Source organism: Schistocerca piceifrons, chromosome 8, assembly GCF_021461385.2.
Source record: "Schistocerca piceifrons isolate TAMUIC-IGC-003096 chromosome 8, iqSchPice1.1, whole genome shotgun sequence".
Lineage (NCBI taxonomy): Eukaryota > Metazoa > Arthropoda > Insecta > Orthoptera > Acrididae > Schistocerca > Schistocerca piceifrons.
Window position 1 is genome coordinate 502,032,958 of NC_060145.1, and position 72,089 is coordinate 502,105,046.

Here is a 72,089-nt window from a genome sequence, read left to right on the forward strand (position 1 = left end):
TGTGCATATAAAGTCATATTTCAACAAATTTTAGTAATAGGTCACATTGCGGCCAACTTTTAATATAATAGGTCATATTTCCGTCAACTTTTGCCAAAAATGCATATACCGTTTTTCTCGTATCTTACATGACACAGGAATAAGAAAATGAAAATGTTGCTCACGAGACAATATTTAATGTGCTATTATGAAAGATAAACAGATAAATTAGCACACAGCTTTATTTCTCAGGACTGTAGCCGCGGTGGTCTAGTGGTTCTAGGCGCGCAGTCCGGAACCGCGGGACTGCTACGGTCGCAGGTTCGAATCCTGCCTCGGGCATGGATGTGTGTGATGTCCTTAGGTTGGTTAGGTTTAAGTAGTTCTAAGTTCTAGGGGACTGATGACCACAGATGTTAAGTCCCATAGTGCTCAGAGCCATTTGAACCATTTTTCTTTCCTTTCTGGGGTGCATACCCACCTTTTCCACATCCTTCCCCATCCCCCATCCTTCCCCATCCTCCCCCCCCCCCCACCCTCCACCACCACCGCCTCTTCCCTTCCCTTCCCTTCCTCCCGCTCTGGGAGTATGTTTAGTGCTTATGCCTGGAGAAGGACACTCAAAACTGTCTCTTTTCTTCGCTTTCTCTGCTGGCAAGTCTTCGTCCTTCCTTTGTCCTTCTCTTTTCCTTACCTCTTCTCTTTATCATTTTCTCCGCTGCGGCGTTTGAGACCTCTCTTCTTTCCTTTACTTTTCTTTGTTCCTCCCTTTCTCTTTTTTCCTCCCTGTGCGTGTCTGAAGGTCGACCCACGCATTCCCACGCATAGCCGGTGACGGGGTAACGTGTAATTCCCCACCCTGGGTAGACAGGAAGGACATCTACATACCCCCTGGTAACGGCCAGCCCCAGGGAGAGGTCATTACCTGAGCTGATACCTTCCGAAAGTGCCGATTGGTCCCTCCATCCGTTTCTCGGGAGGTGTGACCTGATGTGTGAACAGTCACCTAAGTGTGAGTGCCCTCAGAGAGGGCCCCCACAAGGGAGGAGCATGCCATCGGAGACGCCGGTAATCATGGGGGATTCTTCTGCAATGGTTTCCTCATCATCTACTATGTCTGCTCACAAGCGAAAGTTAAATAAGTCTCAGCCACGGACAATTCTTCCATCAGTGCCACAGTTCCTCGTTGTTTCTCGATCGGACGAAGGTCAAGACTTCCCCACAGTCAACCCTTTCATTATTCAGAAAGGTGTGGATGCAATTGCGGGTCCTGTAAAGTCTTGTTCCCGATTACAAAATGGCGCCTTGTTGTTAGAAGCAGTCAGTGCCCTCCAGCCACAAAAATTGCTGCAAACTTCTCTGCTACACACCTTCCCTGTCCGGGTGGAAGCGCACCACACTTTAAATTCATCACACAGGGTGGTTTATACACGCTCCATCGATGGATTGTCCGATGAGGAAATTCAAAGCTACCTGTTTGCCCAGGGCGTAAACGGCTGTTCATCAAGTCGTGAAAAGGGTTGACAGGGACTTGGTTCCAACCCGTACTATCTTCTTGACATTTGACAGAGCTCAACTTCCATCGAACATGAAAGTGGGCTATGAGATAATTTCCGTTCACCCTTACATCCCAAACCCTACGCGTCGCTATCGGTGTCAGCGGTTCAATCATAACAGCCAGTCCTGTTCCAATCCGGCCAAATGCGTTACGTGTGGCAAGGATGCCCCTGAGGGTGCTTGTCCACCTCCATCCCCTCGTTGCGTCAACTGTATGGGTGACCGTGCTGCTTCCTCTAGAGATTGCCCCATTTTTAAAGATCAGCGGCTCATTCCCTCATCTTAACCTCCTGTTTCCAAGAAGGCTAATAAGAAACCCAGTTCCTCTCCTTCTCCGCCACGGCGTGTCTCATCTACAGCACCATCCGGTGGTAACCGCCCTCGGCCGTCTTCTGTGTCGCCGAGGCGCACTGCTGGCGGCCGATCAACCGGCCGATTGCTGGTGGCAGGAGCTGCTCCTGAACAACCTATGGATCAGGATCTTCTACCTTCGGCTGAATGCTGTTCCACGCTGTCGGTCGCAAGCTCTGACCAGTCGTTGAGTTGAGGGCAACCTTGGTCACATTCTTCCCTTTTCTGTCCACCCTATGTCCATTATCCATTGGAATATCTGCCGCATTTGAGCCAATTGGGATGAATTGTCGATCCTCTTATGATCCTACTCGCTGATCATCTTCTGTCTTCAGGAAAAAAGCTACGTCCCCATGATCACTTTGTTTTCCCCCATTTTCAGTCAGTCCGATTTGATCTCCCCTTTGTTGAAGGCAATCCAGCACATGAAGGACTCATCATTCTTCTCCATGATACTGTCCATTATCACCCAATCCCATTAAACAGTTCATTCCAAGCTGTCGCTGTCCGTCTTTCCCTTTCTGGTTACACCTTCTATCTTTGTACTGTATACATTCCATCGCCCACACCAATGGCAAGAGCTGATCTCCTTCATCTTCTTGGTCAGCTTCCGCCCCCCTTTTTGCTGCTTGGGGACTTCAATGCCCACCACCCGCTTTGGGGATCTCCACGTCCTTGTCCACATGGCTCACTAGCGATAGACATCTTCCACCAAGCAGATCTTGTTTGCTTCAACACTGGGGACCCTACATTTTTGTCAGCCTCCACAACAAATTTCTCTCATTTGGACCTATCGGTCGGTACTGTTCCGCTAGCTCGTCGCTTCGAATGGTTTGCTCTTGCTGATACACACTCAAGTGACCATTTTCCCTGTGTACTTAGATTGCAGCCACAACTGCCATCTACGCGCCTGAGACGCTGGAAGTGTGCCCAAGCCGATTGGACACTTTTTTTTGTGTCTAGCAACATTCATTGACCGTCACTTTCCTAGTGTCGACAGTCAGGTCACTCATATTACAGAACTTATTCTTACAGCTGCGGAACGTTCAATACCTCGCACCTCTGATTTGCCCCAGTACCCCCCAGTTCCTTGGTGGAACAAGGCATGCCGTGACGCAATATGTGAGCGGCGAGGTGCTCTTTGCATTTTCCGCCACCATCCTACTTTGGCCAACTGTATCTGCTATAAGCAGTTACGTGCGCGATGCCGTCGCGTCATTCGCGATAGCAAGAAGGCAAGCTGGGACGTCTTTGCTAGCTCATTTAACACCTTCACTCCCTCCTCGGAAGTTTGGAGTCGGATTCAATGGTTATCTGGCGCGCCTAGTTTCTCCCCAGTCTCTGAGCTCACTGTCGCACATGATTTATTAGTGGACCCCGCGCAATTTCTAACTCATTGGGTCAACGCTTTGCTAAGATTTCGAGCTCTTCAAATTACCCGCCAGCTTTTCTCCCGAAGAAACGTGCAGCGGAAGTGCGACCTCTTGCTTTCTTCTGTCAAAATCGCGAAAGCTATAATACTATTTTCTCCATGCGGTAACACAGGACTGGATGGTATCCACATCCAAATTTAGCTGCATTTATCATAACATAGTCTGCGTTACCTCCTTCGCCTTTATAATCAAATTTAGACCGACAGTACATTTCCCAGAAGATGGTGGGAAGCTATCGTTGTTCCTGTTCCGAAACCGTGAAAGGGCAAACATCTCCCCTCCAGCTATTGTCCCATTTTCATCACGAGTAGTGTACGTAAGGTTTTGGAGCGTATGGTGAATTGCTGTTTAGCCTGGTGGCTGGAGTCCCGAAGTCTTTTAACACCTGCCCAATGCGGTTTCTGAAAGTGTCGTTCTACAGTTGACCATCTTGTTGCTCTCTCCACGTATATCATGAACAATTTTCTCAGGAAACGCCAAACAGTAGCAATATTATTTGATGTGGAGAGAGCATACGGTACGTGTTGGAGGACAGGCATCCTCCGCACACTGTTCTCTTGGGGCTTTCGAGGTCGGCTGCCCCTTCTTCTTTGTGAATTTATGGCAGAGCGCACATTCAAAGTGTGGGTGAACACTACTTTCTCCCAAGAAAACCGGGCACCCCAGGGCTGTGTGCTAAGTTTTGTACTGTTTGCCATTGCCATAAATCCAATTATGGATTGTCTCCTTCCTGATGCCTCAGGCTCCCTCTTTGTGGACGATTTTGCAATCTACTGCAGCTCTCAATGGACCAGCCTTCTTGAACGACGTCTTCAAGGATGTCTCGATCGCCTCCACTCATGGAGCATTGAAACCAGCTTCCGCTTTTCTCCGAGTAAGACCGTTTGTGTCAATTGTTGGTGTCATACAGATCTCTTCCACCTTCTTTACATCTGGGCCTTGTCAACCTTCTGTTTGCGGACTTCACTAAATTCTTGGGTCTTATGTTTGACAGAAAACTGTGCTGGTCCTCCGTTTCCTATCTTTCGGCTTGCTGTCTGTGATCCCTCAACACCCTCTGTGTCCTGAATGGTACTCCTGGGGAGCGGGGCAAGTAGTCCTTCTCCCCCTCTATTGCACCTTAGTGCAATCGAAAATGGACTATGGAAGCATAGTTTACTCCTCTGCTCGGCCGTCTATTCTTCAGCGTCTCGACTGTGTCCACCACAGTGGATTATGTTTAACGTCTGGAGCTTCTTACACCAGCCCTGTGGAAAGCCTTTATGCTGAGACTGCTGAACCTCCGCTGCCCAATCGGCGAGCTGTCCTTCTGAGTCGTTATCTGTCTTCATGCCTGCTAATCTGTTCCATGACGTTTTTTTCGATGCTTCCTGGGATTTAGGGAATGCAGGCCGCCTTTCCTCTCTACTACCACCAGGAGTCCGCTTCTGTCAACTGCTACGTTCTCTTTCCTTCCATTTCCCTAAAACTTTCTTGACAACTTGGGGTACAGCACCACCTTGGCTCCGGCCCCGGACCTGCCTGCTCCGTGACCTTTGTCAGTTTCCCAAGGATGGTACCCCTTCTCTTGTTTATCGTCGGGCATTTGGTGCTCTGTGTGCACAAGTGAAGGATGCCACATTTATTTACACTGGTGGCTCAAAAACATCGTTTGGTGTTGGGAGTGCCTATATTGTTGGCAACACCTGTAATCGTTTTCGGCTTCCCGACCAGTGTTCGGTTTTTACTGCAGTGCTTTACGCTGTTCTCCAGTCTGTCCAATACATCCGTCACCATCAGCAGATATAGTATGTTATCTGCTCAGATTCGCTCAGCTCTCTCCTCAGTCTCCACACTCTCTACCCTGTACTCCGTCTGGTCCATGGGATTCAGGACTGCCTCCAATTGCTCCACTTGGGGGGGGGGGGGGGGGGGGGTCTGTGTGGCATTCCTCTGGATCCCAGGACATGTTGGCATCTGTGGTAATGAGGCGGCCGATATAGCGGCCAAGGCTGCAGTCTCTCTTCCTCAGCCACCTATTCGCAGGATTCCCTTCGCCGATCTACGGAGTGTTTTATGTCGTCATGTTGCTCTTTTATGGCAAGCACATTGGTCGACACTTCCCAATAATAAACTGCGGGACGTGAAAGCTCTTCCCTGTGCTTGGACCTCTTCCTCTCGAACTCATCGTCGGGAGGAGGTAATTTTAACTAGACTCCGGATACGCAGTGTCTTTTTAGCCATCGAGATCTTTTAAGTGGCGATCCTCCCCCACTTTGTCCCCACTGCCCTCAACTGTGGACGGTGAGACACCTTTTACTTGAGTGCCCCTAATATTAGCAGATGACAAGCGCTCAGCCGATCGCGTTCTCAAGTTTATTAGTGCCAGTGAGATTTGAAGCTCTTTTTGGGGACAAACAACCCCCCTTCTATAGTAGTTTTTTAAGCTTTCCTTCTGTTTTTAGTTTCCCCACTTTTTTGAGTTTCGCTCCCATTACTGCTGGTTTCCAGTTCGGTTTCTTTACATTTTCCTAAGTCACAGACTGGGCGCTAATGACCGTAGTAGTTTTGTGCCCTAAACCTAAAACCATAACAAAAAAATCCCAATTAGTCTTTTTAATGTTCTCTGTAAGCTGCTTGAATGCACGGTGAGCCAGCAGCTGTGTTGGCTCCTAAAGTGCTGGGGTCTTCTATGTCCGTCCCGGGATGGTTTTCGCGAAGGAAATTCCACTACTGATAATCTGGTTTACCTGGAGTCTGCCATCTGAACTGCTTTTGCCTGATGTCAACACCTTAAAGCTCTCTTCGTTGACCACATGGTGACACCACATCCTTGCTACCTTACGGGAGTGTGGTCTTTGGGATCTTCTCCCAATTTCTGTACAGAACTACCTGTTGCACCATATGTTCCGGGTTCAAGCTCATGCTTCCCCCAGTAGCCTCATTACTCAAGACGTGGTCGCACAGTGCTCTGTACTGAGTGTCCCTCTCTTTCTAGTCACCATCAATGGTCTAGCAGCAGCTGTGGGGTCCTCAGTATCACCCTACTTGTATGCTGATGACTTTTGCCCCTAATATTCCTCATTTAGTGTGTGTGTGTCACTGAATGTCAACTGCAAAGCACCTTACTAAAGGTGCAGGCATGGGCTGTCACACATGGATTTTCATTTTCCACTGCCAAGACTAGCGTATTGCATTTCTGTCAACATTGTACCATTCACCCACGACCGGAAGTTTATCTGAATTACCAGCTACTCAATTTTGTTTACACTTATCGCTTTTTTAGGACTGGTCTTTGAGTCTCGGTTGACGCGTAATACGCATCTTCGCCAGCTTAAGGATCTTAATACACTTCACTGCCTGAATAACACCAGCTAGGGTTTAGACTGCATTACTCTTCTGCAGCTTTACAAAGCCCTGGTACAATCCCACTTTGATTATGGGAGTCTGGCGTATGGTTTGGCATGGCGGATACTGGACCTCACACGCCACTGCAGGATTCGACTTGTGACAGGAGCCTTTCGAACTTGACCTGTGAACAGTTTACTCGTGGAGACTAGGGTCTCTCCATTGCGGATCAAGTGCCAACAACAGCGTGTCAGTGATGCTGCCTGTGTCCGCAGCTCCCCGAAGCATCTAAACTACCGTCTCCTCCTTCCAAACACAATAACCCATCTCCCGCATTGGCGGCCCTCAAGGTGATTACAATTGCAATCTGCATCCAGTCTATCCTCTCTGGCCTTCAGTTGTTTCCTCTTCCGCCTCTCCTCTGGATCCAGTTCTGTTACACCTCCACGGTGCATCCCTCGACCGCAGCTTCATCTTGACCTCTCACACGGTTCGAAAGACTCGGAACATTCCGAGGCCCTCTGCCGCCAATTTTTCTTCGTCCTAGGTGCATCCCATAATTTGTCTGCACTGAATGGTTGCTGGTCATGTTGGCTTTGCTCATACTCCTGTGGGATATACTGAACTGCTCTCCTTGTCGGATGCTTTCACTTGGGAGTTGGTAGCCTCTCTTATGTGCTTGAGCATACCCCTTCCTGCACTGGTGGGTCCTTTCTCATCTGCAGTGACTCCTTGAGTAGTTTGCAACCTGTCGAGCAGTGCTACCCTCACCACTCCTGATCATTGCTATCCAGTATTCCGTGTATGTGCTTGAACAGTATTGATGATCAGCGACTTTGGTCTGGACTCCAGGCCACATCAGGATCCACACACATCAGGACCCTGTGGATTGAACTTGCTGATGGCCTGGCCAAACAGGCTTCCAGTAAACTGACTCTTCAGATCAGTATTCCAAAATCAGACCTCTGATTGGTGTTACACCATAAAGTTTTAGGAATCTGGAATACGGAATGGATTACCCTGACGTCATGAAGTAAACTGTGGGCAATGAAGGAGAGTATGAATCTGTGGAGGTGCTCTGTGCAGGCCTCTCACTAGGACTCTACCGTCCTTTGTCGGCTCCGCATCGGCGGTACTTGGGTGACTCATGGTCGTATCCTCTGTGGCAAGAACCACCAGACTGTCATTGCGGTTCCCATTTGACGCTGATCCACATTTTGCTAGACTGTCCCAACATAGCTGCCCTGCCGTGGACTCTTAATCTCTCTCACTTGCTATCCCTGCTATTAGGAGACGATACCTCAGCAACTGACTTGGTTTTATTTATGAAGTGTGCTTTTACCACTCTCTGTAAGGGAGGACCACTTAACCTTATCAGCCCATTGAGGGTTTGGCAGAACACTGGCCTTCTGTGCCCAGACTGGGCTGGAGCTGTCTGGGCTTGGTGGTCCAGTCCGGTCTTCATCCTACATGCTATTCTACTCTTCTTTTCTCTCCCCCCCCCCCCCCCCCCCCCTTTCCCCTTCGCTCCTCTTGGGTGGTCTGTTGGACTTTGTCTATGCTTCTCTTCCCCTGTCTGTGTTGTCAGTCTTTCCAAGGCAGTCTTGCAGTAGAGTACCACTGATAAGTTGTGGGGGGCTGGGGGATATATGCCACCTGATTGCACTCTGCTTTCAGGGGATTCTGGCTGCTCTCTAGATGGAGCACCTTGTGCTTGCCCTTCTTTTTTCCTGTCACTATTTCTTCTTTTTGACCCTTACCTCAGCAGGTTTTCTTCCCCTGTGTTTTGTGCAGTAGGCTCTCTTTGATCTGCAGTTGTAGAGACCTGTCTCTTCAAGGACAGAGAGACTGCTGACTTAGTAGTTCAGTCCATTTAAGCAACCAATCAACCAACCAATCCACTTAAGCCTGAAGTCACCAAGCAAGATTTTAATACAATGATGAGGGATTGTAGATGCTGCATCTTTGAGAGTTTCCCAAAAGTCATCCACTTTTTCATGATTTCTCTTGCTATTTTTTGAATCTCCACTGCTAGTAACATAAAACTGATGATGGGTTCAGCTCTATTCTTCTTTTACAAAGGCTGAATCTAGAATCATTATGTTTCAGGTACTTTTTACCACTGGTGTTCTCTTATAGATTCTGTACTTTTCTGAATCTGTTGGGTTTCTGTCCAGGTATCTGGCCTCTTGCAAAGTGTTTCTCTCTTAGAAAATTGATCAGCCACTTTTTTTAAAAAAGGAGCATGCTGGTGTTCATGATTCCAAGCACATGTTCATTCAGGACATATTTCTTTCTTAACATTCTGGGAAGTGCAGACTTTCCTTCACAGATGTTTCAGGTTTTCCTCGATCTGATAACCTGGGCTGCACTGCTCATGCTGGTAAAAAGAGGATTTGTATCCCCAGTTACCTCTTCAAGTAGTCTTTACTCTGTTTCCATCATGTCAGAAGTTGAAACCCAGCTTAGAGGGTGGGCACAGCCCATTCCTAGAGGTAAAACTGAGGTTGTAAGCCACAGAGTTCATTTTAGGACACCCCAGACGTGGAGAACAAACAAACGTCTTTGCAGTCAGCCCTGACCTGTTAGTGTTTATGTATCTTGAGCTTTAATATTACCCCTGAAAGCAGGGTTGCTTCCTCCACTAGCTAAGCCATTCTGATGGTCTCCATCTCTGCCATTGAAGTCTCAGCACTTATTCTATTGTGCCATACCTGGAAGATGTTATATAGGAATGGTTAATCGAATATAGGGTCTGAACGTGCGTAAGTAGTGGTGACAATATAATAAATGACGGAAGAAGTTGTTCAGCATGGATCAAAACTAGGAAATGGCTCACCCATTTGATGTGACTCAGCTGCAGCAATAGAATGGTGTCATTGAAAGAATAATAAAAGTGTTTTAGGTGGCAAGAAAGCCGTGTAAAAAAAATAGTGAATTCAACTTAGAAAGTAGAGAACCATCCATTACGAAGAAACATAGACAATACGTTTGCAGCAGAAAAAAAGGTGTAAAATGAGTACCTCAATCCTGATAATGACTTCAGAGCATAGCAACAATATGTCAGATGTAACTAACAAGTAACACCTCATATTTATTTTTGCAAATATAAAAGAACTGGATGAATAACAAATCTGCTCACCAGGGAGCGGCAAGAGAAAACGTGTAGAAAAGTTAGGTAAATTTGCAAGCTCTTGGAATCAGTGGCAGGACGGTTGAAGGGGAATGTAGAAGGATGAAGGAAAAGGACTGGCTAGATTTAGGAAATGGGTACAGTTACTAAACAGTCATCCCAAAATCCATGTCAGGGGAGCATTACTGGATGGGATGAGAGGGAAAGATTGATTTCTGAGGACTGCACTGGACAAGATTTGAAAACCTGAGAGTTAAAAGGTGGAAAATATGGTAGTAAGCAAGGCAGAGATTACTGAAGAAATATTGTGCAACAGTTAATAAGATCTGAAAGTTAAGTGCATTATGTGTGATATACAGGGGAATTGGGGGCAGGGAAGAAAAAGACAGGTCAGAAAATAAAAGATATACAGAAGACTAAATGAGAGTGAAAAAAAGAAATTGTTACTGAAAAGAAATGCTGAAACCAAAGAAATTAATGTAAATTTAGGCCAGGCGGGTGGCAAGAACCAAGAACACGTTGTGAACTAGTTCCGACTTGCAGAGTTGCTGAGAAACTGGTCTCAAGAAAGAGAATCCAGGTGGCACATGTGGTGAAACAGGCACTGAGGTCAGGATTTTCATATTGTAGAGTATACTCTGCAACAGGATATTGTTTGCCAGTCTTGGTAGGTGTCGTACCAGTGTAGAAAGGTGAGTGGTACTAACATAACATGTGGTACACAGGAGCATAGGGTCTGACCAGGATATTTTCGAGGTTGCGGGGGTTGATGAAAAGCTATTCTAGGTGTCAGATAGAGTGGACCTAATTATAGGGCATGATTTTGGGAAGTCATAACTTTTTCGAAGTAGCTGATTAATAAATAGAAGACAAGAATAATACAGAGTGACAAGTGATGTACAAAAAAGTTTTTTTTTTTTCATAGGAGTCATCAGTACCAGGATCAGAAGTGATGGCCCAGGAAATCTGCTTTAGACTATTATGAGATTAGTGACGGACATCCTGAACTGTTTTCATCCTCTGCAATTGGACACACGTACCAGCTATGGTAGCTACAGAGTGTTGTCAGACTTAAGAGTGCATCTGTCTAGTGAGTTTTAGGAATGAAGCTGATGACTATTGACACAGTAAAGCTTAACACTTGCAAAACATATTGTCTCAAAGTTGACAGAAGTGATCTTATAGACATTTAATTTGAAAAAAAAATTCAAGTGAGCAAGCGAGGTACATCTTAAAACAATAAGTAATAATAGATAACAGTTAGGAAACACAGTTTCCACTTTTTCAGACCACATGCCATTATTCAGTGGTCTGACAATTAATTAATTAATTAATTAATTAATTAATTAAGTTCTGAGGATCTCACCAAGAATAACTATCTTCAGAAATGTGGAATGAATCAAGATATACATAAACAGAAGACAAGAAAACATAGTAACTTATTTTGTATTAACAATAAAGTATCACTGTACTGCTTAATGCTGTTAATTGATTAAATTAGTAAGCTGGCCTGCATGAACCATGGACATTGCCATTGGTTGGGTGGCTCGTGTGCCTCAGTGATACAGATAGCCATACTGCCGGTGCAGCCATAACTGAAGGGTATCTATTGAGAGGCCAGACAAACGTGTGGTTCCTGAAGAGGGGTAGCAGCCTTTTCAGTAGTTGCAGGGGCAACAGTCTGGATGATTGACTGGTGTAGCCTGGTAGCATCAACTAAAACAGCCTTACTGTGCTGCTACTGCAAACAGCTGAAAGCATTGGGAAAGTACAGCCATAATTTTTCGGAGGGCGTGCAGCTCTACTCTATGGTTAAATTTTGGGTAAAATATTCTGTAGGTAAAATATAGTCGCCCATTTGGATTGTTGGGGGGAGGGGAGAGGGGAGGGGGGGGGGACTACTGAGGAGGATGTTGTCATCAGGAGAAACAATATTGGTGTTCTATGGATCAGAGTGTGGAAGATTAGATCCCTTAATCACGTAGGTGGGTTAGAAAATTTAAAAAGGGAAATGATTATGTTGAAGTTAGATATAGAGGAAATTAGTGAAGTTAAGTGGCAGGAGAAACATAACATCTGTTCAGGTGTCACAGAGTTATAAATACAAAATCAGAAAGGGGCTGTGCTGGGGTAGGTTTAATAATGAATAAGAAAACAGGAATGTGGGTAAGCTATTGTGGATAGCACAGTGAACACATTATTGTAGCCAAGATAGACACAAGTCAACACCCACCACAGTAGTGCAAGTTTATATGCCAACTAGCTCTGCAGATGGTGAAGAGATTGGAGAAATGTATGATGCGATAAAAGAAATTATTTAGATACCTAAGGGAGAGAAAAATTTAATTGTGATGGGGGCTGGAATTTGACAGCAGGAAAAGGAAGAGAAGGAAAAATATAGATGAATATTGACTGGGGGAAAAGAATGAAAGAGGAAGCGTCCAGGAAGAACTTTGCACAGAGCATAATTTAATCATAGCTAATACTCAGTTTGAGAATCATGTATGTGGAAGAGACCTGAAGACACCATAAGGTTTTAGATAAATTATATAATGGCAAGACAGAGATGTCGAAACCAGATTTTAAACTGTAAGACATTTCCAACGGCAGATGTGGACTTTAACCACAATGTATTGGATGTGAACTGTAAATTAGAACTAAAGAAACTGCAAAATGGTAGAAAATAAAGGAGATGGGACCTTTATAGTTTGAGAGACCAGAGGTTGAGAGTTTCAGAGGGAGCATTGGGCAACAACTAACTAGAACAGGGGAAGGAAATGCAGTAGATGATGAATGGGTATCTTTTGAGAGATGAAATAGTGAAACTTCCTGGCAGATTAAAACTGTGTGCCGGACCGAGACTCGAACTCGGGACCTTTTGCCTTTCATGGGCAAGTGCTCTACCAACTGAGCTACCCAAGCACGACTCACGCCCCATCCTGACAGCTTTACTTCTGCCAATACCTCGTCTCCTACCTTCCAAACTTTACAGAAGCTGTGAGGACGGGGAGTGAGTCGTGCTTGGGTAGCTCAGTTGGTAGAGCACTTGCCCGTGAAAGGCAAAGGTCCCAAGTTCGAGTCTCGGTCCGGCACTCAGCTTTAATCTGCCAGGAAGTTTCATATTGGCACACACTCCTCTGCAGAGTGAAAATCTCATTCATGAAATAGTGAATTCAGCAGAGGATCAAATAGGTAAAAAGACAAGGCCCAATAGAAATGTATGAGACAGGCAAAAGATCTTCACACTTCAAGAATAATATAATAATGCTAATTCCAAAGAAAACATGTATTGACAGGTGTGAATATTACTGAACTATCAGTTTAATATAAAGTGATGGTTGCAAAATACTAACACAGATTCAATATAGATGAATGGAAAAACTCGTAGCAGCTGACTTTATGGAAGATCAGTTTGGATTCCAAAGAAATGTAGGAACATGTGAGGCAACGATGTCACTAAGACTTACTGTAGAAGATAGGTTAAGGAAAGGCAAACCTGCATTTACAGCATTTGTAGACTTAGGGAAAGCTTTTGACACTGATGAGTGGAATACTCTCTTTGAAATTCTGAAGGTAGCAGGGGTAAAACACAGGGAGCAAAAGGCTATTTACAATTTGTACAGAAACCAGATTGGAGTTAGAGTCGAGGAGCGTGAAATAGAAGTGTTGGTTGAGAAGGGAGTGAGACACAGTTGTAGCCTATCGTCAGTATTATTCAGTCTGTACATTGAACAAGCATTAAAGAAGACAAAAGAAAAATTTGGATTAAGAAGTAAAGTGCAGGGAGACGAAATAAAAACTTTGAAGTTCGAAAACCTCTCGAAAGGATGGAAGATGACCACAAAGAAAAGCAAAACAAGTATGATAGAATGTAGCCAAATTATATCGGGTGATGCTGAGAAATTTAGGTTAGCAAATGAGACACTTAAAGTAGTAGATGAGTTTTGTTATTTGGGCAGAAAAATAACTAATGATGGCCGAAGTAGGGAGGATATAAAATGTAAATGGCAATGGTAAGAAAATTATTACTGAAGAAAAAAATTTGTTAATATCAAAATGACATATTGATTTAAATGTGAGAAAGAGTTTTTTTTTTAAAATTGTTTGCATGGATTGTAGCTATGTATGGAAGTGAAATAAATATGATAAACAGTATAGTCAGGAAGAGAATAGAAGCTTTTGAAATGAGGTGCATCAGAAGAATGCTGAAGATTAGATGGGTAGATCACGTAACTAATGAGGAGGTACGGAGTAAAACTGGGGAGAAGAGAGATTTGTGGCACAACCTGACTAGAAGAAGGGATTGGTTGGTAGGACACATTCTGAGGCGAGGGGTAATAATTGTAGAGGGTGACCAAGTGATGAATACAGTAAAAAGGCTCAGAAGGATGTAAATTGGAGTAGTTTTCCAGAGATAAGAGGCTTGCACAAGATAGAGTAATATGATGCATCAAACCTCTCCTGGGACTGAAGACCACAACAGCAACAAATTAGTGAGAGAGCTGCTGCCTCCTCAGTCCTACTATATTTACTGCAAAGCTGCTCTACATCTACAGTAATTTTAGTATTCACTTAATTACAGTGATATTTTTGAAAGACAATATTTACTTAAATCTGTGAATGTTGAGTCCTGTTTATAATACATTACTACAAGGTGTACAACTTTTTTTCCTCCATTTGCCTATAGATTGCGACAACGGTAAGTTGTGGTCAAAAGAAACAGATTGCACACATCAGACAGTTAGCTTCTACCTCGGTCAACACAACCTCATTCGAACATTAGCCGATTTGTGTCTGCATCATAAAGTTGTTCTCGATTGAAAATGTCACTTTACGAGCCTAATTCTCGTCATTTGTGGGAAGTGTTACTATTTTGTTTCAGTATGAAGAAAACAGTGGCTGAGTCTCATTGAATGCTCTCAAGTACATATGGTAAGGACACTGTAAGTGAAAGAATGTGTCGTGAGTGGTTTCAACACTTCAAGAACGGTAATTTTAATGCCGTAGACCGGCATAGTGGTGGAAGAGAGAATGTTTTCGAAAATGCAGAATTGGAGTCATCGCTGAGTGAAGACTTGCGTAAAGCTCTGGAAGAATTGGTGTAATTAGTGGGAGTGGCACAGTGAGCCATTCCAAAATGTCTTGAGGCTATAGGCATGATTGAGAAAGAAGGAACTTGGGTCCCATGTGAGCTGAAACTGAGAGATGTTGAAAGGCATTTGTGTGTTTGTGAACAGTTGCTTCAGAGGCAAGAAGTGAAGGGATTTCTGCATTGCATTGTGACCAGGGATGAAAAATGGGTTCAATTCGATAACCTTAAAGGCAAAAAATCGTGGGGATATCCTGACCGTGCTTCCACATCGAATATTCATGGCTCCAAGATTTGCATTTGGTGGGACCAGCTCATCATTGTGTCTATGAGGTATTAAAGCCAAGTGAAACAACAACAGATGCTTGTTATCATATGCAAATAATGCGTTTCAGCAGAGTGTTAAAAGATAAATGGCCACAATACGGCGAGAGGCACGATAAAGGGATTTTGCAGCATGACAGTGCTCGAACCCATGTTGAAAAAGATGTCAAAATGTGCTTGGAAATGTTAAATGGGAAGTCCTACCCCACCCACCGTGTTCTCCAGACATTGCTCCCCCTGTTCAAATCAATGGTGCATGGTGTGGCTGACCAACACTTCCGATCTCATGAAGAAGTCATAAATTGGATCGATTTGTGGATCGCTTCAAAAGATGAACAATTTTTTCGATGCAGAATACGCACACTGCCCAGAAGATGGGAGAAAGTAGTGGCCAGCGATGGAAAATTCTTTGAATGGTACATGTGTAACCAATTTTGTTTCATTAAAGCCTCAAATGGTGGGGAAAAAATGGCGGAAGCAAAGTTGTACACCTAGTAGTTATAATTTAGCTTTATGACACACTGTGCTACATGCTATGTAATTAACAAAACTTTTCAATACCCAAATCTAGATCTTCAGATAATTTGTAAAACTAGTGGATATTGGTACACAGGGCAATGACAGTTAAACAACTCCTTAATTCAATGTGTTGTTATCCAGTGAACTCAGTTTGTTTTACATCAGTAGTGAGGCTTGGGAATTTTCATTTGATTTGCATCGGCTTTCAAGTTTTCATGTGGTTACAAACTGTTACTTTAAAAAAAATTTGTATGGATTTTTACTTTCCAGAACTGACAGTAAACTTAAAAGCTGGGCAACATCCTCAGCTGCAACTGTCTACTAAGGTTCATAAATATCAATATAATGGAAGGAAACATTCCACGTGGGAAAAATTATATATAAAAACAAAGATGAGGTGACTTACCGAACAAAAGCGCTGGCAGGTCGATAGACACACAAACAAACACAAACATACACACAAAATTCAAGCTTTCGCAACAAACTGTTGCCTCATCAGGAAAGAGGGAAGGAAAGGGGAAGACGAAAGGAAGTGGGTTTTAAGGGAGAGGGTAAGGAGTCATTCCAATCCCGGGAGCGGAAAGACTTACCTTAGGGGGAAAAAAGGACAGGTATACACTCGCACACACGCACATATCCATCCACACATACAGACACAAGCAGACATATGTTTGTTTGTGTGTCTATCGACCTGCCAGCGCTTTTGTTCGGTAAGTCACCTCATCTTTGTTTTTATATATAAGGTTCATAAATATTTTTATAAGATTAATGGCATATTGCCATATTGCCATTATTTGTACACATTGACTTTCCTAAATGCTGGTGGTTACATGTCACCACTTCTTCTCTGTCAGACCATATTATCGTACACACCACAATTGAGACACACAGTACAGTGCAGCACTGAAGGTGAATATTACATTTACCATTTCAGAGTTGGTACATTTGTAAACAAATGATGTATTCATTGCTTATTTATGGCTTAATTCTTTCCTCCATATAATTACAGAATCAGCTCTTTTTCCCATTTCAGTTTGTAATAGTTTATCTGAAAGATAAGCATAACTACATTGTTTACAAATCTGTTTTTCATTCTGTTTGTTTGACAAAATGCAAAATTACTTTTCAGGTATACTTCTCATGGTCAGTTCCAGACTGTTCAGTTTTATGTCCATGGTCTTACATCAATGATGGCTCCTGTGATGTTGCATGTAACACTTCAGACTGCTTTTATGACGGTGGCGACTGCGATCTCGGAAATGGAGATGCCGGAAGTAATGGTGGCGTGGAAATGTATGATGAGAACAACCAGAGCATGGATGCTTTCAATGATGAAGGATTTGACAGTCAGCTCAATTTTGAAGACAATAATGACAATCCATTCAAGCACATAAACTTTTTTGATGACATGGATAGGAAAGAAGGAAGTCGCCAGGAGGATTCAGTAGCTCAACTTTTTAACACCTCAGAAAGAGAAACACTTACAGAAAATACTCTCAGTGCAATTAACAGTGTTGAAGAAAATAATGAATATACTGAACCTGTAGCATCATCATCTACAGCTCCTCATGTTTCTGTAAGTCGCCAAACTAACTATAAATTCCATTATAACTATGACAGAACATTGTCACATGATTCAGTCACCAAATTTCCTGTTGGTTCTAATGAAACTGTAGGACCGCTGACACCAGATAACAGTGTGTCACTTGGTACTGGTCGATTCTCAAGTGTTCCTGATGTAAACAAAGAGGTTGATGTTAATGACTATAACAGCACTAGAACATTTGCTACCAAGTATGTGGGCAAATTTGTCAGTTCTATCAATAGGAAGCCAAACTCCATTGATGATAACTTTCAACTTGCAGATGAAACCAGACATGTGAAAAACGCGGACGGAAGTTCTCACAAAACCAGACGCCAGTCATCTTTGAGGAAAATCGTGAAAGATATGATCAAACAAAACAGGAAAAATTATGGAAAATACCACAGATGGGACAGAACTAATGTTGAAAAAATTATTCCTAATGCTTCTAAACCAAGAAAGGCATTTCTGGAGCGTGTTAATGGCATGAGTGTCACAGAATTTCCTCACGAGAAACAGAATTACAACCAATTACGTGTTTATCGAACACCTTACGGAATATCTCGAAAGGTGCTTAGAGACTCGTTTGCTGGGTCATTGCTCTACGTAAATCGCCTTTATAGCAAGGAATTTGGTTTTGAGGTGCGAAAAGTTCCTGCACATATGCCTCACCTCATAGATAAAAAGATAATGGAAGATTTGCAGAGAAGGTAATAAATATAGTGTTGCAGCACATATTATATATTTTTTTGTGTGAATATTGTACCTTATGGTTATTTATGGTTATTTCAGATTTCAGGACGAATGGCTCTTGACCTCTTCGCATAAGATACGTAGAGCAAATGATATGCAGTATGCTTTCTCTTACTTTTATTTTCTTATGAGTGAAAAGAAGTCGCGATCTGCTTCAGAGATATTTGACATATTTGACACTGATCAGTCAGGGTAATAATTTAATTTTTGTGCTTTTAATTTTGTGCTTTTAGCTGTTCAGCAATCAAATTGTTCATGAACATGAAACTTTTTTCTCTCTTCGTTGCAGAACATTGTCTGACAGAGAAATTAGGACACTTCTGGCGAGACTTTATGAATTGCCCATTGGCTTTCACCGTGTTACAGCCTTTACCAACAAAGTAATAAATTGTTCTAGAACAGTGCCACATGTAGTATATGAGAGAGAAGCATTCACACCGATGTATGAGAGGTACCAGGACTCCAGGCTTGTAGGTAGCTACTCATTAGCTTCTTTTATGTTTCTGAGTTTGTACTTGTTGTAATAATGTCTTCCCTCCCACTTTTGCCAGCCTATTGTGAGCAGACCACTTGTGGTGAATTGTGGGCCATTGGCGAAGTTGTTAACATCCAAGTTTGGCTCAGTAAAAAGGTATAAATATGAAATAGTGAAAGATAAACATCAAGATGTGACTTTCAAAATGATTAATTCAAACATAACCCACGTGGTCTCTGTTCTAGATGAAATACGGAAGGAACCAAAGTAAGTACCAGATTATTAACCACAGAATTGAATAAACTGTGATCGGTAAATTGTAAAAAAATGAAGTTTAAAGTTCTTGTGCATGTACATAGTTACATTATATGTGCACTCTTTCATAAATACTCAGCTCCCTACTTGTCAATCAGTACAAACCAGAGGACTCTGGAACACTAGTATTTTATCTATCAGTGCCAACCGAAGTGGACAAATAATAATCTGGTACAGTAGTATAACCATTACTGAATGGGGTGTTTTCTCTTGTCGTGTGGTGTTCATACTATATGTGTGGCAGTGGTGTATGGATAATCTCTTGTAGATGGTCAGTACAGAGCACAGTCATAATCATTGGCTTCAGTGTATGAGGGAGGCAGAGCAGTTTCGTTTTGCAGCAGTCTTCCTGTCTCCTCTGTGGTCCGGCCTTGTCATCTTCACGGTGGATATCGTTTCCCCTGCCGCTTCTCTGGTCACAGCTCAAGAAAAAGTGCACGGACTGCATTTATCACAGTGATAATTGATAGAAACACACAGGACTTTATGGGAACTTGGCACACAGGCCATAGCTTCTGGTAACACTCCTGCTACAGAAGAGCCATGACAAGATTGTGTTTTTTTCTACTGTGCCTTTTGCTTGTTCCCTTCCAGAATTAGTGCTTCATACAAGTATAAATGAAAATGTGCCTTATTGCCTCCTCATGTCTCACCCACTGTCTCTGGTCTCAATTTATTCTGATTTATTTTGTTGTTACCTATCACTTTGTATTCCCATCATTCTTTCACCCCCAGCCCCCTGCCCCCCACCCCCTTCTCTTGCTGTCCCCCCTGAACACTATGCTCTGTACTCTGTACTTTAACTCTGCTTGCACCATTTTCATTCAGTCTGAACAAGGGTGCAGATCCATACATAATTCCTCATCCCAAATTAATTCCGTCTTGCCTCTGTAGATTGAATTATTTGAACGCAACACTGAAGGAGAGTTTTTTTCTAGCAAATACTGACATTTGTGTGAGATTTACCTTACGCCATGAAAACTGTCTTGACTCCTTACACACACACACACACACACACACACACACACACACACACACACAAGGGCAGAATGAAAAGAAAAAAAGGATCTACACTGCAAAGAAAGTCCATCACATTTCATTTTTGATCTCTGCGGCTTTTTGGTATGATAGTGTGCTTGTGGCAGAACACCCAGAAGTATAATATTATATTTCATACTGTTGTTGGTAACATAAAATGTTTTATTACCTGTGTGGAAGCAGGAAGAGGGAAATGGTGAATTGAATTAATATTTTTGCTTGAATCCATACAAATAATTGCTCAGAACTGTGCTCAGAATGCAGTTATGAGCCCAGCCAATTATGTGTTTATGTCTGAATTTACATATCACCAAAATAATCATTGTCATTGTATGTCTTTAGCTTTTTAAGTACACCTGCAAAGATGATATTCTTCCCGTTCCACTATCATATCATCAAACAATTCATTTCACGTATATTATGATCAGTTACACAGCTAGTGCAATGGAGTACGAATTCTTGAAATGTTTCTTAATATCTCACAAGTGTCGGCCGGAGTGGCCGTGTGGTTCTAGACGCTACAGTCTGGAACCGCGTGACCGCTACGGTCGCAGGTTCGAATCCTGCCTCGGGCATGGATGTGTGTGATGTCCTTAGGTTAGTTAGGTTTAAGTATTTCTAAGTTCTAGGGGACTGATGACCATAGCAGTTAAGTCCCATAGTGCTCAGAGCCATTTATCTCAGAAGTACTTGAAGAAAGGAAGTAAATGTTGTTAGAAAGAACATAAATCCTGGGTGGATCTAGGTTTTATTTTTGAAGGTTAAAACCAATTTGCCACCTACAATTTGCTTTTTTATTTTTGAAGTGATTGTGTCTTTTTTTTCATCATTCACTTGTGCACTATCATCTGATTTTGGTACATGGCAGTTACCAAATTCCACAAATAATGTATGCAATGACGTAGAATAAAGTAGAATCAGTTTCTTTACTTATAACACAGTGCTCATTCTTGCTCTGTTGTTGGCTCAACTTGTGTAACATGCACTGCAGCACATACTGCAGAGATATTTGTTTTGAAGTGTACAGGGAGCTTTGATTTTTGTAGGTCACGATAATGGGAACACATACAAATCCGCTGATAGTGCACGAGTGAGTGAAGGAACTTGTATAATCTTCACTTAGGGCCAACAATGTTGACTGAACACGATCAACTTCTGTGACAACAAACTAAACTTGTCTATTAGTTCACAAACCATACAATAATAGTTCTTGGCAGTAAATTCACCTGAACCACAATAGAAGTTAATGTGGAGTAATTGCTGATTAAGCTGAGTCCGTAATTAACTGCCACACAGAATTAACGACAAGTGATGATGAGGATCATCTGCAGCAAAAGACAGTGTCCATTGACCTAGTTCATTAATCTTAAAGTGACTGCATGTGACTAACTTTGTCCTGCTCTTGCATATTGATGTAATTCACAAATCAAAGTAAATTTATTCCAGAGAAGGCACAGTTCATTTAGGTCTGTCCAGTACAGATCTAATTATAAGTATCATACAGTCAGTTATAAGTTATTCTGTGTTTCAGTATCAGTGTTAACAATTGACATTCTTACAAACTGCATAAGTTTAGATTTGGTCCTATAAAATTACTTCCACTCAGTGTGAAAGATTATCCAGTTTACATCTTCTAATTAACCTTTATATATCAAATAATAAACAGGTTAAGCCTTTCCCACCTTAACTTTCACTTCTCAATTTCCTGCAGTTCTGTGACCAGATGCAAGAAAAGATGCTTTAAAATAATGAAAATTTGGAGGTAAGGGCAAGGTTCACTAGCTAACTTGTTCTGGGTCAAAGAGTAAAAGTGTTAGAGACACTGCCCTCTCCTAATGAAGGCAATGTTACACATATTGATACGTGTGTATCTTTGTTTTCACAATGACGCGGTTATTGAAGAAACATTGATTTTAAAAAATTAAGTAGGCAAAGGTGACAAGATGTTTTTTATCTTAAAAAAAAAAAGGTTCAAATGGCTCTGAGTACTATGGGACTTAACATCTGAGGTCATCAGTCCCCTAGAACTGCCCGAGGCAGGACTCGAACCTGCGACCGTAGCAGTCGCGCGGTTCCGGACTGAAGCACCTAAAACCGCTCGGCCACCGTGGCCGGCTTATCTTCAAAAAGTTACTGCAACTGTGGACCAGTGCATAAGGATATTAATGTTCCCTGTAATGTCCATTAGTCATTTCATATAAATATTAATGCTGGTCCATCAGCAAGGTTTGGGTCAATACTTTTTGTGTGTACTTGTCAGTCAGAGCTGACTGTTCATCTGTAATACAGTGGCTGCTGGTAAGACAGTAAACCCCAGTAAATTCAACCATATGAATCTACAAAAACGATTGGAACTTACACCTTTGTATGCTAGGCTGTGCATTTCTACTCACACCAGAAAATTGTGGGTGGGTGCGTGCGTGCGCACACCAGACTTGAACTCTTATGGAAATTGGTGAAATGCTGTGAGTGATGAGAATAATAAGCAAGGGGCACTACATTCGTACTGTGTGGATGATTTGATAATTTGGGTCTGACGGAAGGCGTGCTAGGGTAGTCTGTGCAGTTGCGATGACCTCTGTGTCCAGTTGACTTAGTGTCAGAGTATCTGCCTTGAGGACAGAAGACTTGGTTTCGAATCCCAGTATGGCACAAATTTTCAACTTTCCCTATTGATTTAAAACAATGCCCACTTGCAGCCAATGTCTGTAATTCCTTTGTATCTTATTTACCATTGTATCATATTTTGCTTCTTTTTCCTATTGTGCCCACATACTGTTTACAAAAGCTATATGCATTTACAATTCTTACTCCAGAATTTGGAGGTCATTCCTACACTTAAGAGATGGTATGCTGGGTTGTGTGTCACCATGAGTCAGATCACATTAGGTAAGGTAGCCATTCTGCTAAAACATCTTCTCTGCAACCACTAGGTAGTTCAGGAACGTGAAAATAATTTTTCCACAATTCTTTAGTTTTGATTTTTGGTAATTTCTACATTAATTGGCAACAGTCTCCACTGGTGAGTCACAAAGCTTCTGACTGTATTTCGACTCCCTGTTGTCGTGGATGGTGGAGACACAGCTGTGCATGATTAGTAATTGTAAATGAAATGGCCTCTGGCTGCATAGCTGGTTTTACAACTTCTTTTATTACACAGTCAATTTTTAGACCTTTGGTCCCACCATTTGATGCACCATAAGTACATATCTAATAAGTTTTATGTATTTTTTTTTATTTTTTTATTTATTACAGTGGCTGTCAACCTGACAGAAACAGTGCAAGCCCCACACCCACAGTACCATGCAAAGTGACACTGGTGGGCAACAGACTACCCACCAGTTAGTTGGTTGTTCATAGAGGAAGTACAGATCCCATGAGCGGGTTCCAAAGCTTCACGTCTGCGCATCAACAGTCACTGATCCTAAGTCCAGCCTCACACATAATGGCTAAGGCAAAAGGCTGGTCACGAGGTGACTTTCTGTAGTTGGTATATCTCCTCACAGTGTAGAAGACAGTGTGTAGAGTTGAGTGATTCAATACTGTACGTCGGTTTGCAGTGTGGTAATTACAAATAGTTCCTGCCGTCCTCTTAAACTGCTTGCCAAAGAGCCATGTTGGAAACAGTTTCTGCCAGCGTGACATGCACCATCTGCTCCCCAAATGAAACCTTTACAGAGCTGGATTTTGTGGCCTGTTTGTAGCACTATGTGCTACACAAAGTAATAAGACTTAAAATGGCCAGCCGTTGCAGCCGAGCAGTTCTAGGCACTTCAGTCCGGAACAGCACTGCTGCTACGGTCACAGGTTTGAATCCTGCCTCGGGCATGGATGTGTGTGTTGTCCTTAGATTAGTTAGGTTTAAGTAGCTCTAAGTCTAGGGGACTGATGACCTCAGATGTTAAGTTCCATAGTGCTCAGAGCCATTTGAACCATTTGAACTTAAAATGGAAAACCTCAGCATTTAATGTCATTCTGTGCAGCCACTATTTTTAATGGCTCAGACTACTAGTTGCCAGCTGTTTGAGCACCCAACTTTTGTCTGTTGCTCCCAATGAAGGGATCGTGTTCCTTGAAAGCCCATGTTGTGCAGGCAGTGTTTTTTTTCAAATTTTTTAGCTGCATTCATATGTTACTGTGGATATTTCGTGATAACCGTATATTACTATGGCTGCAATATTCAGTTTTAATATGTGTTAGTTTGATTTTTTTTCAACAAAATAGAAAAATCTGTGTTATTTCAAAATTTTAACATTTGAAATACAGTAACAAATTGTATAAATGCCCTTGTTAACAGGAAATTCATATGTCTGAATGACAATCTGGACCCTGCCGTTGAGAAAGTCAATGATGTGATTCGTGCAGTTCTGCAGGACTTTTATGAAGCACTGTTTCCTGCTCCATCATCTTTTGAACTGCCACCAGAATACCGAAATCGGTTTCTGCATGTATCAGAACTGGAGGCTTGGAGAGCGAGCCGAAATATTGCACGCGTGTTTGTATATTTATGCCTAGCTTTACTTCTCAGCTTTTCACTTGTCAGTTTCCTTCTGATTGAGGTGAGTAGCAGATGATCATTATTCTTTCCATGTCCTGTTTATGTTACGTGTTATAAAGTTATCAATATTGATATATGTTACTGTTGACTTGCACTATACCTATTCCATCCATGTCTGCCAACAAGTGATCCATTTAACTTTAATTTATAGTTGAAGTAAAATAATTACATTCCAGAATTGCTTGTATCTTGTCACATTAAAAGGAGAGGTACATCATTGTGAAGAACATGCACCTTCATGCACAGAAATCTTCCTGTTTGCAGTCAAAGTTATTGTGTGTTATAGCAGGTGTAGTCTACATAAAGGGAATAGAAGCATATCACAGTCTTGATGGTACATGTATGATCCACCTACATTATCCAGTAGGCAATGACATTTAGTAAAGGGCAGGGTGCGCAAGAAGTAACTAGGTATTATTAAATGGCTGTTAAATTTTTAATATTGATGGAATAATAATGGAAATGGTACAAACGTACAGAACATTAAATGGGCTAGTGATTTTTCATGCCGTGTAGTACTGACTGTGGCCATAAGAGGCAGTACACTCAGCAACAACAAATATGGCCAATTGCCATGAATATAGGTTGTTTCACACTATTGGCTGTGGAACTTGATTATGCCTGTGCAGAGATGGTAGCATGCGGCAAAAGGAGGGAATGCTGCAGTTCCCATTGAGACAATAAAGAATTGTCATGCAAAGCTGAAGACCATAGGTTTGGTAAAGAATGCAGCAAAAACAGGTGGCAATCCACATCTTGGTGTGCTGAGAATGTGGTGATTGTGCAGAACATGTTCAGACGTAGCCTGGGGAAGTCGAAACACCTGGCAGCTTGTGATAGCAGGCTGTGCAGAGTTAAACTTTGGAGTATGGATCCCATTACGTGCAACAGCTGATACCAGAAGACTGTGATCACAGAATGGAGTATGGGTAGTTGATGTGGGATTGGCATGGAGATTGGCCTCAATTGTTTCACAACATCCTCTTGACTGATGAGGTCATATTCCAAGTGGGAGGTTTCGTCAATTGGCACAATTTCCATTACTGAGTGGCACTGAATCCTGGAGTTACAGTAGAGAAGATGCATTCTTGTCCAAAAGTGACCATGACCATGTGGTGTGGAATAACGGTTACAAATGTCATGGGTCCATATTTTCTGTGTGGCACAATGAATGGTGAATGCTACCTTCCGGTGCTTCAGAATTGTGTTTGGTCTTACTAATCCTACACAACTTCCTCCAGAAAACTGTGGATTCCTTTGCAGGTTGTTTGAGTAAATACGTCAACATCATAGGCATCTACATCAAAATTTAATGAACTGGATGGGAAAATACTGACTACATTATCTTCATGCAAGGCAGTGCACCACCTCATTATGCAAATGTCGTGTGGAAATGGTTAGATGAGAAATTTTCAGGTCATTGGCTGGGGAGAAGTAGACTACATGAACGGCCTGCAAAAAATCCAGACTTGATACCTTGAGAATATTTTTTTATTTATTTTATTTTATTTTATTTATTTTATTTTATTTTATTTATTTATTTATTTATTTTTTATGGGCCCGGGCAAAACAGGAGGAACATTGAACGAAACCTCACACATTGGATGAATTAGAAAAGTGGATTCAGGAAGTTTTTACCGGGAAGTTCTTGCCTACATAAAAATTAAATGGACTTTTAACATATTCCCATATAACAGTGTACATACTGTATCAATTCCAAATAAATAACTGTGTGAAGATAAAATGTATGTAATGTTAATTAAATCGAAACCCTTAGCTGCCAATAGGTGTTGTTGAAATACATCAATAGAGACAGCTGAAAATGTGTACCCCGACCGGGACTGGAACCTGGGATCTCCTGCTTACATGGCAGATGCTCTGTCCATCTGAGCCACTGAGGATACAGAGGATATTGCGACTGAAGGGACTTATATCTTGCACACTTCCCGTGAGACCCACATTCCCAACTGTCCACAACCTACGTTTGTAGTGTTCCTAACAGATATTGGCCCATTCACTCATTACTTGCACCAGACTAAGCTGACGAGTCCCGTAAGAGTTGGAAGGCGTGCGCATTCACACGGGAGGTGGTCAATGGCCAAGTAGCCTTTAACTATATGAAGATGGTATCTGTTCCTAGAAGAACAGATACCATTGATGACTAGAATGAAATGATAATTAAATCGAAACTCTTAGCTGCCAACAGTCGCACTATCCTCTGTGTCCTCGGTGGCTCAGATGGATAGAGTGTCTGCCACGTAAGCAGGAGATCCCGGATTTGAGACCACATCGGGGCACTCATTTTCAGCTGTCCCCATTGACATATTTCAACAACACCTTGTAGTGACTTGGCAAGACAGCCAAGCCACTAGGAGGTGAAGCCGAAAGGCACGCGTTTAAGCTCACGCAGACTGGCGTGAGGTCTGGAACAGTTAAAGGATTTTATAGTAGCAAATAAAGTACGTAGTTGATGCAATACTTAACTTTAATCCATAATTGATGTACATCGCTCTTGATGATACATAATGACAATCTCAATATAAACTGGTAATGGCACCTTGCTAGGTCGGAGCAAATGACGTAGCTGAAGGCTATGCTAACTATCGTCTCGGCAAATGAGAGCGTATTTGTCAGTGAACCTTTCCTAGCAAAGTCGGCTGTACAACTGGGGCGAGTGCTAGGAAGTCTCTTTAGACCTGCCGTGTGGCGGCGCTTGATCTGCAATCACTGACAGTGGCGACACGCCGGTCCGACGTATACTAATGGACCGCGGCCGTTTTAAAGGCTACCACCTAGCAAGTGTGGTGTCTGGCGGTGACACCACACACCTGTTGCCAGCTAAGGGTTTCAATTTAATTATCATTTCATTCTAGAGAAGCTGCACACACGGTCATCAATGGTATCTCTTCTTTCGGGAACAGATACCATCTTCATAAAATGTATGTGTATTTCAAAACCTAATTGCTTCCTGCAGATGATGTACATAAATACATCAATTTCATAACCTAGTTACTTGGTGCATATGATATATGTGTAAGAACACCACAATACTTGTCCCCCGCACTGACAGGCTAATAATTACACTGCCTCACCAGTAGTAAACATGCCCATTTAACAAATTTAGAACTATTTTGTCAGTTAACTCCCCAAGGAATGGAACATTCTAAATTTGAACACGTTACATTAACTTCATCCATCTTCCTGGATTCCAGTAGCAAATTGTAACCAGTAAATGACAACAGCCACAACACTGATTCATTTATTTATTCATTCATTCTGTTGCAGGCAGCTGTCGAGGAGAAAAAAAATGTGTCCTATGAAACCCCCAATTCCATATTGAACAGATAGGTGCCCTGTTGTGAAGAACACGTGCCTTCATTTAAAGAAAATTCCTTGTTTGCCCCAACCGTTTTACTTGTCCGATCCTGGTTTTTGTATATCACGTAGAGGGAGTATAGCCTATGGGAGATCAGTCTCTAATGTCAGAATTACAGTGGTTCTAATGCATGCAGCCGTGTACTGATCCCAGTATGCATTCTACAATTATTGACAAATATTTGCTGCAGGGAGTCTTTTCTTTGAAGGGGTTTAAATCTCGGGCTGCCATTTTTGTGCAAATGTCATTAAACAAACATGCTACAAACAGAAAAGACTGCTATTCGTATGGAGTAAGTGCACAAGGACCAGCTGGGAACAAAGTCTTGATCACAACTTTCGGAATGACTTTTGTATGTCAAATCTGTGGAGGCATCACCAATACGTCCGATGGCAATTTCAGCTTGACAGCTAAAAAATGATATAACTGTTATAACTGCTGAGTCATTTCCATGCGTTAGTCTTATATGTTATTTCAAAGCTTTTTCTCATTTATATTCTAATATATTATCAGTTGCTTGATGATATAGTAAGATTTCATAATTTGTAATTATTTGAGTTTAAGATCATTTATTACTTTCTCACATTTCATTTTGCAGCGCCAGGTTCGATGCCGTCGTAAAGCGTCAAATGGCAATCTGGCAAGACAATATGCAGATGTGGGCGTGTAATGTGTAAAGAATGCTACAGGTTCTGAACCACAATCTAGTCACAATGTAAATAATATTTCCTTACATTCCAGTTTTTGATGGATATATTTGTAATTTGTTTATTAATAATTTTTGTCTTAAATAATACTTTTTGTAATATGAATAGGCAATGAATGTAAGATGTGTGTGTATATATATGGCATCAGACTGTTTGTTTGTAATAGTGTGAATAAGGAAGAGCTGTACAGTTCATATAAAACATCACACCATTTTGTGTGTACAGCAAATACACCAGTGGTGTTAGAAATGTAAGTAATATTTTCTTGGAATATTTATCTCCAACATCCTTTTCCAAAAGTTGCTGTAAATGTTGACATATTGTCCTGAAACATTACATTATTTTGCTTGACAGGAAACAGAATTCCTCCTCTAGCAAATCCAGAGAGAAATTGGGCAATGAGGTAAGTGAAAGGTGAAGTATTAGTCGCTTGGGACTAAGAAACAAATGTTCACAATGCAGTCATTAGGTAAAATAACAAAGACATGTTGATAAATGATTGGATACTAACTGTTTAGGGAAGTGGGTCTTAAAGGTGCAGCAAGGAATGATGTGTGTATGAAATTTACCCAAATAGTTCAATACTTCACTGTACAGAACATTCTGCAAATATTACAGATAGCCTTGTCAACCTTTTCCAGATGATGTCCAGAACTGTTGAGAGTATCCTTTGAATGAGTCTTGGAGTATCATTCCATACACAAGTTTTATTAGTCAGTTGTGAAAGCATGTGTAATTAATTATGGAAATCATTCCTATCATGCTGCAGTCTTAATAAATAAAGAAAATTTTGGAGACTGTCAAATCTTTCCTTCAGTCAATTTTTTATTGGAATTAACTTGTATAAAAAGAACATTAATTTATGTAACTGCTAATATACCCTCAACCCGAGCATATTAATAGGTCAAAGTGAAAGGGCAACATATTATCATAAAACAGCTGGTTCTTAAGTTGTAAAAAATGGGGAAGGCTCTGTGATTTTACTTTTCCACCGCTCACAAGTGTTACAGTGCTGACAGTTTTTCGAGTATTTTGCAAATGTGAGAAGCAAACATAGTGTAAATTGCAAAACAGTAATCTGAATATCACTGACCATTTAAGCCCCGTGTAGTCTTCTTGAACTGAAAACTGTGCTGCTGTTCAGTTGGCTGGCTCAAGGCTGCTGCACAGCTTTAAAATCTCGCCACACTTCATATACAAGCGTGAGTCCCGCTTGCACGATATTCATGTTACATACTGTGATTTGTCACAGGTGTTAACAGTATTTCAGTATCCCGATCTTTACGGTTACAACAGGAAGACTGCGATAAAATGTCAGGAGGACACTTAAATCTAATTCCTTCAGGATAGTGGAACGTGTATAGAACCAATGAACTGACAATGTAATTTATGAGTGAGGTGGTAGTAGACAGCAGGTTGGAGTTCGTGAAAATGATTTGAAATGCTTTGTTGTTGTTGTGGTCTTCAGTCCTGAGACTGGTTTGATGCAGCTCTCCATGCTACTCTATCCTGTGCAAGCTTTTTCATCTCCCAGTACCTTCTGCAACCTACATCCCTCTGAATCTGCTTAGTGTATTCATCTCTTGGTCTCCCTCTACGATTTTTACCCTCCACGCTGCCCTCCAATACTAAATTGGTGATCCCTTGATGCCTCAGAACATGTCCTACCAACCGATCCCTTCTTCTGGTCAAGTTGTGCCACAAACTTCTCTTCTCCCCAATCCTATTCAATACTTCCTCATTAGTTATGTGATCTACCCATCCAATCTTCAGCATTCTTCTGTAGCACCACATTTCAAAAGCTTCTATTCTCTTCTTGTCCAAACTATTTATCGTCCATGTTTCACTTCCATACATGGCTACACTCCATACGAATACTTTCAGAAATGACTTCCTGACATTTAAATCAATACTGGATGTTAACAAATTTCTCTTCTTCAGAAACGCTTTCCTTGCCATTGCCAGCCTACATTTTATATCCTCTCTACTTTGACCATCATCAGTTATTTTGCTCCCCAAATAGCAAAACTCCTTTACTACTTTAAGTGTCTCATTTCCTAATCTAATTCCCTCAGCATCACCCGACTTAATTCGACTACATTCCATTATCCTCATTTTCCTTTTGTTGATGTTCATCTTATATCCTCCTTTCAAGACACTGTCCATTCCGTTCAACTGCTCTTCCAAGTCCTTTGCTGTCTCTGACAGAATTACAATGACATCGGCGAACCTCAAAGTTTTTATTTCTTCTCCATGAATTTTAATACCTACTCCGAATTTTTCTTTTGTTTCCTTTACTGCTTGCTCAATATACAGATTGAACAACATCGGGGAGAGGCTACAACCCTGTCTTACTCCCTTCCCAACCACTGCTTCCCTTTCATGTCCCTCGACTCTTATAACTGCCATCTGGTTTCTGTACAAATTGTAAATAGCCTTTCGCTCCCTGTATTTTACCCCTGCCACCTTTAGAATTTGAAAGAGAGTATTCCAGTCAACATTGTCAAAAGCTTTCTCTAAGTCTACAAATGCTAGAAACGTAGGTTTGCCTTTCCTTAATCTTTCTTCTAAGATAAGTCGTAAGGTCAGTATTGCCTCACGTGTTCCAGTGTTTCTACGGAATCCAAACTGATCTTCCCCGAGGTTGGCTTCTACTAGTTTTTCCATTCGTCTGTAAAGAATTCGTGTTAGTATTTTGCAGCTGTGACTTATTAAGCTGATAGTTCGGTAATTTTCACATCTGTCAACACCTGCTTTCTTTGGGATTGGAATTATTATATTCTTCTTGAAGTCTGAGGGTATTTCGCCTGTCTCATACATCTTCCTCACCAGATGGTAGAGTTTTGTCAGGACTGGCTCTCCCACGGCCGTCAGTAGTTCCAATGGAATATTGTCTACTCCAGGGGCTTTGTTTCGACTCAGGTCTTTCAGTGCTCTGTCAAACTCTTCACGCAGTATCATATCTCCCATTTCATCTTCATCTACATCCTCTTCCATTTCCATAATATTGTCCTCAAGTCCATCGCCCTTGTATAGACCCTCTATATACTCCTTCCACCTTCCTGCTTTCCCTTCTTTGCTTAGAACTGGGTTTCTATCTGAGCTCTTGATATTCATACAAGTCGTTCTCTTATTTCCAAAGGTCTCTTTAATTTTCCTGTAGGCGGTATCTATCTTACCCCTAGTGAGATAGGCCTCTACATCCTTACATTTGTCCTCTAGCCATCCCTGCTTAGCCATTTTGCACTTCCTGTCGATCTCATTTTTGAGACGTTTGTATTCCTTTTTGCCTGTTTCACTTACTGCATTTTTATATTTTCTCCTTTCATCAATTAAATTCAATATTTCTTCTGTTACCCAAGGATTTCTACTAGCCCTCGTCTTTTTACCTACTTGATCCTCTGCTGCGTTCACTACTTCATCCCTCAAAGCTACCCATTCTTCTTCTACTGTATTTATTTCCCCCATTCCTGTCAATTGCTCCCTTATGCTCTCCCTGAATCTCTGTACAACCTCTGGTTCTTTTAGTTTATCCAGGTCCCATCTCCTTAAATTCCCACCTTTTTGCAGTTTCTTCAGTTTTAATCTACAGGTCATAACCAATAGATTGTGGTCAGAGTCCACATCTGCCCCTGGAAATGTCTTACAATTTAAAACCTGGTTCCTAAATCTCTGTCTTACCATTATACAATCTATCTGATACCTTTTAGTATCTCCAGGGTTCTTCCATGTATACAACCTTCTTTCATGATTCTTAAACCAAGTGTTAGTTATGATTATGTTGTGCTCTGTGCAAAATTCTACCAGGCGGCTTCCTCTTTCATTTCTGTCCCCCAATCCATATTCACCTACTATGTTTCCTTCTCTTCCTTTTCCTACACTCGAATTCCAGTCACCCATGACTATTAAATTTTCGTCTCCCTTCACAATCTGAATAATTTCTTTTATTTCATCATACATTTCTTCAATTTCTTCGTCATCTGCACAGCTAGTTGGCATATAAACTTGTACTAGTGTAGTAGGTGTGGGCTTCGTATCTATCTTGGCCACAATAATGCGTTCACTATGCTGTTTGTAGTAGCTTACCCGCATTCCTATTTTCCTATTCATTATTAAACCTACTCCTGCATTACCCCTATTTGATTTTGTGTTTATAAACCTGTAGTCACCTGACCAGAAGTCTTGTTCCTCCTGCCACCGAACTTCACTAATTCCCACTATATCTAACTTCAACCTATCCATTTCCCTTTTTAAATTTTCTAACCTACCTGCCCGATTAAGGGATCTGACATTCCACGCTCCAATCTGTAGAACGCCAGTTTTCTTTCTCCTGATAACGACATCCTCTTGAGTAGTCCCGCCCGGAGATCCGAATGGGGGACTATTTTACCTCCGGAATATTTTACCCAAGAGGACGCCATCATCATGTAATCATACAGTAAAGCTGCATGCCCTCGGGAAAAATTACGGCTGTAGTTTCCCCTTGCTTTCAGCCGTTCGCAGTACCGGCACGGCAAGGCCGTTTTGGTTATTGTTACAAGGCCAGATCAGTCAATCATCCAGACTGTTGCCCTTGCAACTACTGAAAAGGCTGCTGCCCCTCTTCAGGAACCACATGTTTGTCTGGCCTCTCAACAGATACCCCTCCGTTGTGGTTGCACCTACGGTACGGCTATCTGTATCGCTGAGGCACGCAAGCCTCCCCACCAGCGGCAAGCTCCATGGTTCATGGGGGGGGTGAAATGCTTTATATGTAGAAATTAACAAATTAAAACATGAACTTTCATGTGTGAAGTGAGTATGAATAAGTAATCTGAGGCTAGTAACTGAGTAACTTGATATTTTGCATGTTTAACAAAGCACAGCTTTGTCTCTGGAATAGTCATTACACTAGTGTGCAGAATGTAAGGACAAAAATAGCTTTTGTACGACGTGTCACTGCCAAATAACATAGCTCGATGAAACTTGACTGTGCATAGAAACGGCTGCTGCTGTAGAGTATTCGAGGTAACTGAAGAAAATAATAAGACAAACAGAAATTACACTTTTATTCTAAGAAAATAATTACACTGAAATCACTGCGATTCATGGCCATTGCAGGAGGCAGGACAGTTGTTTGTGAGATGTGCCCTCACCACGGGTGCTCCCGTGCTGGCCGTAACTGAAGGTTACTCATCGGTGCATGTGGACGTGTTGCAGAGTGTCTTCCAACACATCCCACATGTGTGCAATAGGATTAAAGTCTAGGGGATGGACAGACAAGTCCATTTACCAAATATCGTCCCATCTCTCATTCCACGCTGTTTGGTGCAGTTGCACATTGTCACCCATAAAGAAGAAGTCGGGGTCAAATACGTCTCTGAAAAGACACACACGGGGAAAGAGTACAGCGTCACAATAATGTTGACCAGTGAGTGTACTGTGTTCGAAGAGTTGTAGAGCAGCATGCCCGTGCAGTATAATCCCTGCTCATGTTGTAACACCTGCATCACCAAAACTATTACGTTCAGCAATGTCAGACGCACCCTCGTATGGCAAAAGATAGGAACACATAATGTATCCAGTAACTTTGTTGAACACGATTGTTTTGATGTTCCAGGTGTTACGGTGTGGGTTGGCATAATGTTACATGGGCAAAATATGGCTTTACGTGCTGATGATGTGTTCAGCTAAATCCTCTGACACAACTCGGTCAAATGTAGCACTCGGTAGACATCTGAAAATTCCACAGAAATGTAGGAAGAAGTGAAGCAATGACTCGAGTACTGGAGAAAAGCAAATTTAAATTATAGTGTTTATAGATTTTGAGAAAGTCTGAGACAGTTCTGTCTGGAATACAAGGTCTGACACTCTTAAGGCAACAGGGATAAAATATAAGAAGCAAAGCATGAGCTACAATTTATACAGAAACCATACTGCTGTTTAGAGAGTCTGAGGAGATGAATGGAAAGAGTGGTCAAGAAGGGAGTGAGATTGGGATGTAGTCTATCACAATTTAATTTGCTCTGTACACTGAGTGAGTAGTGAAGAAAACAAAGGAAAAATGGGAAAGTAAACCAAAGTGCAATGAGGAGAAATAAAATCGTTGTGGTCTCCTGATGACATTGTAATTCTGTCGGAGGGAGGGAGGGACAGAGATAGGTGGGGGGGGGGGGGGGGGAGAAGGAGGGTGGGTGGGTAGGAAGGTAGCATGGGAAAGTGGAGAAGGATAGAGTGGTGGAAGAAGGCACTACATGTTCTGGATGGGCAAGGTGTGTCGTAGACAGAATTGAGGATAGAAAAGGTAAGTGATGCGGTGGGAACAGACTAGTGCTAGTGGAGGTTTAGACCGTGGAGATTACAAGAGCACAGGATATGCTTGAGACATAATTTGCACCCACACAATTCAGAGAAACTCATGCCGAAAGGGAGTGGCTTGTAGACTGTGAAGTAGCTGCTGCAGACATTTGTGTTTTGCTGCACAGCATGTTTAACACCTGGATGATCAAGTTTGCAGTTTCCCACAGTTTAGTTGTGTCCATTCATGTGATTTGACAACTGGTTGCTTGTAATGTCCACATAGAATGGTGTATACAGTAATTGCAGAATAGCTGATCTGTAACATGGCTGCTTCACACTGGGCCGCACATTTTACAGGGTAGGAAATGCCTGTGACTGGGTTGTGGTAGGAGGTGGTGTGTAGTCTTCGGCACAGTACTGCCCCTGTGTCGACCAGGAGGGAGCGACCTCGGGCGTGCAGGATCGGCAGCAGGGTTCCGAGCAGGGTAAAAAAGGATATTCTGTAACCTTAGTGGGCTGCAGAACATAACTTCGTGTGATACAGGCAGGATATCTGTCTTCTCAGGGCACAACATGAGGTAGTTGAGGCCTTGAGGTGGAATGGGTTGAGCTTTTCAGGGCGAGGGAGATACTGGGTGATCAGAGGAGTGCTGGTCGTTGGCTGGTTAACATGGTTACAGGTGTCACCAGAGGATATGGCACTGGAGATCTCTTTATCGATGAGCTGGATAGAATACGTCTGTCAATAATAACTCTGGTATGATTATCAGTGTCTCTCCAGGAGACACCGCCTTAAAGCAGTACTATCCATGTGGGTCGATAGATTTGCATGTTCGTGTGACACTAAGGGTTATGCCGGTGGTGGCATAGCTACAGGGAGGGTCTTCCGAGCCGGACAGGTCTAGGTTGACAAACCAGGTAAAGTGTGTCTCACAACGACCTTTCTTCCCACTCCCTGTCCTCCATCCTTTCACATTTTTTAAGAAAGGGGAAATGAACCTTTACAGCCGCAGAGCAAGCTTTAAAGTTATGCAGGAAGAGGCGGCAAATACAGTCGTAGTCGTTAAGAAGAGGATCAGGTGCAAGAAGATTTGGTTTGGGAACAAATGTATTAAGTCATTATGAAGAGAAGTCGAGGAAGGCTGACTACAAGGTATGGATTTTGCTCAAGGCAAAGCACTGTTTGAAGAAGTATCGTGAAATACCTGAGCGACTCAGGAGAGCAAAGAGAATGTGTGTCGAGGAAAGTGGAGGCTCAACAAGATTTGTTGGGGAAAGAGGTGCAAAAGATATACTGTAAAGTCAACTTCTTCGAGAAGGTGTACCAGAGCTGCCAAAAACTCATCAAGCGAAATTATGAGACCATACTCACTAATGATTTCAACACTGCTGTCGGTTGGAAACAGTAATACGAAGGCATATACTGCACACACTTGAAGAGCCTTTTGAGTTGCCTAACCAAATTTTCAATACCCGGAAAACTTGTCCGCCTGGTTCACACTTGTATCATTGATTCCAAAGGCAAAGTGAACCACATCATGGAGAGCTTTTACATAAAAACATGGTTGAGACAAAGAGATGGTGTATCAGCAATATTCTTCAACCACGTGTTTGAAAAAATAATGAGTGAAGCTTTCCATACAAATTTGAAGCGATCAAGGTAGAGGGTGAGAAAATCGCACACCTCCGTTTGACAATGATGTGGCACTGTCGTCCAGATCCAAGGAAGAACTGATGCGGTTGAGCGACAGTGTGGAGGTCGAAGCGAGTAGAATAGATCGTCTTGTGAATAAATTGAAGACAGAGTATCTGGTGATGAGCTTGACCCATGACTGTTCAAGATACCCACTCCAGCCTCGGTAGTCAGTACCAGTCATACAAAAGGGTTCATAATTTTAAATATCTGGGGATAATCTTTATGGATGACACATTGTGAGAGCCAGAAATCAAAGCGAGGATCCGAGCTGCAAACTAATCATACTTCTATCTGCGTCTGCTTTTCAAGTCACGCAGTCTCCTGAGGACTTTCAAATTGCAGCAAAACACTGACGTAACTGTAGGTCTGTAGAACTGTTTTCTAGCAAAAAGTCTTAAGAAAGGTCTATGGTCTAGCATAAGAAGACCATTGAGAATGGAAGATCTGGCTTAATTATGAGGTAATAAATCTACATAAACCAAATACGGCAGGCCTGATGAGAAGCAAGCAGCTAGTATTGACAGGACATATCACTCAGACAGATAAATACCGACGGCCTTTGAAATCCATGGGTTTTACCTCCTGTGGAAGAAAACCACTAGGAAGACAAAAGAAAGGTGGGGGGATGGAATGTACAGGTCTTGATGTAGATCGTCGCAGCTGGTGATTAGTGACAGGAGGCACATAACAGAATCCAATGGAAGAGGAGGCTCATAGCTGTGCACGATCCTCTGGGTATGATTGCGTAAAGTAAGTAATGTTATCATTATATTTAGTCAACTCTTGTTTTTCTCTGCAGATGCAGTGAGACTGTAAAGAAGACACTTTTTGACATGGAATCACTGACAGTTTACATAGTGGAGGTATCGCTAGTGGTTTGTGCACTTGATATGAACAGAAGATGTTACGGAGCCATCTGAGAGGTGGAGATTGACGTCTAAGAAAATGACTTGTTGAGTTGAGAAGGATCAGGTGAAATGGATTTGGGAGTGGTACACAGTGCAATGTTACCAATGGACATCTGTCTCTTGCACTGAACATCCTATTATAATGAACCTAAAAATTTCTGAACAATGTTAAAAAATCGACTGTTTTGGTAATTGCTCTGGAGGACAATAAAACAAATTAATTTTAGAAAGAAATGAGAACAACAGCTGAAAGGTAGCACGAAAGGAAATTTTACAAAGATCCCTAAAAATTCAAATACTATCTTCATCAGGTTTGTTTCAGTTTTTATATGTTACCATCAGCGAAGTTCAGTTTTATTTTATTTCAGAAGAGAATCAGACAAATTCTGCCTGTGCAGAATGGTCCTCAGAATTCAGAGACTTCCTGAAGTCAAAAGTTTCCATAACTGTACAGTTTATGCACCTTTGAGGACCACTGCCAACATTGCATTGGCCCAAATGAGAGGTTCCAACTCATCAGTGTTTGCTGTTGCTGAGCATCCTAAAACATCAGTGGGATGAACTTACTGGTTTTCAGAGAAGTGTGTGTGTTCCACCCAGAAAAAAAAATGTCTCTAATGTATGTAGTTCTGTTTAAAAAACATAGTTGGTGGTTGAACCATTTCTTTTTTTTTTTAATGGTTTAGTGTCACTCAAAATTTCAATTAGGTCAAAAGTATTCTGACTTGCATTTTCCATGGTTTTCCAAGGCTGCTAAGGTGAATGCTGGGATGGTTCCATTGACCAACTCTGTGCCACATCCTCATCTAATCCTATTCTACTTTGTACATGTTTAGTATACGCTATTTCTGTAATGTACCTTACAAGTCTGATACTGCTGTGCTGAATAGTCTAAGGATGAATAAATAAATAATGGAGCATAGTTGAATGTTTGTGGCTCTCAAGGTGTGTACGATTTGGGAGATCCGGGAATTTTTTAGCATTACGGGAATATTTCATTGTTTTAGTTTTCAGTTAAATTTTTGTCATTTTGAGTGCTAAGAACCGATACTCTAAGAAAGGATATTACTGTATCCCGCTACTGCAGAATAATACTGCAGCATTAAAACATGGCTAAAGAAGTGTGGCTGTTGGCTGTGTAAGCAGCAACGAGCCACATGAGGTACCCGGAAAAATTTTACTAGCACACCTAAGATGTCAGATTCACGCGTGCGCAACAGGCCCGGATTTAGTGGATTGGAGAGAGAGAGGGGGGGGGGGGGGGGGGGGCTAACTGGGGTGTCTGAAACGGGTGGCAATTTCGGGAGGAGGGGGCAAGTTCATATTCTTGAGGAAATAAACCATGTTTCACAAAGCACCTAGCATTCAAGCACACATCAGTGTATTATTCATATGATTTTGAAACACACCCCTGCTGTTTTTTGGACATTTTTGATCACACTCTTAAGTTGATTTCTGAATGAATTATAAGTTGATTTTTGAAAGCGTGCATAGTGTATGTGGTGTCTCTGTGCACCTAGAAATGAACTTTCCTGCAGACAAAACGGGACTGGGCTATACGAGCGGAGCGGAATAAAGCCGAACCGGTGAATGCCTACTGCTGCTTGTTTATGTGGTTGATTTGGTTTGCAGATGTCCAACGTTGTTATAATTACCAGCGAAAACCATAGATTCAGACTACTAGAGTGGAAATAAACAACTAACAGGAATAAGAGGCAAGAAAGATTATGTGTTATCTTCATGGTGTATCCAAGAAAGTGAAATTCTGACAAACAATTTTTGGCCAGACGGCTACAGTAGACAGGGCCAGTTGTAGTCCCTGGCTAGCAACCGCTTACATTCCATTCTGGGAGTAGCACGGAAAGCGCATCGTACGAACACGTACTAAGGCCTAACCGGAGAATAATCACTGGATAACTAAACTGGTGATTGTGAAAGGGTTAGTAAATTTAACCGGAGAATGAGTTTTGACATTGGTAGGAATAGTTACAGAATTAATGATGACAATGTTGTTTGTTAGAACAAAGAAGGAAAAGAAATGGGGACATTACACAAATTATGGAAGAATATGAGGATTCCAAATTTATACAAAAATTTCGTTCTACTACTTTTCGGTCTTGTGGATGAGAAACTGGAGCGTATGAATGAATGTGAAACTATTTCCTAACATAAAGCTTTTTGACCAGTAGACCAGATAGGTGTTTTGTATTGGCACTTCGTGAATTATATTGTCGTACTATAAAAATCCCCCCCATGAACCATGGACCTTGCCGTTGTTGTGGAGGCTTGCATGCCTCAGCGATACAGATGGCCGTACCGTAGGTGCAACCACAACGGAGGGGTATCTGTTGAGAGGCCTGACAAATGTGTGGTTCCTGAAGAGGGGCAGCAGCCTTTTCAGTAGTTGCAGGGGCAACAGTCTGGATGATTGACTGATCTGGCCTTGTAACACGAACAAAAACGACCTTGCTGTGCTGGTAGTGCGAACAGCTGAAAACAAGGGGAAACTACAGCCGTAATTTTTCCCGGGGGCAAGCAGCTTTGCTGTATGGTAAATGGTGATGGCGTCCTCTTGGGTAAAATATTCCGGAGGTAAAATAGTCCCCCATTTGGATCTCTGGCTGGGAACTACCCAAGAGGACGTCGTTATCAGGAGAAAAAACACTGGCGTTCTACGGATCGGAGTGTGGAATGTCAGATCCCTTAATTGGACAGGTAGGTTAGAAAATTTAAAAAGGGAAATGGGTAGATTAAAGTTAGATGTAGTGGGAATTAGTGAAGTTTGGTGGCAGGAGGAACAAGACTTTTGGTCAGGTGAAAACAGGGTTATAAATACAAAATCATATAGGGGTAATACAGGAGTAGGTTTAATAATGAATAAAAAAAATAGGAATGCGGGTAAGCTACTACAAACAGCATAGTGAACCCATTATTGTGGCCAAGATAGACACGAAGCCGACACCTACTACAGCAGTACAAGTTTATATGCCAACTAGCTGTGCAGATGACGAAGAAATTGAAGAAATGTATGATGAAATAAAAGAAATTATTCAGATTGTGAAGGGAGACGAAAATTTAATAGTCATGGGTGACTGGAATTCGAGAGTAGGAAAAGGGAGAGAAGGAAATATAGTAGGTGAATATGGATTGGGGGTAAGAAACGAAAGAGGAAGCCGCCTGGTAGAATTTTGCACAGAGCATAACTTAATCATAACTAACACTTGGTTTAAGAATCATGAAAGAAGGTTGTATACATGGAAGAACCCTGGAGATACTAAGAGGTATCAGATAGATTATATAATGATAAGACAGAGATTTAGGAACCAGGTTTTAAATTGTAAGACATTTCCAGGGGCAGATGTGGACTCTGACCACAATCTATTGGTTATGACCTGTAGATTAAAACTGAAGAAACTGCAAAAAGGTGGGAATTTAAGGAGATGGGACCTGGATAAACTAAAAGAACCAGAGGTTGTACAGAGATTCAGGGAGAGCATAAGGGAGCAATTGACAGGAATGGGGGAAATAAATACAGTAGAAGAAGAATGGGTAGCTTTGAGGGATGAAGTAGCGAAGGCAGCAGAGGATCAAGTAGGTAAAAAGACGAGGGCTAGTAGAAATCCTTGGGTAACAGAAGAAATATTGAATTTAATTGATGAAAGGAGAAAATATAAAAATGCAGTAAGTGAAACAGGCAAAAAGGAATACAAACGTCTCAAAAATGAGATCGACAGGAAGTGCAAAATGGCTAAGCAGGGATGGCTAGAGGACAAATGTAAGGATGTAGAGGCCTATCTCACTAGGGGTAAGATAGATACCGCCTACAGGAAAATTAAAGAGACCTTTGGAAATAAGAGAACGACTTGTATGAATATCAAGAGCTCAGATGGAAACCCAGTTCTAAGCAAAGAAGGGAAAGCAGAAAGGTGGAAGGAGTATATGGAGGGTCTATACAAGGGCGATGGACTTGAGGACAATATTATGGAAATAGAAGAGGATGTAGATGAAGATGAAATGGGAGATACGATACTGCGTGAAGAGTTTGACAGAGCACTAAAACACCCGAGTCGAAACAAGGCCCCAGGAGTAGACAACATTGCATTAGAACTACTGACTGCCTTGGGAGAGCCAGTCACGACAAAACTCTACCATCTAGTGAGCAAGATGTATGAGACAGGCGAAATACCCTCAGACTTCAAGAAGAATATAATAATTCCAATCCCAAAGAAAGCAGGTGTTAACAGATGTGAAAATTACCGAACTATTAGTTTAATAAGTTACAGCTGCAAAATACTAACGCGATTTCTTTACAGACAAGTGGAAAAACTGGTAGAAGCCGACCTCGGGGAAGATCAGTTTGGATTGTGTAGAAATACTGGAACACGTGAGGCAATACTGACCTTATGACTTATCTTAGAAGAAAGATTAAAGAAAGGCAAAACTACGTTTCTAGCATTTGTAGACTTAGAGAAAGCTTTTGACAATGTTAACTGGAATACTCTCTTTCAAATTCTGAAGGTGGCAGGGGTAAAATACAGGGAGCGAAAGGCTATTTACAATTTGTACAGAAACCAGATGGCAGTTGTAAGAGTTGAGGGGCATGAAAGGGAAGCAGTGGTTGGGAAGGGAGTGAGACAGGGTTGTAGACTATCCCTGATGTTATTCAATCTGTATATTGAGCAAGCAGTAAAGGAAACAAAAGAAAAATTCGGAGTTGGTATTAAAATCCATGGAGAAGAAGTAAAAACTTTGAGGTTCGCCGATGACATTGTAATTCTGTCAGAGACAGCAAAGGACTTGGAAGAGCAGCTGAACGGAATGGACAGTGTCTTGAAAGGAGGATATAAAATGAACATCAACAAAAGGAAAATGAGGATAGTGGAATGTAGTCGAATTAAGTCGGGTGATGCTGAGGGAATTAGATTAGGAAATGAGACACTTAAAGTAGTAAAGGAATTTTGCTATTTGGGGAGCAAAGTAACTGATGATGGTCGAAGTAGAGAGGATTTAAAATGTAGACGGCAATGGCAAGGAAAGCGTTTCTGAAGAAGAGAAATTTGTTAACATTGAGTTTAGATTTATGTGTCAGGAATTCGTTTATGAAAGTATTTGTATGGAGTGCAGCCATGTATGGAAGTGAAACATGGACAATAAATAGTTTCGACAAGAAGGGAATAGAAGCTTTCGAAATATGGTGCTACAGAAGAATGTTGAAGATTAGATGGGTAGATCACATAACTAATGAGGAGGTATTGAGTAGAAATGGGGAGAAGTTTGTGGCACAACTTGACAAGAAGAAGGGACCGTTTGTGGTAGGACATGTTCTGAGGCATCAAGGGATCACAATTTAGCATTGGAGGGCAGCGTGGAGGGTAAAAATCGTAGAGGGAGACCAAGTGATCAATATACTAAGCAGATTCAGAAGGATGTAGGTTGCAGTAAGTACTGGGAGATGAAGAAGCTTGCACAGGATAGAGTAGCATGGAGAGCTGCATCAAACCAGTCTGAGGACTGAAGATCACAACAACAACTATAAAAATGATCATTATTGCCAAAACAGTCTCGCTCATGTGGTGCGTGTTACAATTGTTGCAGTATTAGAAAGGCCTATTTTGTTTTATCCATCACACAGTGACAAAATAGACGTAATCAGATCCAGAAACCGCACCAGCCTTGGGTATTGTTTGTATTAACAGCTTTTTCAGTGTTAGAGGACAACATTTCGATTTTTCATGTAGCAAAAGTTTGATGCGCTTTGATAAGATAATAGTTCTTTCGCAAGAACGAAAGCACGCCATGTAAAGCTGTAGCAACATCAGACAGAAAAATCGCTAGGACCTAAGGATTGAAGAAATGTGTACTGTCTTGCCTGTCTCTCTTCTTTACAGGTTTTAGGTATCCTACGTTTAATTTTACGACAAACAAAACAGCAAGTTATTAGCTTACAGGCAATAAAGAGAGCAGCGAGTTCTTGTTCTCCCGGTTACAAGTAATCCCATCCAGTATTAATTGCGAGTTATTTTTTCTTTTTTTTTTTTTTAAAAAAAAAAAAGGGACAAGATTTCAAAACGGCAGACTGGGAACAGGAGAGACACTACAGGACATTTTCTAGTTCCTCTGTCCTGAAATAGTTTGATGATACCTATTACAAAAAACAAAATATATACGTTTGAGTTCCACAGAGCGAAATACAGTGACGTGCGGTATAAGGATGTTTCAGACCAAATAACATGTCTTACATTTCCTGGAAGATATATGTTTTACGTATCAGACTGTTCAGAAAGATGTGCGCTACAAAATAAACTTATTTTTGAAAAGGTTTTTTACGTTCTGATGCGCAGAGCAGTCTGAGTTGTAGTGGGGGGTGGGTAGTCTCCACGAGACCCGTGTTTACATTTGGTGATTTTTCTGTTTCCTGTTCGTTTACTGCTCTCTCGTCAAATGAAAACGACGGTTTTCTCTGGCTGAGAGCTATAAAGTGAATTAAAAATACATTCAGATAATTACGGAAGGCTAAAATATGTTACTAATTTCAGATTATATTTTATTTCCACCTTTCTTACAGTCAATAAAGTTTTTTTTGTCGGTTTGCTAAAGAAATTTTGCTTTTATGAAGCTTTCCTGCTGAGGCAGTAAATTTATTTGAAACGAAATGTTTAATTCCACAATATTGACTAGTTTCAACTGTTCGCTACGTTTCAAGTGCACGTTTTGAGCTTCTAGCATGTATGGCATTGTGCCATAATAAAGAACCAAACATGAGATAATACAGTACTGGTACTCCAAGAAAATTTACTTCCCGAAAACCACACCGAAAAGCTTAATATCAGGTCGAGGCCTACATCATTGGGAATCTGGTCATACGAATTTGCGCTTTAAGGGGAACTACGCATTTTAGTATGGTTCACGAAACTCCGACGCTGTGGAGTATCATCTGTTTTGTTTCTTTTATGACATAATGTTTTACACGTACTAACATACAGGCTTCCTACGCAAGCGCTGTGACACCTCTTATCTGACGCTCTCTGGCAACTGCTGAAATGACTCTAACAGGTCGCTGGAGAATATTGCGAATTGTGGTTTGAAAAGCGTTATTTTCAAAGTAAATTTCCTATTACGCAAGATGAACTATGTGCAAGAATGTACGACGAATTTCTTAAATCACGGAGCGTTTACTCTCATTTAAAAATCAAGTCTTTGATGAAGAGCCATTTAGAAGAATTTCAAGCCCAGAAGATCAGAGGTTTATGTCGGTATTAAAAATTTTACTGGCGTATTTGTGTGATGTATCTTAAAGTGTAACATGCGCTAAAGAGATCAACATTATATGTGAAAGCTTAGCTTCTCTTGTAGTTTATTAATCTTAGAGACAAATATTATATGCGAAAGCTTTTCTTTTCCTGAAGCAACACTATGTATATTAACTTAAACCATTAAATTTTCCTGTTGGTGGAATTCGAATTTATGCTTTCGTAATACGAAATAGGTGTCACTGCACATCAAAGATCTTTCCAAAACGTATTTTTCCCCCTGAGTTTCGTTTTCTAAACTGCCGATAGATTCTACGCTGCTGTATAAAACCATATCCATTCAAAGGATTGATAAGTTTTACTGTTCCGACGGAAAGTATACTGTCACTTAACACGAAAAAGTGTATTTTCACCCGTGAGAAAATGTATTTTTAACCGGGAGATCCGGGAAAAATCCGGGATTTTTCTTTCCTTGCCCGCGTATAGACCCTGGGCTCTGGAGACAGTTTTCCAAACAGCATCTTCATGGCCAAGAAGTCATCAACGGGAGACCATAGTGTGTGTGGCAATGAAGAGCACTATGTTGACCCTTGAATCTTCAGTTATTAATTTTACATTGTCAAGGAAGCAATCAGTAACTATTATCTGTTCCACAAAAGAAAAATCAAGGAACAAATAAGAAAAAATGTCAAATTCCATTCCTTTTATGTAATGGTCAGCCTTGTTTTATGCAAACTAAAGTAGAAAACAGGAAGTACAGATTTTTTCCTGTCTTCATAGTTGTATTTACAACTATGAGATTTTTCTTTACAATCAACAGTCTACTGAGTATATAACCACATAATTTCACATAGATTTGATGATAAATAAAAAAAGGTAAACAAAAATCATCTCACTCTGAGACCAGTACAGTCTTCGAAATTGTGCCATTTCATTCGAGAAAAGAGAAATTTAAGTTATTTTCCAAATGTTAAAGTGTCATTTTGTGGCAACGCAGTGGTAAAAACAACAAAACATCTAAACTTTGGAGTACAATAAAGTGGAAAAACAGAAAAATTGCTAAAATTTCGTATGGTTATCACACCCATATAGAGGAAGGGCATGGTAAAATTTGTGCCAACAATTGTGCACTAGAAGCAGTGATTCATATTGATTATAGTTATGACTTCTCTGGAAATGAGTGTAACATGCATAAATTTCACTTTGGCTGTTTGTGAATGTAAAGAGAAAAAGGAAAAATCAAACAGTGAAAAACCTGAATCGAATAACAGTATGAATTACGGTGGAGTGCTACTAACCACATAGAGGAGGGGTTGTGTGGCAGATGGGCACATGGGCACATGGGCACATTTAAAAGAGGGCTACGCTATGGGACAAACTCGCACTCTCTCTCTCTCTCTCTCTCTCTCTCTCTCTCCAGCAATCTGTCCTAATTCATACTGACTGTTATTCCACCCAGGTTTTTCCATTGCTTAAATTTTGCACATAAATGCATTTCAAAATAAAAATAAAATCTACTACTCAGTCAGTTCCAACAATTTTGCACTTATTTCAGTTATTTAACTTACTTTAGAAGAGAGCAGGCAAAAAAAAAAGACAATAACAAGAAATGTCAACACTTTTGGAGGTGTGTGAGTTTTAAATGAAAACTTTTTGGGAGAATACTTCTTGCCTTTTACAAAATGGATGTATGAATTCAAGCACATAAGCTTCTTTTAGGGCAATATGAATAGTAGAAACATAGGTCCCAATACCAAGCTTGACGAATTTTCAAAATACTTGGTCCGGTATCAATGTTAATTACTTAGAAACTGCAATTTAGCACATAATGGTGACGGAATATTCAGTTATCTCTGAAATAATCAATTTTTATTCAGATATTTTGAGCAGATGAAAGACAAGTAAACTGAAATTTCAATATTAACTGTAGCCTCTTTTCTCAAAGCCACCGTCTCGTGGAGTCCATATCTTTCTGTGATCCCAAGTTCACGTTAATTTTAAGGCAGCACCTTTCCCGTTGCATATATAGGTGGTTACAAGACGGAAGTGACCGTCAGAAAAGCTCCTCGATTTGAAGAAGTTGTATAAATTCCCTGGGAGGTGGTCAATGGTTAGGATTGGTCAGGTGACAGCAACCCAGAAGACGGGAGGAAGTCCCTCAGAAGTCACTGGTAAGACAACACAGCTTTTTGTAGGAATGGCCATTTAGGGGGGGATGGAAAATAATCCCTACTTTGACAGAGAGAGAGAGAGAGAGAGAGAGAGAGAGAGAGAGAGTGTGTGTGTGTGTGTGTGTGTGTGTGTGGGCGCGCGCGCGCGCGCCCAGCTGGGTCACACAGGCTCACTTTTGTTCTCACGTCCTGTAACAGTCAACACACAGCTCCCGTGTCCATCACAGAGGAGCTCGCGGACAAACGCCAGTCTACACCTGCACAGATGACACGGCGATGTACTGCGGCCTGCCTGCTGAGTGAAGTGCCACCGTGCTCCACCGTTGCCCCTCACTGCTACCATTCTGCTCACTCATCTGAGTAGGGACTACATTAGTTAACTTTTATTTTAACTGATGCAACAAAACGTGTGAACTTGGTGTGCACTCTTTCCTTCCAACTTCAGTGCTTAATATTTGCAGACCTCGGTGCAAGAAGGAGGAAACTCGCATTTTACAAATTTAATGTCTAACATAGACTGTGGTCTCATTAATCTGACTGGCTTGTGTATGATTGGTGCAAAACAGGGATATTTCAAACATTTATCCCTTTGTCAACCGAAGTGATATGATGGATAGGTTCTAAAACTAATACGGGCTGGTATGTGATATGGGAAAAGTGGAGTTACCCCTTCTTGTACCGAGGCCTGCAGTTTTTTCCTGTTGCTTTGTAAATCTTGAAATCAGAATACGTCACAATTAGGTAGTCACATTTGTGATCTTCCCTTTGTTACAAATGAGGCACAGCTCTTTCTGTTCACCTACTCTTCCAGGCTCAGTTTCAATTAATCACGGTTCAAAGTGACTGCTCAATTCACAGCTGCAAGTACGACTGAGTCAGATGCTTCCACAGCCGCACAGTACAGCATTACCCCCACTGGATTCGATTTATTAGGGAAGTGGAGGATAGCCTAGTTGTAACACCCTAAAACATTTTAACTGATAAGTTATTCTTGTATGTAAAGGAAATATGTCGTTTCGAAGGTATTTGTGTATCGAGTGGTGAAAAAGCAATAAACAGGAAATTTTTTGCTCATGTCCAAAACTTAGTACAGCTTACGAACACGCTGCTAATTCAACTTGGGCATTGTTCTTTATAACTGATTCTGTCCGCGTTCTTAAGTGTGTATGTCGTAATTGGTGGAATCCGAGAGACAGGTTTTTTGCTTAAATATTGGCAGTCTGACGAAAGTACTGATTATCAGGTGTTTCTGGGGCAAAGAGATGGTTTCGTAAGACTGAATATAGTGGCTGCTTAAGCACTCACATTGCCTTACTCTGAGGTGTCTCTATCAACCTTCTATAGCCGTGGTTCACAGAGTGGTCCAGGTGAACCCCAAGAGGTCCACGGGAGACCAGACGGGGGTCCACGTTGCCATGAAAAAAAAAAAAAAAAACGAGGGTTGACAAATTGTAAGTGGGGGTTCACAAAAATTTTTTAACCACCTTCATTTTTTTGAATACCTTATGTATTTTAAGAAGGTCAGCGACTGCTACTTGTACAAACAAGCATATTCGATATTGAGTACAAGGTGTGTAGAGACCTGCAAAGTACCGCCTGCGCACCCATTCGCCCGGAATGCTTGCTTAGATGTGCGAAGGGACGAAATACAACTTCTGCTGTGCTTGCAGGCTTCAATAATATAAATACGAATGCTGAGGACAAAACATTACACATTTGTTTCCGGAATTTTTAGAATAAAAGTGTGAGTGATTCGATGTCAGTGTTTGCCAGTGCCGAAAAAAGTACCTGCCCATTTGTTAGCGATATACTAAATTTATAATAAATAGGTTTTCGTAAACTTTTCAGTCTTATTGTTTCTATTAACAATAAGAATCAGTACTAAGCAATAAGGTACTACTCTTATTGAGTGCAGTACAACTAAATAATAATACAGTCCTCTAATAAAGAGAATCTATGCTAATGAAACAAGGTATTGGTCTTGTGAATTAGGTATATATTTTCTTTAATCATTAATTAACAACTGGCTATTAATCTCATGGCTGCTAAGTTTTGATGATTAAACAATGGGTCTCAGCAGTTTATTGCTTTTAATAATTAAAAATAGTTTTTCCACAGGCATTTTGGTTTTTTTATTTGCAATAATTAATTCTATTCTATTCTGTTAGAATAGCCTTATTCTGTTAAAATCTATCAATCAATTGCTTTTAATGTCTGAAGACAACATTGCTGTTGCATAAGACATCGCCAAGTACAAGTTATTTCTTTGTGGCCAACAGAATACAATGTTACATATTAAACTTACATAAATATCAGTTTACACTTTTATATTACTCAGTTTATGATATACATAATTTAGTTCACATTACAGTTAAATAATTTATAGTATTACATAAAAATTCCTGAACATTATAGAAAGCCTTTTTTTTTAGCCATGATTCCATCACCATTTTAAATTTATTGTGAGGCAGTTCCTTAATACTTTCTGGTATTTTGTTAAGAAACACCTTGCCAATGAGTGTAAAATTGCTTTTGGTCTATTATAGTCTAGTCCAGGGGACATTTATCAGATTTCTGTTCCTGGTATCATGGACATTAGCCCTAGTTGCATTATAAGAGCTTTCTCTTTGGTGTAGACAAGAACTCACAGTATGTAAAAGCTGGGACCAGTAACTATTTTATATTTGGTGAAGTATTCTTTGCAGAAAGTTGTGTTTTGTAGACCAAAAATGCACCTTACTACTTTCTTCTGCCACAGGAAAACATTCTTGGCCCCAGTAGAGTTCCCCCTGAGTATTATCCCATAGTTCAGATGTGTGTGAAAAAATGCGTAATAGGCCATAAGGAGGAGGTCCTGATTGACACAGCTTTTTAATATTCTTTTCAGGTACGCTAATCTTGATAATTTATTACAAATTTTTTCTGTCTGGTTATTCCGACATAGCTTACTGTCAAGATGGATGCCTAACAATTTCACTGACTTTTCCTTGAGTTTATGCAGGTCAGTATCAAGGTTGCTAAGGGAGAAAAGTTGGTGTTCTGTTTTATCGTCACTTAGCTTTAATCTGTTGTCCCTGAACCACTCACTAGCCTCTTCCATCATTAGTTCATTCATTTGCATCACAACCTTTTCATCTGTATGAGATGTGATAAAAGTGGTGTCATCAGCACACATCACTACTTTACATGGCACCATACTTGGCAAGTCATTTACGTCTATAACAAACAGAAAGGGTCCCAGCACAGAACCTTGTGGGACCTCATACATAACAATCTGAAAACCAGATTTTTTTGTTTGGATTTATGATCACCATTTGTTTTCTATCAGATAAACATGATCTCAAAAATGCCAGTTCATTGCCTTTTGTTCCATAATGTTATATTTTGTTTATTAAAATATTATGTGAAACAGTGTCAAAGGCCTTGCTAAGCTCCAGCAGAGTGTCATAGGTATGTTGTATACCTTCGAAGCCATGTAGAGCAGATAACACAACATTTTTAATGGCCTTAACTGTAGACAGTCCATTTAGAAAACCATACTGAGCCTTGTCTAAGAGGTTATTACTTTCAAAAAATCATTCAGCTGGTTTTTTACTATAGTTTCAATAACGTTTGATATTATTGGGACTATTGCAATAGACTCACAGTTTTTAGGTGTGTTTCTGTCCCCATTTTTACGCACAGGCAATATGGTGGTTAACTTCAAGGTGTCTGGAAATACTCCTTTTGTGAACACAAGATTTATAAGGAAACTCATAGGGTGACAGATTGTATTTACAATTTTTTAAGGATAAAATTGGACAGACCATAGATATCCTCTGTTCTAGAGTTGCTCATTTTGGAGACAACATCTATTATATCCCTAGGATCAACAGTTTTCTACCGAAAAGTTTCTAAACCAGCATTAGATCCATTTTTCCATAAAACTGGCAGTCTATCTGCATTTCTGTGATTATTACTTGCCTTGACTTCATCTGTCATAGAAAATTTTCCAAAATTTATGATGTAATTATTAAGCTCTTCTGCACTTAAGGGAATGGGTAATTTTTCTGTGATATTTCTAATTTCTGTTTCAATTACATTCCGCGCTGCTTTGCATTTGTTGCTGGAATTAAGAATGTAATCACCATTTGCCTTTTTTATAGCTCCAACAATCTTCTTCCTGTATATCTTTTTTAGTTTATCATAAGTGTGTTTAGAGTGATTGTCTCTGTGTGATTTTTCATATTACACTCTTAGTAAGATCCTTAATTTATGGAGATAAGATGTATACCAGTTGCTGGAACTTCTGTTCTGCTTCTTGGTATGTAACCAATTTGATTTTGGTTTGAGTGGGCAGCACTCATTAAAGATATTTCCAACTGTATGTAGGAAGCAATCAAATGCTCCAGTAAATGAGTGAGTTAGAATCACAGTGCAATTTCAGTCTACACTCATAATTCTGTGTGTCATATTTATTATGTTTGTAAGATTTAGCTGTCTCACTGCCCTAGGTTCTTTTGTTTGCTCTTGACCTTTCCCCAGCCCGGTTAATTTTAGAAATAATCCATCGTGGTCAGACAGCATGGGTTTCAGCACATCCAAGACAACATTATTTCTGCAGCCATTTGAGATAACATTATCTAGGCATGCATTTTGTCTTGTGGGTTTAGTGCTGAGACAGAAGAAATTAGATCTCAATGTAGATAACTGATATGAAAAACAGCTGAATCTAAGAAGAAATGTTGACAATACAGTGTTGATTATTTGAAATTTGGTTTTCTTCCATCAAAGGCAGAAAAGCAATTGCCCATATGTCTTTTATGCAACAAAGTTTTGAGCAATGATTCTATGAAACCACAAAAGCCCGAAGATCATCTAAGAAGGTGTCATCCTGATGAAATAGGTAGAGATTTGAAATATTTTCAAACATTGAAGAAAAAATTTGAAGAGAGACCCACTGTGGACACAATGTTCACTTCAACATCTCATAGTAACGATGATCGCTTGTGGGTACCTACAATATCTCATTGCTTATAGCAAAATCTGTAAAACCACACACCATCGGAGATCAGATAATTTTATCCGCTATTGAGGAGGTTTTAAAAACTGTTCTACACAAACCATTTGATGTGCCCAAAAGAATTCCTTTAAGTAACAACACTGTACAAAGACGTATTGATGAAATGAGCTCTGATATTGAAAGCTTCTTGTGTAATTATCTGCAAACCACTCGTTTTTCTATTCAACTGGACAAGTCAACTTTACCTGATAATGAAGCACTATTATTGGCATATAATCGATTTGTTATGGACAAAGAAATCCATGAAGAGCTGCTATTCGTGAAAACTTTAGAAATGGACACTAAAGGCGAATCAATATTTAATGTCTTGAGTGATTTTTTTAAAGGAAAAATCAATTACATTAACAAACATTATTTCAGTGGCAGCAGATGGAGCTCCTGCCATGTTCAGGCAATATTGTGGATTTATAAGCCATCTTAAAAGAATGATACCGAAGACTAACTGTAATTCACTGTGTCATCTACCAACATCATCTTGTAGTGAAAAATTTAAGAGATAAATTGCACCAATCCCTTCAGTTTGTGTTTAACTCAGTTAACAAAATAATAAGCAATGCATTGAATACCTGTTTATTTGCACTACTGTGTGATGAAAATGATGAAGATTTCCGAATGCTCTTATATACTGAAGTACGCTGGTTGTCGAAAGATGCACTTTCATCAAGATTTTACTCACTTTTCGAAACAGTTACAGAATTTCTGGAAACTAAAGATCCAGATTTAAAAGAAAGTAGGATCAAATTTAAAGCAAACATTGAATACTTGACAGATTTGTTCACCAAATTTAATGACGTTAACTTGTAATTACAAGGGGACAGCTAAATTTAATAAAAACAAAAGGTGTAATTTCGGCTTTTCTTGGTAAACTGAAATTTATGAAACAAAATCAGTCACCGCAAACTCTTCCAGTTTCCAAACTTGTCACAGCGAGAATGTCTTGATGAGGATATTCAGACATATGCTCAACATTTAATTACCCTGCACGATGGCTTCAAAAATGCATTTGAAGATATTCTGATGAAGGAAATACCACCATGGATCATAAATCCATTTGATGAAACAGAAGTGGTGAATGTGGTATTACTATAGGAGCTACTTGAGCTTAGCACCAATGAGGAACAGACGGTGAAATTTAAAAACGGCTATCAAACATTTTGGCTGCAGGCAGAAATACCCGAAAAATATCCTACGCTGTGGGAAATTGCGAGAAAGTTTTTGATAGCGTTCCTCTCGTCATATCTTGTTGAAAAAAGTTTTAGTGTCGTTACCAACCTATTAAAAATGATTGTTAATTAGTGTGTTATCAATGTTTATTTTTAATCATATTAAGTATATAATCATAAGTATTATCTTAATAAATAAGACACAAGAAAATATACTACTTTTCTTTTTATTTTTACCTCTCCAAATTTAGGGTTGGGACTCGACTGTGACATTTTTTAGGAGTTTTTGGATTATAGGAGAAATGTAGCAGCAAGGGATCTACGGAAAACAGTAAAACTTTGAAAGTGGTCTATGAGAAAAAAGTGTTTTGGAACCTCTTTTCTATTGAGAAACTGAGTGTGACCTTTGTTTTGCATGTATTCAATGAATATATAGCTAAAGCTTTGAAGTATAGGGAAAAAAAACAAAAAATAAAAAATACATTCTCAGTCAACTGCAGAATTTATTGAAATTATAGTTACTCAGGGAGAGGGGGGCGGGGGAATTGGAGAGCAAATGTTAAAACAGTTGACAAAGGTCCTGCAGCAAAGGTCTGCAGCAAAATATGTGCTATTCAGAAGTATCCTTGCATATTAAAACTGGATGCCAGACTGAGACTCCTAGTTGCGGCTAAGTTGAGCTACTGGCTGGAGTAAAGTTGTGAGTCGTGCTCAGATAAGTGAGTCAGCAGAGCACTTGTCTGCAAAAGGCACAGATCCCAGGTTCGAGTCACAAATCGTTAAACACTTTTAACCCTTTACTACTACAGACGTGCTCTCTGCATTCGGTGCTGAGGAGACTTTCAGTACGACTGTACTGCTCGCCAAATGTTGGTGCCTGTGCTGAAAGACGACTTTCCGGCTGATACAAAATACTCACTATCCAATTTTTCGAGAACTATTTGGCGGGAAAAAAAAGATTTTGGTTCAAAATCTGTCTGATATTTTCGCTTGGTAAAGACCTGAATTTCTTTTTGTTATCCGCCATAATTACTGCACCACATCAAATTAAGTAAAACGTTTCTCGAAATTTTGAAGAGTTTGTAGAGGTAACACATTGCATAAGGTTTGTGTATTGTTATTTTAGCCCGTACATTACAATCAACGGAATGCAGATAAGATATCGAAATTTTACTATCTCAAACAACTGAAGATATCAAAACAAGGTTTTTCGCAAATGATAGGTTGCAATGAGGCACATATGTTGTATGATAAATACTCTAAACTTTTTTATTGACCGAGGGTACGGAAGTAGCACATCCGCAGCATTGGGAGGTCAGTAGCTCAGGATGCAGTCAGACGTCCGTAGCACAGTAAGAGATACCGCAGACACAGGCTGGACAGTGAAGGGGGAGGCGTGTTTATAGCGATAAGAAGTGCAATAGTATCGAAGGAAATTGACGGATATCCGAAATGTGAAATAATTAGGGTGAAGGTCACGGTTAAAGCAGGCTCAGACATGGTAATTGGATGCCTCTATAGGCCCCCTGGCTCAGCAGCAGTTGTGGCTGAGCACCTGAAGTATAATTTGGAAAATATTTCGAGTAGATTTCCCCACCATGTTATAGTTCTGGGTGGAGGTTTTAATTTGCCGGATATAGACTGGGAGACTCAAACGTTCATAACGAGTGGCAGGGACAAAGAATCCAGTGAAATTTTTTTAAGTGCTTTATTTGAAAACTACCTTGAGCAGTTAAACAGAGAACCGACTCGTGGCGATAACATACTAGACCTTCTAGTGACAAACAGACCCGAACTATTTGAAACAGCTAACGCAGAACAGGGAATCAGCGATCATAAAGCAGTTACTGCATCGATGATTTCAGCAGTAAGTAGAAATATTAAAAAAGGTAGGAAGGTTTTTCTGTTTAGCAAAAGTGACAAAAAGCAGATTACAGAGTCCCTTACGGCTCAACACAAAAGTTTTGTCTCAAGTACAGATAGTGTTGAGGATCAGTGGACAAAGTTCAAAACCATCATACAATATGCGTTGCATGAGTATGTGCCAAGCAAGATCGTTAGAGATGGAACAGAGCCACCGTGGTACAACAACCGAGTTAGAAAACTGCTGCGGAAGCAAAGGGAACTTCACAGCAAACATAAACATAGCCAAAGCCTTGCAAACAAACAAAAATTACGCGAAGCGAAATGTAGTGTGAGGAGGGCTATGCGAGAGGCGTTGAATGAATTCGAAAGTAAAGTTCTATGTACTGACTTGGCAGAAAATCCTAAGAAATTTTGGTCGTATATCAAAGCGGTAGGTGGATCAAAACAAAATGTCCAGACACTCTGTGACGAAAATGGTACTGAAACAGAGGATGACAGACTAAAGGCCGAAATACTGAATGTCTTTTTCCAAAGCTGTTTCACACAGGAAGACTGCACTGTAGTTCCTTCTCTAGATTGTCGCACAGATGACAAAATGGTAGATATCGAAATAGACGACAGAGGGATAGAGACGTCGATCAGTTGTAGAATTTTGGAACACGTATTATGTTCGAGTATAATGATTTTTCTGGAGACTAGAAATCTACTCTGTAGGAATCAGCATGGGTTTCGAAAAAGACGGTCGTGTGAAACCCAGCTCGCGCTATTCGTCCACGAGATTCAGAGGGCCATAGACACGGGTTCACAGGTAGATGCCGTGTTTCTTGACTTCCGCAAGGCGTTCGATACAGTTCCCCACAGTCATTTAATGAACAAAGTAAGAGCATATGGACTATCAGACCAATTGTGTGATTGCATTGAAGAGTTCCTATTTAACAGATCGCAGCATGTCATTCTCAATGGAAAGAAGTCTTCCGAAGTAAGAGTGATTTCAGGTGTGCCGCAGGGGCGTGTCGTAGGACCATTGCTATTCACAATATACATAAATGACCTTGTGGATGACATTGGAAGTTCACTGAGGCTTTTTGCAGATGATGCTGTGGTGTATCGAGAGGTTGTAACAATGGAAAATTGTACTGAAATGCAGGAGGATCTGCAGCGAATTGACGCATGGTGCAGGGAATGGCAACTTAATCTCAATGTAGACAAGTGTAATGTGCTGATAATACATAGAAAGATAGATCCCTTATCATTTAGCCACAAAATAGCAGGTCAGCAACTGGAAGCAGTTAATTCCATAAATTATCTGGGAGTACGCATTAGGAGTGATTTAAGATGGAATGATCATATAAAGTTGATCGTCGGTAAAGCAGATGCCAGACTGAGATTCATTGGAAGAATCCTAAGGAAATGCAATCCGAAAACAAAGGAAGTAGGATACAGTACGCGTGTTCGCCCACATCTTGAATACTGCTCAGCAGTGTGGGATCCGTATCAGATAGGGTTGATTGAAGAGATAGAGAAGATCCAACGGAGAGCAGCGCGCTTCGTTACAGGATCATTTAGTAATCGCGAAAGCGTTACGACGATGATAGATAAACTCCAGTGGAAGACTCTGCAGGAGAGACGCTCAGTAGCCCGAACGGACTTTTGTTGAAGTTGCGAGAACATACCTTCACCGAGGAGTAAAGCAGTATATTGCTCCCTCCTACGTATATCTCGCGAAGAGACCATGAGGATAAAATCATAGAGATTAGAGCCTACACAGAGGCATACCGACAATCCTTCTTTCCACGAACAATACGAGACTGGAATAGAAGGAAGAACCGATAGAGGTACCCTCCGCCACACACCGTCAGGTGGCTTGCGGAGTATGGATGTATATGTAGATGTAGATTTAGAGGCACACGTAGACACGTCCACAATCTGTTAAACGGCATAGCCAGACGTGTAAACATGGCCACAGCAGTGTGAGAGTTAATCTGCCAGGAAGTTTCAGCTGACAAAGATGTTGGAGTGAACGATCTTTACCTGTGCCCTCAGTCTTTAAGTGGTAATGGCGAAAAATTACCTTTACCAGAAAAGTTTGTGTGGTTAGAAAGATGGGGGGAATTAGGCACTAAGAATAATATCTTTTCAGAGGATCCCCATCTTGCTCTGGCATGATAGGCCGATCTCAACAGGAGTCAAAACCTCAAGACTGCAGCACCTACTGGGACAAAAGTTCTCCATTGCTGTGTTGCGACAAAGACCATACGCAGTTCAGAGGCTTGAACACATGCGTATAAATGATAATTAATTGAAACCCTCAGCTGCCGACAGGTGTTGTTGATATAACTCGATGGGGACAGCTGAAAATGTGTGCCCTGACCGGGACTCGAACCCGGGATCTCCTGCTTACATGGCAGACCATCTATCCATCTGAGCCACCGAGGACACAGATGAATAGCGCGACTGCAGGGACTTATTCCTTGCACACTTCCCATGAGACGCACATTTCCAACTGTCCACAATCTACATACGTAATGTTCCTAATAGATATTTGCCCATCCACTAATTACTCGCGCACACGAAGGTGACGATTCTCGTAATAGTTCGGGCAACCTGTACGCATTCGCACAGACGAAGGTCAATGGCTGGGTACAGATTTAACTACATATGCATGGGCATATATCGGGGTAACCATTTAACTATACAGGGTGGTCCATTGATAGTGATCGGGCCAAATATCTCACGAAATAAGCATCAAACGAAAAAACTACAAGAAACGAAACTCGTCTATAGTCCGTGAGACGAGTGATTGGTACTGACAGTTCCGGCGCGCAGACGGCGCTGTTGACGAACGTGGCTCACAGCACGCGGCGCCCTGTCTGCTACACGCATTCTCTAGCAGCAGAAATAAAAGCGAGACAAAATACAAGTCGTATTGGTACGCGTGAATTTATTTAAAGTTGATGCTTGAAATGTATTAACTCGAAAACTGATAAGAGCTATTTAGTACAAGTATCTAAGATGCTGAAACATAATAAAGTTATTTGTTAAACTTCACAACTGAAATGAAAACTATTTTCGCAACTTGTTGAACATTAGCAGTTTTGGTTTTCATTGTTAAGTATTAGCATTATTAATTTGTTCTACTACAAGCTACAGAATAATTGGTCAGTGTATTAAGAGTTATAATCTGAAGAAAGTACTCACAATATGATGATCTGGTTGTAGATCGATAGCAAACTCCCTCCTTACATTCCTGAATACGTTGTAGTTACTGTAATGGAAAAACACCACTCACATCACTGTCAGAATCTGATTTGACATTGTCTTCCTCAGCACTACTCGAACTATCACTGCTCTCTCCCAGATGCATAATTAAATTTTCGATGCATTCTTCCACAACCCCTTCGGTTTTGGCCGCCTCTCTGATGGCACTTGCAGTGCTGTTTACAATTTTAGCCCACGTCTCGCTTGTCACTTTATTGATAGCTGCTGGAAGGAGAGCTTCCACTTCAGAGATCGTGAATTTTTTATTGTTTGCAGCAATGTAATTTTTTATCTGCGCCCACACTCCTTCAATTCCATTGAAGTGACAGTGGTATGGAGGAAGCCGAACGATTTCATGCCCGTGCCTTTTAGCAATCTCGTCAATTACATATGTTGGAAATTGGGGTTTCTTTTGTTCCACAATTTCGAGCAGTTCCGCCTTCCATAAATCTTCTCTGAAATCTACTTTTCGCCGTTTCAACCACTGAATGATATCGGCTTTTTTTGTTGCCAAGGTTGGTGCCTTATAGTGAACAACGGAATGATAAGGCGCATTGTCCATAACAATCACTGATGGACTTGTCAGATTCGTCATAAACGATGTCTCGAACCATTCTTGAAATACTACACTGTTCATTTCTTCATGGCAATCTCCCGTCTTTTTTGACCGAAACATTTTCAAGCAGTTTGGCACTAAACCTTTCGATGTTCCTGCATGTAAGACAATAATACGCCCTCCTTTGCCAACAGGCACTGCCATTGTCCCCTCGGGCGTTCCATCATTCCAGCCTCTACGTAAAGAACGGCTGGCATTGACCCAAGTTTCATCTAACCACACTATACTTTCGAATTCCACACCCATGATCCTGCGCAGAAATCTGCACCGCAGTGCAACTACATCTGTCCTTTCCATTAATATTTTGCGTCCGTTAAACAGTGAATAGCTGAAGCCTATGTCTTTCAACACTGTACGCAATGAAAATTAGCTCCCTTTAAAAAGATCGTCTTTCTGAAGCGACACCAGTAATTTAGATAGAGTGGGATGTTCCCTTCTCTTATAATAGCTGTGTATATGACGACGAATAGCTTCTTTCTGAAAATCGTCCAAAGCTGTCACCTGCTTATTTCTCGGTCGCTTCTTTCCTGGTGTGTGCAGCTTTGGTGTGCCACTCTCGTCACAATCTACACTATACTGTTCTTTCCCTATCTTTACAACAGTGTTCTTACTTATTTTCAATGCTGCTGCAGTTCTCTTCACAACCTGAACAACAGGAATTAAGGGCCCACCTTTGTCCTTTTCTTTCTCAAAGTAATCCCTCACAGAGCACACGAATTGACGGGCCTGGGTGTGTAGCAGACTTTTCTTCCTCCGTTTCACTTCTTGTGCTGGGCTGGTACTACACCCCACACTAGACATTGTTTACAACGAAACATAAACAAAGAAACACTAAAAACAACAAAAACGAAATAAACTGCGAATTCAACTTCAGACAAACGACGAACGCGCACCGCCTGCACGCGAGACGCTGGTAAGTTTCATAAGCGCGCGCGACCGGGTTTCAGAGCGGCAACGTGGCCCTTGCTACCCGCTCAAAGTCAGGCCGTCATTGGCTGCCTGCCTGCGGTCGCTGGGCAACGGAAAGACGCTACCGAGCTGTCAATACCAAAGACTCGTCTCCCAGACTATAGCTTGAAGGGGGAAACCAGATGGCGCTACAGTTGGCTCGCTAGATGTCGCTGCTATAGGTAAAACGGATTTCAACTGCGCTTTTTTAAACAGGAACCCCCATTTTTTATTACATATTTGTTAGTACGTAAAGAAATATGAATGTTTTAGTTGGACCATTTTTTTCGCTTTGTGATAGATGCCGCTGTAATAATCACAAACGTGTAAGTGTGTGGCATCACGCAACATTCCGCCAGTGTGGACGGTATTTGTTTCGTGATACATTACCCGTGTTAAAATGGACCATTTACCAATTGCTGAAAAGGTCGATATCGCATTGATGTATGGCTATTGTGATCAAAATGCCCAACGGGTGTGTGCTATGTATGCTGCTCAGTATCCTGGGCGACGTCATCCAAGTGTCCGGACTGTTCGCCGGATAGTTACTTTATTTAAGGAAACAGGAAGTGTTCAGCCACATGTGAAACGTCAACCATGACCTGCAACAAATGATAATGCCCAAGTAGGTGTTTTAGCTGCTGTCACGGCAAAGCTGCACATCAGTTGCAGACGAATTGAATTGGAAATCTCGAAAATGTCGGTGTTGAGAATGCTACATCAACATCGTATGCACCCGCACCATATTTCTATGCACCGAGAATTGCATGGCGACGACTTTGAACGATGTGTACAGTTCTATCCCTGGACACAAGAGAAATTACGGGACGATGGCAGATTTTTTGCACGCGTTCTATTTAGCGACGAAGCGTCTTTCACCAACAGCGGTAATGCAAACCGGCATAATATGCACTATTGGGCAACGGAAAATCGACGATGGCTGCGACAAGTGGAACATCAGCGACCTTGGCGGGTTAATGTATGGTGCGGCATTATGGGAGAAAGGATAATTGGCCCCCATTTCATCGATGGCAATCTAAATGGTGCAATGTATGCTGATTTCCTACGCAATGTTCTACCGATGTTACTACAATATGTTTCACTGTATGACAGAATGGCGATGTAGTTCCAACATGATGGATGTCAGGCACATAGCTCGCGTGCGGTTGAAGCGGTATTGAATAGCATATTTCGTGACCGGTGGATTGGTCGTCGAAGAACCATACCATGGCCCGCACGTTCACCGGATATGACGTACACGGATTTCTTTCTGTGGGGAAAGTTGAAGGATATTTGCTGTTGTGATCCACCGACAACGCCTGTCAACATGCATCAGCGCATTGTCAATGGATGTGCGAACATTGCCGAACGCGAACCACTCGCTGTTGAGAGGAATGTCGTTACACGTATTGCCAAATGCATTGAGGTTGACGGACATCATTTTGAGCATTTTTTGCATTAATTCGAGGTCCCGTCTGAACTTGTTACCAACGCCTTTCGACCATACGGTACAGTTCTATCCCATGTGGCCGAAAAATGGACGAGTTTTTACCACGTACCCCGTTTTAACTGGGGTGAGACAAATACGGATTGAACTGCGAAAGCATGTCCCCTCTTATTTGTACACAGGAGGTTGTCGAGCGATTATAATCTATGGTGGGCAACCTCGCACTTGCTCGGGGTGCGGGAAAGAAGGTCACGTCCGCTCGGAATGCCTCCAGTGACGTTTAGTGCAAACCCCACGGGATGACGTTCGGACACCACAACAGATGACTGTCTTACCGCTGACCTTTGTGGAAGCCCTGAAGGCGACGTGAGGGAGATTTCCGATGGGCACCAGCAGCTGCCCCCTATAGAGAACATGGACATCGACGGACTGGAACTCAGACCACCGGTTCCACCACAGCAGACACAGGACACCACACAAGAGATGCAGCTGACGGCCGCTCCAGGCTCATCCGTGGTGGCTGCCAGTGCTTGCACCGAGAGCGTGATAGGCCAGGCCCAAGACGGAGGATACGCAACCCAAACGGCAGATGCGGAAGCAAGGCAACGGAAACAGCGTTCGCCGAAGAGAAGAATGAAGCGTCGACTGACTTCTACTGACGATAGCCATAGTCCCGAGGGGACAGTGGCCGACAACGACAGTATCGACCTGAGACCAGTGGATTCAACAGATACCGAGATGACGGTGCAGGAATTAGACAGCGACGATAACTTGAATTCTCCTTCTGGTGACAGGAAGGCAGAAGTGGAGATGACAATTGTCCAACATCAGAGCGGTCACAGCGTTGCCTCCCATCCTTCGACCAGTTCTGTAAATATGCTGGGGGACTGGGCGCAAGAAATGGACCAACAGGAACAGATTGAAAATACGAACGCGACGATTGAGGATAGTCCTGGCCAGAGGCCGGGAGGGGTCGGGAAATGTTGAACAACTTAGTGTGGTGAGGAGCGCCGGGGGTGCAGATACACGCTCAATGACACTGCCCTCCAGCTGATGAACACACGCCAGGCGTACCGCATTGCAACGATAAACATTAATGGCATTCGGACACCGCTCAAAATTCAAATACTGAAAGATATGTTGCGCGCTGCGGACGTGGATATTGTACTCCTACAAGAAGTGCGTTTCACATTGCCGCCAGAGCTCTACGGCTACGAGGCACATTATTCAGTGCACGATGAAAGTGGATGCGGTGTGGCGATTCTCACTAGGGAAGGAATAGGACTGGAGGACGCCGTGTCTCTCCCTTCGGCACGTGGCATAGCGATCACTGTCGACGGCGTTCGTTTCATCAATTTATACGCGCCATCTGGCTCCACAAAACGAAGAGAAAGGGCGACATTTTACACCGAAGAGATAGCACCGTTGTTCGCTGGACACTATGATAACTATATAGTGGGCGGCGACTTTAATTGTGTCGTCGTCAAAAAGGACCAAGTATCTCATTACGTGCCATGCATGGAACTGCGTGCGTTGATTACCAAAATGACGCTTCTGGATACCTGGGAACTGCAGCATGGCGACAGACCGGGTTACACGTTTGTAACGGGACACTCGGCGAGTAGACTTGGTAGAGTGTATGTGACACGAGCTCTACGGACGGGGATACTGGATGCCGAAATCTGGCCAGCGGCTTTTACGGATCATATGGGTGGGGTACGTCTGTACGATTTCACTAACGCGTCAGAAGATATGGCGGAGTAAGGGTCCCTGGAAAATGAATTGTGCACTTTTACGTGACGCTGCATGTCGCCGGTCGATAGAGGCGGCATGGGAGACCTGCGTTCGCCGCCAACGAGCATACACCTCAGTTCTCCAGTGGTGTATCAAATGCGCAAAACCAACGTTACGGAGAACGTTAATACGATTCGAGCAGGACAAATCGCAGTGGAACCGCACGACGGCTGATTTTTATTTTACAGCCCTGAGGGAGCTGATGACCCAACAACCATCGCCGGAAAGGCACACGACCATGCGCAAGATAAAAGCCAAGTTATTATAGCTGACGAGACTAAGAATGGAAGGTATAATGGTCCGGGCGAGATTGGCGGACACAGTTACTGCCGAAACCCTCTCCATGCACCACGTAGTACGTGAACGCCAACGACGACGCAGGACATTGGTCAGGGAACTAATCTCTGAAACTGGCCAGCAAGTTGTGCACCAGCGTGATATTGCTCATGTGTTTACTGACTATTTCCGCCAGTTATATGGACCTGTACAAGTGAACCACGAGACACTACATGATGTCATCTCGGAAACGCCAGATAGAGGACCACCACTGGATGCAGAGACTTTCATCACAGTGATAACAGAGGACGAGCTGACAGATGCAATTGCCAGGGGGCTTCCGAACAAGTCCCCAGGAAAGGACGGCTTCCCAATTTAATTTTACCGCTCCTTTGCATACCTCATGGGATGAACCTGGATTCAGATGTACAACGAACTCCTGTTACCACAGACTGAGATACCTGCCGAATTCATGGAGGGTATCATCATCCCAATACCCAAACCACGCGGTGGCAGAAGGCCAGGAGATTATAGACCACTCATTCTCTTGAACTGCGACTATAAGATTTTTGCGCGCATCCTTGGGGCCCGCCTACGGTCTTCAATTTCTGATAGACTCCTCATAGATCAAACTTGCCTCGGCGGTAAGAGTAACGTACATACGGCGCTCAGTGACTACCGAGATATCATCGCATTAGCAGCGGCATGCCGAGTGCGTGGAGCACTCTTCGCTATTGACTTCGATCATGCATTCGACAGAGTGGATCATACCTTCTTGCATGCGGTGATGGACAGATTGGGAATCCCACAGGCCTTCATTCTAGTGATCATGCGACTGTTACACGGCGTGCGATCAAAGGTCTCGGTGAATGGACGGGGCACTGACTACGTTGTTATTTCAAGGTCAGTTCGTCAAGGTTGCCCCCTTTCGATATTTTTGTATGCAATGGCTTTGGAACCCTGTCTATATGGTCTCCGAAGACGGTTGGAGGGAGTGCCGTTGCCACAACTGACCTTTCATTGACGCGCTTATGCTGACGATGTGATGCTGGTGGCAAGGACAGGCGACGAAGTACGCACGGCATTGGCATGGATACACCGATACGGGATGGCGGCAGAAAGCGTCCTTAATCTAAAGAAATCGCGCTGCATGAATGTCGGTCGAGGATTACAACCGGGGGAGGAAGGCCCGCTCATGTTAGTTAAGACCATAAAATGTCTAGGTGTTACATTCCACACGGATGTGCAGCGGACAGCAGCGGATAACTACCGACACATATTGAAGCTGATGCGGACAATGGTGATGTTACAAAAATTAAGAGCGTTGGATATTATTCAGAGGGTGACCTATGTTAACGTATACGTAGCACCGGGACTCACTCACGTAGCGCATGTCCTGCCTTTAACGCGCACAATGGCATCACGGATACAAGCAACTTTCGGAACCTACGTGAGTGTGGGACACCTGTTTAAGATCCAATACACAACGCTTGCGCTACCACCTGGAGAGGGTGGACCTGGTCTAGTGAACGTATATGAAAAGGCACGGGCGTTATTCGTCAGTACGATTTTCCGACAGTGGCGCGGTTAATTTCGCAATATCTCGGGTGCGTTGGCCGATGTACTAGCGCCCACTTCAATGCTGCCCCCAGTCAATGTGGGACATATTTCACCAAAGCTGTCATATTTCAAGTCCTTTTTTTTTTTTTTTTTTTTTTTTGGGAGATTCCTTCGCAACAACACGACTACCGACGACGCGAGATGTATACCAACACTCTTACTGCGCCGGTGCCCCAGGAATACCCTGGAAAATAAATACCCAGACAAGAACTGGCGACAGATATGGCGCGTTATACGGAACGTTTACCTCCCAATGTCGGTACGCTCAACATGGTATGTGGTAGTAAATAGGAAGTTCGCAACGAATCAACGGCGGCACGCGATTCATTTGGCAGACACTCCACTATGTTTAGGCTGCACAACAGTGAACACTGATGAACATCGTTTAGCATGTAGTTGGACGGCTCCAGTGTGGCACTTAGCACAACAGATATTGGCGTTCCTGTTACGCTCCGCCCCTCACACAATTTCATCAGACACACTTTTTTTCCCCCAAGAATCTTATTTTCCGGTCCAAAAAACCAATGCAGTGACGTGGGTACGGGGAATGGTGGTGGGCTACGTGTATAACGAATCGGAAAAGGATAAAATTGATTTTTGGCATTTTCTCCTGGATGGACACACGAAGTTGCAACAGCATAAGAGATATGGGCAAGACTTCGCTAATTACTTGCGACTTACATTTACCGACCCGCCGGCCAGATGGGGTGTGACGGGTGAGAGATGGGATAGACGAAGAAGCCGAGATAGACATCGATCACACTTACGGATCCTTAGTTAATTTCGAGAAGACGACCCAGTCTTACACCAACGTATGGGGAACGAGTCGATAGATGGCTCTCTTGCTCTATCGAACGTCGGGTCGTGAGCAGGTGTCGCCCCCGACACGAATTTCATTTCATTGCTACAGGAGCAAGTTTCTTTTGTATCTGTACTATCCGCAATGTCTTCCTGTCTTTCCTTACTTAATTAATTTTCTAATTAGCCACTATTTGTCAACATATGGACATTGTAGACACAATTTATGCGGTAGTACAACAAAATGTATGTCAGCAAAGGTGGTAAGCCAGACATTGAAAAAAAAAAAAAAAAGATGGATAGAGAAAAAAAATTGGTAGAGCACTTGCACGCGAAAGCCAAAGGTCCCGAGTTCGAGTCTCGGTCTGACAAAAAGAATATGAATATAATGTCTTGTATTGGGGACAGATCCTTGTTCCAGGAATTATCACAATGATTTATCAGCAACTAAAAAATTTTAAGATAATCTTTGGTTGTCTCTTTTAACAAATCAAAGTTATTTTGCAGTTTCTCCCACATAGTGAAACTGATTCAGCATACATAAGATGGCTTTGAAAGGCAGGAGATTACATAAGCAGTCTCTATTGACCTGTCAGCATCCTACGGTACCATTAACTGTCGCCTTCGCTTAGGAGATCTACAACATCACAAATGAATATATTTTCACCCAGGCCATCAGAACCCGCTCCAGAACTGAAGTTTCTTCGTAGAGTCCCAAAGGAGCGTGGGGAGGACACAGAAAAATGGCTGCTCCAAGAAAATGTGCTGGCACCAACTCTGTTCAGGATATGAGGTGTTCAGAAGCCAAGCTGAACAACTTCAGTTTTTAAAAAGTGTGAGTAATAACATGGCTGGGCTGCATTACTGAATACTTATGAGTGGCTAAAATGACTAACACCACAGTTAAATGTTTTGTTGCTAGACTGCACTGTCTGCTCTGGCAAAGGAAAATTTTACCAGTGATTTCAGTTGCCGAAGTGTTTAACTCCATGGCAGCCGATGTTTAATTGACTTTAGGTTCAAATTTTGCATCTTTTCTGCATTTTCAAGCTTTACAGTGTTAGTGTGTGTATGAGGTATTTCTTACGTTTCTTTTTTTTATTTTGATCAAATAGTGGTCTACAACAAGTGAACAGAACAGTGAAGGAGACATTTTTGGTGACAGCTCGAACACAAATACAGACTTTGTAGCAGTTTCAGATTTAGATGTTAATTCTGATAATTCTTCATTCCAATTATGTCAAAAACTAAACATTTTAAATAATTTAGTTTCACCAACTAAATAATAATGATGTTTTAGTTGAGCAAAACAGTGACTGCTCCTGCAGATGTTGAGGTTATGCCTTCACCACAGCCTATTAGAGGTTGTAAATGTAAAAGAAAGCCTGATAGTTGGAAGAGGGTACTTCAGAAGAAAAAGAGACTTTCTGGGAATTAAATGGCTGACGAAGAGATGGATCACAGCTGCGAAGGCTGAGCCATTTGCCATCAAATGTAAAATGACTCTCTCATCAGAAATGTCATTTTGAAAAATCGATATCCACAAGCAAAATGGAAACAGATATTCTTTAGAAAGTCTACATAGTATTCCACACGAACTTCTTTATAGCATATCAAGACCGATCTCTGTGGCAATAAAGATGAATGTAAAAGACGCCCTGAAGGTTATACCTCCTATTCATCACCACTATTATAAAAACTTGAAAACAGTAAAATGTATGCTACAATATGAACCCATCAGTGACAACACGTGCATTACTTACACAGGCTAGAAACAACATACAAAAGCTGTAATTTGTGTTGGGTTTACATATTGTGATTTGAAGATCAATGAGTGGAGGTGTGGACGCTTGAAAATGAGGCGCCAAGTGGAAGAATCTGAACATTTGTAGCATATTCTTCTGTTTGAGTTAAATAGAGATTGCCAGAAAAATTTGCGTTGAGTACAGGAATAATGCCATTGGACAGAGTATGGCAAGAAAATGGTTCTCTTGTTATAAGGAGGACCTTTTTGACACTTGTGACAGCATGTTGTGCAAAAAATGCTATAGGAGGTAGCGTCCTAACAATCATGATCTCTCCATGTGTGGATTGGCAGGACAGGGTGCTACACAGAGCTCCTTCTGTTCATCATCATGGACAATCATATCAGTCATGTTAATTTGGAATCTTTACATTTTGCGAAAGAAAATGGAATTACTCTTTTGACAATTGCTCCTCACACATCCCATAAAATGCAACCCCTTGATAGGACAGAGTACGGTCCACTGGAAGCATATTACAATTCTGCTGCAGAAGACTGGATGACACTGCATCCAGGAAAAACTCAGTCTATCTGTGATATCTCTGATAGTTTTGGTAGAGCTTTGCCTAAAGCGTTTACACCCAACAATGTTGTCAGCGGTTTTTAAGTTTCAGGCATACAGCCCTTTAACTCTGATGTATTTACAGATGATGAATTTTTGTCCGCATATACAACAGACCACTGAGATTCTTCAAAAGAGTCTGTTTCAATATCAACACCTTTATCTTCCAGAATTAGACCTAGCCCTGGCATACAGATTCGTTGAAGATATCAGACCACACCCCAAGGCAGCAGCTCGCGCTACAACTAGTCGAGGAAGGAAAAGAGCACCTACCGCGATCCTAACAAACACTCTGGTAAAACACAAACTTGAGGAAGAACTCTCAGAGCAAGAAATGGATGAAGACAAACCTGAGGGAAGACCTAAGAGACAATTTTGAATGCAAGAAATAAAAGAATAACTCTAAAGTCTGTCTTCATGTGCGTCTGATAACAACTTTCCTACAGTTTGAGTAACAGTGATTCTGCTGAAATTTTGAATGGTTCGTCACTGGAAAATGGATCACTGTTACTTTCCAAACAAAGAAAATTGAAAAATGTTATTTGAGAGAGAATATCAGTGTTCCTAATGAAGAAAATTTCACTGTAAAACGTGTAAGAAAGATAGGGGGCCATCGGTTGAAGCGGCCAGACGCTGAAGATATTTGTGACATTGAAAGAAACCAAACTCTACAAGTGACTCCATCTGCAGCATTTTCTTCAAAGAATGACAGTTATCAGTTCCACTTTTAACTGCGTCAATTTTGAAGGCTTCAATATTCAATAATTACTATGTTTGTCTATAATTTCATCAACACAGGCAACCATTAACGAACATCTAAAGAAGTATATTTTGTTTCCTTGTACATGCTAATTATATTTTGGGGTGCGACGTGTAGACAACCTCCAAGATGGTGCACCCCGGGCAACAGACTGCAAGAGCAGGATGGCTAAAAGTCTACACAAATGGAGGCCGAACTAGACCTCTCACGGCCAAAACGACATGCAGCGACCCCACAACGGCATTTTTAAGAGCCAAACATCAACAAAAGTTACAGGACCTTGTGTATGAACCTTACAGCTAAATATAGAAGGAATATCAAGAGATAGAAGCAACTATTCGAGCAAAATAACGATAGAAAACGAAGTTGATATCATTTGCCTGCAGGAAATTCATCTCGCCGAGGAAACTCAGATAAACACTTGTCTTAATAACATTACATAAAATGGTATGCATTATACCCTCTGATACCTATGGATCAGTTGTGTACGTTCGTCAAGATATACAAGAATATACGGTGACTGCAAGAGGAAGAGAACACTGTGTGGCGACTACCGCACACGTCGATCGCAGCCGACACGTAAAATTCGCGCCAACCACAGAGATTATTCTCCACAGTTCGCACGGGAGCCACAGAGAAGAGAGCCGTCGACTGTGATTCTCATACCTACCTTTTTACTCTTTGTTGTTGATTCTCTTTTAAGTATTCTCTTACTTGACAACCTGTTATATGTGACAAATAAAAAAGAAACCTGAGTTCAGACTCCGTTATAGTTGAATTCTTTTATCTTGGCGGCTCGCGCATGCCCGCCCAGACGCAGGAGATCGCTGCGTTGCCGGTTGCACACGACGCACGCGCCAATAGAAGCAGCGCCATAGTGTAGCATAGTTCGCAAGCTTACGTGTAGGGGGGAGCGCGCAGTACATGAAGTAAAACCACCACGGCCGCATTAACCCTTTCGCTGCTACAGAGACGTGCTCCCTGCATTCCGCGCTGTGCGCGATTTGGTCACTGCACTGCTCGCCTGTGCAGACGCATGGTGTTCCGACTGCTTTGATACTCTTATCATTCGATTTCACAAAAACTATTTGGCCCAAAAATTAGATTTTTACACATCTTCTTGACTGATACCTTCCCCCCATAAATGACTTAATTTTGTTTCGATGTTCAACGCAGTTATTATGCAGCATTAAATATAGTTAACCATTGCACGAAATTTTGAAGACTTTGCAGAGGTAAAGTTCATAGAGTATACTTTCCGCATGGTCGATTTTAGTTGCCGCAACATTGAGAATGAAATGTGGACAAGATACCGAAATTTCATATAAAATTTACTGTATAACAATATCTCATTTAATTTAAGTACCACATAGGTGTCGTATGTAATATTGAGAAATATTCCGTCTTTCGCGACTGTAACAAAAGTTTTATTTACACCGGGCATGTTTGGCTTTATTTTAAAGCACTTCAATCAATCAAAATACAGTACACAAAATACATTAAACAAAACTGTGGACTTACAAAAACATTAGGACTTGAATATACCGTCTATCAGTGAAGTCCTCTGAGCTATGTCAAATATAATTTTTGTGTGCGGCACACACAAACAACATTTATTTGCTAAAACACTGATCAGCCAACACAAACGTTGAATATTGTGTTACCGCACCACAAAACTACGAAAGGTAACTTGGCAATGGAGGAGACAAAATACTGTCCACTGAAGATGCTTCAAAAGAGAGATACGCGTCTGGTCCAAATAAGTCGCTTATTACAGTTGCAGAAGAGGAATATATTTCAATACCATTGGTAAAACTGCGACTGTGGAACAAAAACAAGAAAGAGAACATGAGTACCATTGTGTATGTGCCATACCTTTCATTGATTGAAGTGCTTTAAAATAAAGCCAAACATGCCCGGTGTAAATAAAACTTTTATTAGGTTGCGAAAGACAGAATATTTCTCAAAATTACATACGACACCTATGTGGTACATAAATTAAATGAGATGGTGTTATACAGTAAATTTTCTATGAAATTTAGGTATCTTGTCCACATTTCATTCTCAACACTGTGGCAACTAAAATCGACCATACGGAAAGTAAACGCTATGGGCTTTTACCTTTGCAAACTCTTCAAAATTTCGTGCAATGGTTTACTACATTTAATGCTGCATAATAACTGCGTTGAACATCGAAACAAAATTAAGTCATTTATGGGGAAAAGGTATCAGTCAAGAAGACATGTAAAAATCAAATTTTTGGGCCTAATAGTTTTTGTGAAATCGAATGATAAGTGTGTCAAAGCAGTGGGAACACCATGTGTCTGCACAGGCGAGCAGTGCAGCGATGACAAAATCGCGCACAGCGCGGAATGCAGGGAGCACGTGTCTGCAGCAGCGAAAGGGTTAATGAAGAGACAAAGCACTAGAAATTTCGAAAAACTGCATTCAAACGAATAAAATTCGTTACGTATGGCCTTTCAATATTGTTTTTAAATAAAGAAAACATCATGCTCCTCTCAAGGATTGAACTCGTAACCTTTCACGTAGAAGTCCAACACCTTCACCGTTACGCTAACGGAGCTCATACGTCTTTACTGCTCCTTAAGAAGTATAACATGTCACGCAAAATACTGACAAACACCGTTGGTATGACTATGAATATTCACGCTTCGTCGAAGTACAATAGGAAATAAACAATTACCGCTGTTCTTTATTGCGAAAAAGCAGTTTGTGAGATTGATACAAACACCTTTCCTTACTATCGCCTGAATTAGGAGTCTTATTGCTTGTTTTGTTTAATTAATTAATAGAATATGAAGCAGTTGGTATAAGGAATGCTTTTTCTAAACTTTCTATAGAAGAAAGTCTGCTATCAAGACATTGCTTTTGTTCTATTACTTTATTTATGACTGAACGTTTCTAAAACTGAAGACACTCCTCCGTGCTCTGCTCTGCAGTCGAGCTCTGGCAACGTCGTTCTCTGTTCATTGGCTGACTGTGTTTTGTGACGTCAGATGCGCAGAACGAACCTAAACTCGGCCGCCAACATAAATGACGCGCACTTTAGTTTCCGATTTCTAACTGTGTTTGCGTGGGTGCATACCTACTTACGCAACATTGGTGACCCCGACTGCAAAACAAACAGCAGATACGGATATGGGGGTCTAGTTTAGCAGGGGATACAACCGACACCCCCGGGATAACAAGGCCGCCCAGCAGTGTTAGTGACGTCACACTAAGCGGCCCACAGCCGACGCAGCAGTCCGCGGACACCTCCGTACAGACGCGCCTG

The 72,089-nt window shown here is 41.5% G+C and overlaps 1 protein-coding gene across 1 annotated transcript; it reads left to right on the forward strand.

Annotated features, from left to right (window-relative positions):
- Positions 1–10,803: 10,803 nt before the first annotated feature.
- On the forward strand, positions 10,804–28,770 carry LOC124712052 (N-acetylglucosamine-1-phosphotransferase subunits alpha/beta-like). Its single transcript, XM_047242344.1, has 7 exons — positions 10,804–10,828; positions 16,842–18,004; positions 18,087–18,239; positions 18,337–18,517; positions 18,599–18,789; positions 24,173–24,434; positions 28,408–28,770. Exons 1-7 carry the CDS (start codon positions 10,826–10,828, stop codon positions 28,477–28,479), a joined length of 2,025 nt encoding a protein of 674 aa, XP_047098300.1. The 5' UTR covers positions 10,804–10,825; the 3' UTR covers positions 28,480–28,770.
- Positions 28,771–72,089: the final 43,319 nt, after the last annotated feature.

Coding starts and splice junctions, on each gene's coding strand:
- LOC124712052 (XM_047242344.1), top strand. Junction 18,240..18,336: donor TTTGACACTGATCAGTCAGG/GTAATAATTTAA, acceptor TCTTCGTTGCAG/AACATTGTCTGACAGAGAAA. Junction 24,435..28,407: donor TCAGTTTCCTTCTGATTGAG/GTGAGTAGCAGA, acceptor TTCATTTTGCAG/CGCCAGGTTCGATGCCGTCG.